Raw genomic sequence first — 72,089 nt, 5'->3', positions numbered from 1 at the left:
ATTTAATTTGACTTCTACGGGAGGGAAAGGCCTGGCAATGGCCTGAGTGAGGTAACCCTGTAACATGTGTGTGAGAGAGAGAGCGAGAGAGAGAGAGAGAGAGAGAGAGAATGCGGCTGTTTGGCTGTTTGTTCAAATAGGCTGTTCTTGTGTAGTCACTGGGAATTTCCACAGTCATTCTAGCACTCGCTGGCCCTCTCTCACTCTTTCTCAATGTCTCAGTCTTTCCCCGTCGTCCTCTATTATTTGACACACACACACACACACACACACACACACACACACACACACACACACACACACACACACACACACACACACACACACACACACACACACACACACACACACACACACACACACACACACACACACACACACACACACACACACACACACACACACACACACACACACACACACACACACACACACACACACACACACACACACACACACACACACACACACACACACACACACACACACACACACACACACACACACACACACACAAAACGACAATATAATTGGAATTATCTGCCACGGTAAGATACACCCAAAATGAGGGAAAGTAAAAGGCTGGCTCTGGATCAGGCACGCTCACTGATGCAAGATTACAGGCTAAATACAGTCTACACACACAGGCAAACACACACACACACACGTACATATGTGCTCCCCTCGACTAAGCTCATCAACATGTGCAGATGCCGAGCATTTCTACAAATATAGACAAACACGTAGACAAATTCACACGCTACACATTCACAGTTCCTCTTCAAGACATCGGAAAAGTTTGTCACACATACATAAGATGACCTTGTTGATAACCGTTTGTGCGTTGTAACAAAACATACACAATATAGACCCGTATCATCTATTCTGCAGTACAGAAAAGCATTTATTTTGCTCCTGAATGGCTAAAACCCAACCTGCGTCATTCACACACATCCCTGGCTCTTTGTTCTGACCTCTGCCCTCACACACAACACAGCTTTTATTTCCATTCGAATTTCTGAAACCTCCCTTTTCATAATTTGTTTTGACTAATTGGCGAAATAGCACTTAGTATGTAGCTTAATGTGTGGAATTGATCTCCAGTTACTGTCATGGAGCCATTTGAACGCAATATCTATGCCTTTATCTGACCTACTAAAAAATATTTTGGAAAACTGTGTAACTGTCTGCCACTGTCATACATTTACCTTCCCACTTAGCAGATTATACTGTGCATTGTACGACAATAACAAATACAGAACAATTAGAATAACCTAAAATGAAACTCAGAATCTAGTCTCGAGGGGATTGTTGGTCCTGTAGTCGCCGTACTGCGCTGAGAGACAGGAAGGAGTCAGAGCCACTTGAATGGATGTCTGCTGGACTGAATGACTTGGGAGGATCTGATCTTAGCTTAGAAAAATGTGTTTGGTCATGCTCATGGCCTTTACAAAATGCTTGAGGCTTTGCCTGATAAGCCAGTTGCATTTATGTGTATTCACTCTATATAACTCTTACGTTACTGTAGTGCACTAGAGAGTATGTGCTAAACATGTACATATAAGAGGAGTTTCAGAGTTAAAACACGGACTGTCTTGTTTTTTTTAAGCGCGAGTCTAAAACTACTTTTTTTTTTTCAAATCAGAGATAGCCTCATATGTTGTAGTTAAAAAAGGTGAAAAATGTAATCCTCAACCATGTGTTCCCATTTGTGAATCCAATCCTCTTAACCACAGACATTCATTTGATATCACAGACAAAATACCAATTTGGTCAGACACAAATGTTAAAATAAAAGACAGGGTAGAAGTATACAAATGCATGCAGGAGGTATATAATTGCAGTGCTGCCATATAATACATTTAATAATATTTTAACAAATTACATAAACCCGTTCAGATCAAAAGCATCACACACGCAGTGTACGATCCACAAACATTGCCTTAATGGAAACAACTGCAGACCTTTAACTCTTAATGTTTGTTTGTTACAATCAGAGATGCCGAGAGCGCGGCTAAATCTCTTATCTCGGGTTTTAGTGCATAAGTTATAAGGATTAAAAATATAAAATAAATTGTTGGAGGATCCTGACTGTCCTCTGGGCAGCATCGAGACGAAACAGAGAGGAGCTCAGTCATAATTTAGACGATTCAGGACGTCTGCACCTTCCGGCCGTACAGCAGGTTATGACTGGGATATTTGCTGCTCTGGAATAAAGCTACTGTAAATCCCTAATAGACGAATAATCGACGGCTATTGTCTCCATGGCGTTGGACTGGACTGCCCCTTAAAACAGCAACAAAAAAATGCTGTTTCACCCAACACACAATGCAACCCCCCTCCACAGCAAAGCCACATCAAACTTTACACACACACTAAATGCTCCCCATGGAATTTACAGTGCAGTCATGCATACACTGTTAAAATCTCCCTTGGACCTATATATTGCCTCACACTCACACATTCATTGTGACACACACACACACACACACACACACACACACACACACACACACACACACACACACACACACACACACACACACACACACACACACACACACACACACACACACACACACACACACACACACACACACACACACACACACACACACACACACACACACACACACACACACACACACACACACACACACACACACACACACACACACACACACACACACACACACACACACACACACACAGGCCAGTGCAAGTTTTGCTTTTCTGTAAAATAAACATACCAAAAAAAATTATGACTTCTATGATATTGAAATTACAAATATAGATTTTCATGCAAAGAGAGCCTTGCCGTGATTTTTGAGCAGGTTGGACAACACCTACACACACATACAATGGTCATTCATAAGGCAATCGTATGTCAACACTTCAGGAAGAAGAAGTTGTACACTATCTATTACGGGATTACTGGACTAAACAACCCTAAAAGACCTCCACCTTGATGCCAGTGTGTCCGGGCATTTCGAAGAGAATTTAGCCTATGCCCCACCGCAACATGCACAGGATGTGTGTGTGTGTGAGACGTTTTCGCATTTGAGCTGCCTATAATACACAGGGCATATGACTGTATGCAGCTGTCTTCAGATTGTGTCTACCCTCTTGAAAGCTGCATTTGCACTATATGTCAGCGTGATTGTGTACGTAGTTACCAGGCACACTGCAGCTCATCCCTCTCCTAAAAGCGTTTTATGGGTGTCTGTATGGGCGCAGGGCTGCAGTGACGGGGACAGGGATGGAGAGGGAAGAAGGTTTGTTGGTGATACAGAAGAAGACGGTATGTGATGGTGAAGCCTGCCGTGGTGCCCCTCGTACTCCAGCCTGGCAGGGCGGCTTTGCCCTTAACTGGGTCAGCGGGGAACACACTTACACATGAAACAGCAAAAAAAAAGAACATGCTCTCTGTCTCACACACTTAGGTGTACGCAATCATGAGTGAGTGGGATGTGATCTTACATGCAGACGAATAAAAGAGACCATTTCATTAAGGTATTTTGGGTTTGCAATAGACCGAGCTGCAAAGTGTGCGACTGCGCTTGTTATGGAGAACATCCATTGTGACGTAGTATAATTACTGGCAGCTCTTTTGTGGGTGGCATATCTGGCTGTAGATATTATATCAATAAAATAGAAACAGAGGCCTGGAAATTGTGCTTTTCTGGCCCATATTGATCATGAGGCTGTAGCATAGATCAGAGGTGACTGTTCCTGTTTGGGACCAAATGGCAGAACTGCCAATGCCACATCAATGACCAACTGCTCTACAATATGCACAAATGCCTATACCATCAAAGATGTGTCTGCTGCCTATACTAAAGTAATTATGAGGAATGCATGCCACAGTGTGAATCTGCAGGACAGATGAGGACATTTTTTGGTCCAAATGTCAAAAACAAGCATTCAAATTCATGTGACAACCAATGAAAAACATAACTGATAAATGTATGTTAGAAAATGGTCCAGTCAAGGATGAGTTTGGGGTACATTGACAGTGATTGCAGTGCAAAAAAGTCGAGGGAAAAGCCGAGAAAACACGGATTTGCAACCCGGGCTTCTCTGCGCGAGTACTACGAGAGGCGCTGCACAATGTCAAAGGAGTATTATGACTCGAGGCAGTCAGCCGGTCTGCTCGGTAACAAACAAAAACAACCGGTTTCAAGTGACGTTTTATTATCCCAAACTAGAGGGGCCTAATTATTTCTTACACAGAGACGTTTGGCATGCAAATATCCACTACGCAACGCCTATAGTGTTTACACGAAACCACTCCGGGAAGCTTCCTTAATGGAGGACAATGTCTGCATTAGAAACTTGGAAAAATAGCATGCATCTTTTTGGTGGTTTCGCTCTAGTAAGCAGCTCGGTAACGTTAGTAGTAGTGTTGCTGGTGGTTTGTAGTAGTCGTAGTACGGTAGCAGACTACTAGTAGCCTACCCACATAGTGACACCGTCAGCCAGACCACAAGGAAACAGGACGCTGTTTGTTTTCCAGTTTTTCTCCCAGGTCCCCATTTTATAAACAGCAAATTAGCTGGTGTTGCTATTTAGTAAACATTTGGGCTGCAATGCTGCAAATAGGTCGATAGCGTTTTACTAGCGACGCTTCTACTCGAAACTCGGAAGCTGTAAGGTGATGGAAAAGTAGTCAATATTCACCACAATGTTGTAATGTCACTCCGAATAGAGGTAACATGTTTCCCAGTCGTCCATGGTACTGCGGTAAAAACATTTGAGAAAGTTTTTAGGCTGTTACACCCCCACCCCTCCCCTTTCTCTGGGCTCTTCCTCGGCTCGCAAGCGGTGTCATTTCTTCGGACGGTTTCGGAATAAACGGTCGAACGTTGGCAGTTGGTTCTCCCCTCGAATTCTTTGAAATTTAAAAATCCGTGTCAGTTGAGCTTCGAGTCGCTAACTAAGTTTCAACTCACCCAAACAGAGCTTTCCCCCTTCGCCACAGGAAGATTTATGGTCCTATTTTGCTGATGAGGAGGCTGGCACAACTCTCGGTAACATCCCTTGGCTGTCTGCTTTGACGACTGCGCGGTCCGGACTCACATTTTACTTTTCCTCCGCAAAACATATCTTTCCCCCACAGAAACTCAAACAAGGCTATAAAAAAACTATCGGTCTTCTTTTCCACTACAGTCACAAAATGGTGAATGAACCACTAACAGCTGGGCAAGGCGACCAATCAGAAGTCACTGACAGGTACAGTAGCCAATCAGTGGCTGCGCAACAGAGAAAGAGGCGTGACGGGCTGTCAAAGTACAGTTGACAGACTGGGGGATCCAGCCAATGGCTGCTGGGATGCTGTGCAACACCGGGTTCCTGTCCCAAACTTTACAGTATCCAATAAGAGCGTTGGGAACCATAGGAACAGCACGAGGGAGGGTCGAGAGGAGGGAGCTAATCATTGTGAGCCAATCAAAAGGCACACATGCCCCCTCCTCCTCTGAAAAGGAGTATGTTTACCATAATTGACAGCACAAGTGCCATCCTTAAGCAAACGGTGATAATGCATCATCCATTCTCCTTCTCCACATTAAAGTTGGTGCAGCAGGATTAAAGCACCACAATGCATTAGTGTGTACTCCCAGCCTCCTAACTGTTGCATTGTATGCGCTGTTTTGTATTCTTATTTTGAGGGAAATCATTGACAAAGTAAAAAGGAGCATGAGTGTGCGATTTAAAAGTTTGTTAAGGAGGTGGACCACACTTATGTGGTGCAGCCGACGCATCGCTGCTCGTTGCAAACTGCTCTCCCTCTCTCCCTTTTCTCTCAGCAACAGACGCTGACTTTCACTGCATTTAGCCAATCACGGCGCAGCATCCCGCTGGCTGTGACGTCGGTAATCTCCACGCCCCGCCTACTCCAGTGAAAGTGAACAGGAACCGAGTTACTGACGTCACTTCACCGGCCGGCGATTGGACAGGTGTAGAACGTCTCGGAGCCAATGGGTGAACACTGTGGTGATGTCATCACGAGTGTTGCCACCAGCTGGACCGAGGGGGCGTGGCCTGGCGTAAACTCGGCTAACCCCGTGTTTGTAATTTACAGGCATTGGTGCTTTAGAAAAACCGTTGTGTTAAGAACTAACCAAACTATGTGTGTGTGTGTTTGAGATGATAACACGTGCGTGAGATGGGACATCCTTGCACGTGTTTGATTTATGTCATCTGTATAGTAAGCTTTAACCTCTGCGCAGAAGAAGAATAAATGCTATTTCGGCAAAGATATATTGCCATAATAGTAAATATTACATAATCCCTGTTCTGTGTGTAGTAAAACTAGACTCATGCTGAGGCATACAGCCATGCGGGAGCAGCGCCTCTTGTCGGTGGGATTTGATGCTGTTCTCTCACTCAAAATCAATGTTGGTAGAGAACTGAACAAAAAACAGAGGAAAGTTCTGATTGGCTGAAACGAGCTGTATATTTTAAAAGAGCGTGTATCACTTCTTGCATGTTTAAGTGCACGTGTGTTTTGATAGAGAGAGGGAAAGACCGAGGCTGGATGTTGATTAAATGTTGATGTAGAGTGACATCTAGTTGTAATTGTTCAGCACTGCAACGGGCATGTTTCAATATTGAAATACGTGTCCACAAAAAAAGTAAAACCTTTTACTCAGGATGCCACTGAAACATACATTTCCAAACATGAAAATAACTCTGATTACTTGTACTTTAATTTTTTTTTTTTTTACTTCACTACAATAACTAAAGCTTTAGTTACTGTTACGGTGTTTGCACACAAAACATATATGCTGATTATTCCATTTATAAACAGAATTATTGTTTGAGTCATTCTGCATGTCAAAAATGTACAGATTGTTCTGCTATGAGAGCTTTTACTTTTTTATACTTAAAGTATTTTTAACTGATTATACCTACATATGTGGACCTAATTTACACATGCAATGCAGGACTTTAAGGACAGTTTGGTTTATGTACTTCTGACTTAAATTAAGGAATGTATTTTGTAGTTGATAGTATTATTATTATTATTATTACTTATTCATTAATTTACATATTTTTGCAGTATATTTTGTATTGTTATTGTAATCTTCTACTGTTATTTATGTTTGTTATTCCTTGTAGTCACATTTTCTCTTGTTTTGTTTATGTAATGCACATTTCTTGCACGCGAAAACCGGATTCTGATAAACCTTTTGAGTTTTCATTGATGAGCCTTATCTTACTTTTTAAATAGTTGTGACCAGGATAAGTACAGAGCGGAACATTAAACAGTTTAAAAGTAGACTTTTCAGTGCTCTCTGGTGGACAAACTTTGTAATTATAGAGAACTTACTAACTTACTGTATAGAGATACCCTCTCTTTTGGCAACAACAAAACAACCTTCTATGGCTATGATATATATAGCTAAATATTCTTTCATTTGTATGTATTCATAACTATTTGCCATTGTCACCTTATAAGGATAACTTAAGTCTTATCTTATACATTTCTCAGTGCGCTTTTTACATGTTTTTGTTATCAACGACCACCCTACCTCGTTAGCAAGTCCCCCAATCCCTCTCTGTCTCCCCCCAGCTCTGCTCTCCCCCTCTCCATGGGAGCCTGACCTCTGACCTCTGACCCTCACCCTCTCTGTGCGCTCGTCACGGGTCTGTCAGTCAAACAGAGGAGACCCTCCCCTCCTGCTGGGCTGCTGTCAAATACACAGGAAGACAGAGAGAGGGGAGACACATTAGATAGAAAGATAAAGAAAGAGCATGAAATAAGTTTGACAGACTTTAAATAATGAAAAATATAAAATAAAAACATAATAATAACCATAATGAGTTTGTCTACTTTGTCACTTAAGTATATTTTGATGCCAATACTGCCAATCCCACTTTTTACAATTAAGTATTGCATATTAGTACGTTTACTTTAAGGGGCTCATGTTCGGGTGTATCTCAGTATTAAGTGTCTCTCTGACATGTCTCCATGCTTTAATGTGCAAAAAGCTCTTTATTTTCTTCATACTGCCTGTGCTGCATCACCTCTTTTCACCCTCTGTCTGAAACCAGAGCCCAGTCTGCTCTGATTGGTTAGCTGGCCGGCTCTGTTGGGATTGTTTAACTGTTTAGAGATGTCCCGCCCCTTAGCCTATCACGTACAATGTGTTGGAGCGCTAGCCAATAGACGCGTTATGTAACGTAAGTAAACAAAGGAGTACATTGGACGTGTTTCAGGCACACAGGAATTGTAGCCTTAGCAGACCCTTTCCATGCACAAAAACCTGTATAAAACCCCATAGGAAAGGGAAAATCCCAAAAACCATGATAGGGTGGTTTTAAGTCAAATATACATTATGAGTACTTTGTTCCCCGGTGGTCTGCAGTAGTCTTATCTTTCTCTTGCACAACTAACTCTAACTACACAAAACCAGAGCCACGTCAGGAATGTCTCTCACCTCAGGGTCTCTTAAAGCAGACGCTCACAGTAGCATAACCTCTGACCTTTGCCTCGACCCCTCACCCACACATGCCCCGTCCACCCCCCCTGAAAAAGTAATGCAAATAGAAAACTGGAAAACTAAAAGTTCCTCAAAATGACAGCTTGCAGTCCTGGAGATCTTCTTTTAAAAAAACAATCAAAAGATAACAATATAATTCACTTTCTGAGGGTTCACTGTGTTCATCCACAAAGTTTCCTCCCAGTTTCATCTGAAGGTCAAATTCAATCGGTCCCTGCTGTTATTGATTAGACTTTTTTTAAATGCAGCAAAGGCACTTTTAAGATTATAATCATAAAATGTCAGGAGGGATCATGTATATTAATATTGTAGCTGTCTGAAATAGAGATCATTATATTACATTTCCTATAATGTTGGTTGGTTTAATTGACTGATTTGTATTTCATATACTCGTCTTAGGTTATAGAGATTCATCTGCAATATTTTTGGTTAAAATTGGTTGGTTGTGCAAGAAGTATTACAATATTTGAGTTCAGTAGACGTTCTAATAAAAACACTTGTCACAGGTGAAAGTCATACATAAAAGTATGTAGATATAATCAAGTTAACATACTTACATTTTTTTTTTAAAGTAAAAAGTACTCACAGTGCAGCCAGAAGGGCTCTTAAATGGCAACATCAATCCTGGAGCAATGGAGGCCACTGTAATGCAAAGCAACTGCTACATCAAATACATGTAGGGAAGTGAAAAAGTACAATCTTCTGAGATGTAGTGAAGTAGCAGAAAACAATCAAGTATAGTATCCTATATCCTAAATTCCTCAGCATTACTTCAGTAAAAATACTTTGACTTCACAACATTCTGGTCCTTCTCTAAATGAATGATTACACATTTTATCATCTTTCATCAAATCCCATTTTAATTTTTCCAAGACTTGGATCTTGGTCAAAATACCTAAAAAACTAATGACATGTCCACTAACATAATCCGTAGGTTTTGCTCAGTGTTGATTAGCATGTATGTATGTTAACCTAACATGGTGAATATTAGACCCATCAACATGCTAATTGTTGTGTTAGTACGTTAGCATGCTGACGTTAGCATTTAGCTCCAAGCTGTACTTTCCTATGCAGCATTTTAACATTTAATACTTACTTTTCCCGGTTGTATCCTCTTATTTGCACACATTCAGGCTTCTTTGATGTATTTTCTTCAAAGCTTCAGTCAGGCTTTTTAAGAACATTTGGCTACCAGGGGCTAATTCTACAAAAGCATTTTTACATTAACAGCCGAGAGTCTTTGAATAGATTTGTACTTTCCCCCTGAACTTGTGCACTATTTACCTCAGGCATTTAGTGTCAGTGAGTTATTGTAGAGAATTGAGAGGCTCTTTGTGTATCACATGTCGACCTCCATTTAGCTTTACTTGAGTAATAGTTACTTCCACCATTGGTGTTATTAAACCTGGAGATAAAACCTCTACAAATGTGCATGGATGGTGCACTAAAAAGTGGACAAACATGTAGTCCCTTATGATTGGCTCCATGCATGTTATGCTAAATACGATTATAATTAGGTTTGGTTTGATATACTTTATTGATCCCAAATTGGGAAATGGCATGTAGAGAGCAAGGGAGAGACATATTAAGAATACACAATTTAAAAGATAGAGAATAAGTTAGAATACACTATAAAAGACCAACCTTCCACTAACAAAGTCGTTTTCAAAATAAAAATAAAATAACCTTTCAAAAAGTACATAACAATAATAAAAAATAAATTAAATTAAACTATGGAAATACAAAATAAAACAATTACAATGTAAATGTCTGTTTCATTGTCTAAATTATTTGTCCTTTGTTGATGTAGAAAATTAATCTGCTGTGATGCAAGAAACATTTCAGACTTGGCCTGAAAGTAAAGTAAAATCAGATCCTTGTATGGATGTACCGAGAAGAGTGACCCTCCTTGAATAGGAGGCACAGAGCGCTGATGGAGGACAGTAGTTCTTTGTCCTGCTGAATTCTTGTCTGCAGTAACTTTACACCATCAGCTGTTCCTCAGGGGCCACGTCACGTCCCGCAACAGAAGACAGGCGTCCCACGACACACAGATTCCTGCCTGGGTTAGAGGCAAGACCGAGAATGATTGGTTCCTAAACTTATAAAACCAGGGCACAAAGGGGGTCAGTTTTGCTCTCTCATTATAAATAAAACGATTTTTCTTTACATATGTTGTCCTAAATTGTAAATTCCCTGAAATGATATTTGTGACAAATTAATGACTATATTCAACTTTCCCAAAACGAATTAAATTAGGATTAATAAGCTCTAATTTGATCGAATTTAATGCATTTTCCTAAATTATATTTTCCTAAAATGAGTTTATTAATAATCAATAAGCTTCTTTTTATGCAAATATTTTTCCCAAAGCGTATTTTACAAAAATGGGTACATTTATCACCCTAAACCAGGGGTGTCAAACTCAAATACACAGTGGGCCAAAATAAAAATAATGGGTACTAGTCGAGGGCCGGACTGGTTCAATGTTTATTGCAAAACTTATTGAAATGAACTTATTGCACATATTAAACCTGGAACTAACAAAGCTTAAATTATTGCCTATAAAAACAATCAAAGAAACAAACAAACCTGCCCTGTTGTCTCAAGAAAAAAAGTGCTGAAGGAAACATCCATGTAAACTCAGGTTGCTGCTCTGTGATGTTCAAGCAGATACTTGGGATCTCATCTCGGGTGCAAGTTCATCAATGTTTGGGGTCAGGCTCTGAGCTGAGGAGACCCTCAGGATGGAGTGAAGGTGTGCGTGCAATATACCGACGGGACAGATTTAATAGTAATTAGAAATGATCCTGCGGGCCGAAATTAAATCCACCAAGGGCCTGATTTGGCCCCCGGTCCTTGAGTTTGACACATGTGATCTAAAGGCTACTTTTCTCTACAATGTTCCTAAGATTTAATTTGCAGAAATGCATTTTCCCTAAAATAACTATTATAAAAATGAATGTCCTAATATGTTTTGTATTAACTGATACATGCTTCATTTTATTTTTACTGGTGCAATGCTTTGTGAAAATGGGTTCAATACAGTTGACTTATCTAAGCTTTATAGTATGCAGTACAGTATTCCAACAACAGGGGGAGACATTTAATGTGAAATGTCTGAGTAAAGCAATTTATATGATGTTATATCAGTATGTCATGAAGTCTCATTCACCTTTTACACATCAGATAAGTCTCAGACATTGCAGTCCCCTGTATATATAAGTGCAGGCCAGTCCATGAGCAGAAGAAATAACATGATTTATTTTTGGTAGAACAGAGAGAAATTGGCGGGAAGGAAGGAGGAAAAGGAAATAAAAGTAGAGAGAGTTTCAAACAAACCACATCAATGCACTCACACTCGTCTGTGCATGGTGTAAAAGTGTGTGTCGCTGTGAAAGTGCCTCTCTGTGTGTGTGTGGTGCAGCTCTTCTCCGTACGGTGGAGGATGTGGTGAAGTTACTAGCAGGCCTCCGCATGTCACTGTACCAACTCAGGGAGGAGGCAACCGTGTGTGCAGAGGTGGAAGAAGTACTCTTTACCTTAAGTGGAAGTAGCAATACGAAAGTGTCAAAATACTCTGTATGAATACAAATATTAGCACCAGAAACATAATCAGTCAGAAAACGTTATCTATCCTAAAGAACGCTGGGTTGCAGGATGGTTGCTTCCTTTATGAATACAGTTAAATAAAAGAAACAGTAAAAAAAGAGATACAAATATTTTAAAAACACTGAATGTTAAAGCAAGAATGTGCAATAAAAAAAGTAATAGGATAAAGTAAAATAAAAAATACGACAAGATAAATACATATATAATAAAATAAAATAAATGTATTTATATAAATATAAGAAGTTAAAGTATAATATAAAAATAGAGTGCCTATATTTAAAGGAATATACAACGTTAAAGTAAAATGTCCATAAAAGATCAATTCAAAAAATATAAAAAATATAATATAAACAAAATAAATCATAAGTAAAAATTCTTATGAACCAGAAACACCAAGATAGAATCATATATTAATGTATTATATTATACTTACTGATTTATTAGTGTGTTCATCACTTCTATGTTGCAGTTGCTAAAGGTAAATCTAATTTGAATTGCTTCATATACTGCGGCCATTTAGCATTTAATTGAACACTTTCAAAGATACAAAGGCTTTATCTATCTTATGCAAAAGAGCTGCAGGGTAGTTTGGGCAATGCACATCTTAAATCACAGACTACTCCAACAAAGCTAAGTGCAAAACACTTGCAGTAAATTGGTGCTTCTGAATAATAACCTACATTTGCAAGCTGTACAATAACTGCCTCCAAAATACAGGGGAGTCAAAGTATAAAGGAGCATTACATGGAAGTACATTTTTACTTAAGTAGAGTATGCACATGTACTTGGTTACACAGTGTGGGTGTGTATATGTGTGTGTGCATTCACATGTAGGCTCATTGCTATTGCTATTGCTATGCCGTGTTTGCATAATGCACAGGTTGTGGTGTAATGTGGAGCAGAGAGGCGCAGGTGAGCAGGTTTCTGCGAAAGCAGGCGATCAGGAAGCAGAGATGTGGCTCAGGTGAGAGAGCAGTGGTTCCTGTGGTCTCTCTCTCTCTCTCTCTCTCTCTGCTGTGAATGGAGCACCTGGAAGACAGGCGGGACAGCAATCTACACACACACACACACACACACACACACACACACACACACACACACACACACACACACACACACACACACACACACACACACACACACACACACACACACACACACACACACACACACACACACACACACACACACACACACACACACACACACACACACACTCCTGTACAGTGACCCTCACCAAGGTTACTGAAGGTAAATCCAGGTTACAGCAGTGGTTCGACACACGTTGACATATTGGGAGCACAGCAGCTTCTGTGTCAGTGCATCCTATTTTCAACATTTTTCAGCGATTAGCCCTTAAAAATAAGCTGTATCCCCCTCTTGAGCCCTACTCACATCTTTGATATTGACCATAAAACTGGCTGTGCGTTAACACTGTTACGTGGAACACACTTTTACAGCTTATTAAAGATATTGCCTTCAGCTAGTTCAATACTTTTATGTGTCCATAACTTTTGTGTTATTCTTTTAGCCTTTTATCTGCACTGTACCTTTGCTTTGCTGTTGTAACGCTGTCATTTACCCGCTGTGGAACAAATGAAGAATTTGTCTGTCTGGTGTAGTGCTGAAAGCAAAAACTCAACATATTAGCGTCCCTTTGTTGATTAAGTTCTTAAAGAATTGTTGAAGCTGAAGTTTCTCATAAACGTTTAAGTGAAAGATAAAACTGATGTGCTTTCTGTGTCTTTGTCCTGTAAAGCTTAATCACGTTTTATAAGTGTGACTGGAGAACATTATATATTTCCCGTGGACAAAAACAACCTTAAATGTCAATCTAACAATGTTTTATTGCCATACAGACAATAAAACATTTATATTCAAGATGTCATTTCATCTTTGAAACATAATGGGCCGAAAATAAACTGTACTGTTTTAAGTACTGTTGAAAAATTAAAGATCACCTATTATGCAAAATCCACTTGTTCATGTCTTTTCTACATCAACATGTGTCCCTTCTTCTTCACGTCTCTTCTACATCAACATGTGTCCCCTCTTCTTCATGTCTCTTCTACATCAACATGTGTCCCTCTGTGGAAAGAGACTCTGAAAGTTTCAGGAACAAAGATTCTCTCTCTTTTTGTCCTGATCCATTTCTATAAAAACCTGTCTGAAAATGAGCTGATCAGATTTTGGCCACTTTATGATGTCATAACGAGTTGTTGGCTTGTGTAACCATTAGCCAATCAGCAACCAAGGTTCCCCCCCCCCACACACACACACACACCTTATCACCTGAATCTCCTCCTAGAGCACCATTGTGTTCTTTTTAACCAAATCTCTCTCAGAGGGGCGTGGGGAGGGGCTCCTTATTTTCATCTAAAGTAACAGACAGAGAATCAGCACTTTGGAAACAGGGCTGAAACAGAGGGGATTATGGGTAATGCTGCAATGATCTGTTTGGTGTTTGGAGCCAAACACCTTAGAGACATGTTCTGTATATATCTGAGACCTATAATATATTGATGAAAAACAGTATAATAGTGAACCTTTAAGTTTTTACTATTGATGAAAGGAAAAATAGGAACCTTTATAACCTTACTCTGAATAAAACTCTTGAACAAAGTAAGTTGATTTTACATTTTCAATCATTTAGTTTGCTTTTGTATGGGGCTGCGTTTTGAAGTGGTTTCGTGTCACATGTTTATCCCACTTTAAATGTCTCACACGACATAAAAAATATATGGGGGCCATTCAAGGTCATCAGCTCCTCCTCCTCATCCTCATCCTCATCCTCCTCTTCCATATAATATGTGCCTGTAAGTGCGCTTAAGACAGAGCAGCGTGTACTGACGTCACGTTAAAAGGTAAATGGGTGAGCATTATGGGTGAGTGGGCCGCAGCGCTGAAGACAAAGTGCTTTTCTTTAACAGCTAAACGAACAGCCTCAGAGGCCTCCGCCAGTGTGTGGGTGTTTCTCAATGTCGAGGACGCTTGCTTGGTAGCACATGTCCCTCCGAATCACTTGCTTCAGAAGCGAGGCAAGAATCCTTCCGTTCCTATCCTCGAAAAACGAAGAATGGTGGAACAGGCTAACAGGTGTGCATCATATGCGAGGCCCCACCATGGAGCGCGATTTCCACCAACGAATTGGAAATTCGTCCGTCCGCAAAGCATTGTGGGGATTTTAAGACCGTGGAGTCGAAATTTCCCGCTACGAAGTACGCCGGGCTCGGAAGAATTCCAAGTATGCTGGACATTGGAACAGTCCTTCCGCGGCACTCGATGACTTAGCATCCTTGTGGCTCTGGAGCATCCTTCCTCGACATTGAGAAACACCCTGGCCGTTTCTCAATCGCGAGGATGCTTGCTTGGTAGCACATGTCTTCCGAGTCACTTCCTTCTGAAGCTAGGCAAGAATCCTTCGTGGCATTCAGAAAACAAAGAGTGGAACAAGCGAGCAACTGTGCAGGTGTGTGTCATATGAGAAGCCCCGCCTTACATTTTCCACCACAGATTTGGGGAAATTGGTCCGTGCGCAAAGCATTGTGGGGATTCGAAGGACGCAAAGTCTACCCATGTGCAGCCTCGAAATTACCCCCAAACCAAGGACGTGGCCTCGTGGAATTCCAAGTATGCTGGAGATTGGAACAGTCCTTCGGCGGCACTCAATGACGTAGTATGCTTGAAATATTGGCTTGGAAGCCAGTTTCCTCGAGATTGAGAAACGGTGTGTGTGTGTGTGTGTGTGTGTGTGTGTGTGTGTGTGGGCCAGGTTAAGATGGGCTCTCGTTTTTTGACAACAGAACATTTTTAAATTGAATGATTGAAGTAAGAATCTGTTTCTCAAATAATAATAATATTAAATGATAATAATAAAAATGGATTAGCAAGTATTTTTACAAGTTTATTTTATTCTTTACACGTATATATATATATTTTTTTAAGTCCTGCTCTTGCTTTTTGCAAAAATAAAATATGTAAAATGATGTGATTGAAGTCGGAATCTGTTTCTTGTAATAATAGCTGTAACAATAATGATAATATTGAATTATTAATAATAATTTAATTTATTCTTTACTCAAACATATTTTTGGTATTTATTTTATGAATGAATGTGTAAGTGTATGTTAGCAAACAAGCTTGCCCTGTCCAAACATATCTTTGAATTTAGAAAAAGATTGAGATAAAGATATCTCGAGTACACTGTATTTAAAATAAATATTTGATGGGGGAAAGAAATGAAACTTCTAGACAGTAGAGTTGTGGGGTTTTCTTTTTTAATTAGTTGCCATTTTGAATTATATCAACACCAACGGCCTCTTACGACGGTCGGCTTGCTGTTGACGAGACAACAAGTCGGCGGGTTAATCTCGTTGTTTACAAATAAAACTCCGCTGTCGGATTATGTGTCATTAATAAAAATCCAGCAGACAAAAACAAACACGTTGATATTCATATTGGGTTTCAACCGGTTTTAATTAACCCTGATTACAGCTTAATTACAAGTTTGAAAAAAAAAAAAAAAGCCACGAAAGAAGTGGAGAAGAATTCAATGTTACATCATGGTGTTACTCTCATCCCTCCATGTGAGTGTTACGTAACGGCTCGGGGGAGACGAGGCGGGAGAAGGGAGACAGAAAGAGGGAGAAGATAGACCTTTACACAGGCAAACAATACACATCTATTTTCTTCTTTTAAAAATGATACAACCCCCTCCCTCCCTCCCTCCCTCCCCCAAAAGAATGAAAAAATATACAGAAGCAAAGAGAAAAAGGTAACATTATAAAACAAAAATTACAATACATGACCAAAAAGATAAAATCACTCCCCCCCCCCCTCTGCCCCCTAAATAAAATCCTCCGCTGCCGCCCCGTGTCATTTCTCTGTCAGCATCAAAATGAACATTACACATTTTTAGTTATATTACATTTGCGAAAAGAAAAGAAACAGGTCTCTGGGTTTTTAAGGGGGGGCTGGAAACAGGGAATGGAGTTTGGGGGATTTCCACATCATCAACATAAAAAGCATAAACAGAGCCATGGAATAATAATAATAATAATGCCAGGTGGAGAGAGGTACATAACCCAATATGAACAATAAGAACAACAACAACAATAGCAAATATCGACATCAGAAAAATAAACCGTTTCTCCATTGATAGAGAAATGTTTGTGCTGTGTGTCAACCGTGGTGTGACTGAAACAGGAAGTGAGAGCGCCTGCGTTACAATCAATGGTTGCACCTCGGCATGAGTCAGAGCAGGAGGTCGAGGCGACGCCTGAGCGAGGAGAAAAGGAAAGAGAGAGAGACGAGGAACAGGTATGGACTGATGCCTCATCTGTTGCTCAGATATGAGAAGTAGTAATAAGGCAGCTGTCAGTTCAGATACAGGACTCTGTGTGTGTGTGTGTGTGTGTGTGTGTGTGTGTGTGTGTGTGTGTGTGTGTGTGTGTGTGTGTGTGTGTGTGTGTGTGTGTGTGTGTGTGTGTGTGTGTGTGATGAGGAAATCCAATCAGCTCATCCAATCAGCTCAGCTACACAGACCGCCTGCAGGCCATCTATCTCTCAGCGCGCTGCTATAGATCTGTCCTGTCACTGGTCAGGCGGGGACAGGCTGTTAACCAATCAGCTGCAAGCACCAACAGCACCAGGATGTTAAAACATAATCACACAGGTATGAATCATTACCTCGGCCGAGGGTGTTTTTGGTTTGTCTGTCAGCAGGATTGCAGGAAACTACTGGCCTGATTTAGTGAAGGAGTCAATGAAGATCAACCAGGGAGGGATACAGTGGTGCAGGAATGAGTCCTAAAACCTGGAAATGAGTTAGCATTTCAGCACTTCTAGGTCGCTCGTCTAAAAGTGAATGTTTTAAACGTGTTTTTGGTTAGACACCTGAAATACACAAGCTTAAGATTTAAAACGTTTGTTCTAGAAATGAATACATGTCAGTAGGGTTTTACCCCACTCTTGAATGTCCGTTGCTTCTATGTCTGATAAAAACTATGGTTGCTAACAAGTGAGTCAATTAGACTACTACACTTTAGCTCGGCAGTGGTGACGTGAAGTCATGTGACTGTGATGTAGTTTCTTAGCCTAATGGTAGTTTATGACTTCTGAATTTAAAATATGTGGAGATTATCCTGCGGAACAAAACATATAAGCATCGTAAACGTGTGTTGGCCACCGATCTTATTTTCTGCCATAATCAAAATCCAATGAACAAATCCCATCGAGGGAAACCTTAAAATGCTAACCTTCTGTGTCGGCCTTAAAAAACCAGTCATCCCTGCACCACTCCATACACACATTCATTTTACTGACATTATTTGGAAAGTACGCCTACATTATAAAACTCAATGAATAAACTGTGTGTATCCTGATCTGGTCTAGTTTGTGTGCATGTGCAGAGTTTGAGGAGAGGGTCTTCCTGGACTTTTCCCAGCTATCTTTCCTACTTAATGATTAACCCTTTAACCCCCTCTTGACCCACTCCAGAGCTGCTGTGAACTTTGGAGCACCATGCTAACTGGCCCAAGAGAAAAGACGGGATTACTACTTTATAACCCATGACCTAAGTCTGAGCAAACAGCCACCCCCCCCCCCCCCCCGCACACACACACACTGATCTGAGTGTGCAGACAGGAAGGAGCTGAGAGGGTGAGCTACACATCTGAATCCTCAGCAGTGTGTTTGAGAGCCTGTGCTGTTATTCTCTGTGATGGTCTATAAAACAAATGTACAAGATAACCCCCCACCCCTCTTCATTCTCCATACGACCTCACGAGTGGCATGACACCACCCAAAATAATCCACTTACAAAAAGAACCCTGAATCAATCATTAAAATCGCTCTTTAAAAAAAAATCTTCTTAATAATTTCATTTAGAATATATAAAGATATAGTGTGTGTGTGTGTTATCAGAGCTGCACTTTTGTACATGCTATAAAAACAAGGCATAGAGAGGCAGTGTGTGTGTGTGTGTGTGTGTGTGTGTGTGTGTGTGTGTGTGTGTGTGTGTGTGTGTGCTGGTTTAGTTGAACACTATCTATGATTGTTAGAGGAGCTTCAGCTGGTGAACGAGGAGTCTGTGCTGCTGGGACTCGAGGAGAAACTATGATACACAACATGTGAGGTGAGAAGGCTAGTTAGCGGACCCCCTCGTGGTCCCCCTCCGTAGTCTTTTCTCTACTGTGCTGTAGCACTTCTTCATCCTTCTCCTCACTTTAAATGATTTCTGAGAGTGGAGGTGAGTCATGATGTCTCCACAGGTGGTCCGCAAGAGAGAGAGAGAGAGAGAGGGGCAGCAGGACAGAAGAGAGACAGAAGGAAGGTTATAAAAAGTCAAAAGCTCGGAGAGAACGCTGTGCCAGAGTGTGTGGATGTGTGTTTGCGTCGCGGTGAGCATCGTTAAGAGTCCATAAGCAATGCTTCCACTGCGAGTCCCTTCACTGTTGGCTGTGTTTTTTGTGTGTGTGTGTGTGTGTGTGTGTGTGTGTGTGTGTGTGTGTGTGTGTGTGTGTGTGTGTGTGTGTGTGTGTGTGTGTGTGTGTGTGTGGATCCAATAGACATACAGCAATAGTTCCCTGAGTGGAGAGGGCCAGGTTTACGAGTGGGACACCCAACAGCCACACGATTCAGAGAAACACCTTCCTGTCTTTTCCTCTGTGATTCTTTCAGTGTCGGCCAAACTTTTTTACAAGGTTTCCACGAGTTAAAGATTGATTACTCGTCTGCCATGTCGCTCCAGGGCTGTGTTCCTTTTTTTAGATACAGGCACTTATCAAAGTCCCGTCAGCATAGAGGGAGAGTGTGCACATCCTCATCCCAGGTGTGATGGTAGGTTCTTCAAAAGGGACACTTTACCCACAACATGACTATTTGAATACCAGTTACTCTCCGCGTATTACCTTCATTTCTTGAAGTTCCTCCAGGGTGAACGAGGGGTCCAGAGACAGAGAAAAGTCTGGATGAGATGATTATCCAGTTCGCTACGTCCCAAACACGTGCATTTTCACTTATTATTTAAAACACCCTTGCAACCACACTACGAGTCCTTAGTGTTTAAATAAAAAGGTTTAAATGAGATTGCAGGAAACTTGTAGAAAGCTGCACAACTTGGGGGAGAAATTGTTTTTTGTTTTTGATGAAGTCTTACTTTTGTTAAAACTGTGTTTGTACCCCATTTTCTTTCTTCGTTCACCACGGAGGAATCCAGTCGATGTTAAAGGGAGCACGGGCTGAGTGATTGATAAACAACATGGTCATTCAGAGGGTGAAGTATTCCTTAAAGGGAGTGTGTGCCTCCTGAGGAAAAGTGCTGACTGGCAGCTGATCCAATGGATGAGGTGTGAGCTGTGCTACTGGGGAGTTTGGGGGGTCTGCAGCTTCACTGGCCAGGTGGGAGGTGAACTCTGAGCTTCCCTCTGATTTATAGTCCCACCTCCCAAAGGACGTGAGAGGAGTGGTGGTGGTGTCAGGCTGTCTTTGAGGTGTTGGTTTTCACCGTGTGTTGGTTGGACTGCGCTCTCAGGAATCTAGTTTGTCAGTGTGGGAGGGGGCTTACATTTACATACTCCACCTCCAGTGCTACGGGAGCAGTAGTGTCGGGGCGGCGTGTGTCATCAGCAGTCCTTGTTCTCCAGAGACAGCTGAGCGGTGGCCCGGTGCAGCTCGGCGCTCACCCTCCGCTGCGAGCTCTGCGGCGTCGCTAAAGACCCCTCGTATGCCAGTGGGGGAGGACTGTCCCCCTCTCCACTTCCTGTCCCGTCCTCCTCCGTCTCCATCCTCCCGTTACTCTGCCTCTCCCGCTCTCTCTCCTCCTCCGGTCGGACTTTCTTGTCGTCCGACTCCTCCTGAGAGGCCTCCATGCGCTGGTCCTCGCTCCAGCGCCTCTTGAAGCGCAGCTTGAGGGGGATGCACTTGGTCTGAGGCGGGGGGGTGCAGCTCTCCACTGGTTCCACCGGTTCACTCTTCAGGGGGGGGGGCAGCAGCAGCGTGCGATGTGCTGTGTGCTGAGAGGTGAAGAAAGGTGTCAGGCCGGGTGGAGGCGGAGCAGGGGTTTTGAAGACGTCTTCGTCCAGGTCTTCTTCGGGGTGGAGGTGGTGGTGATGTGAGGGCGCGCCTGAGCCGTTAGCCAGGTGGTGGTTGTGGAGGTGGAGGAGGTGGTGGTGGTGTTCAGGGGCTCTGGGGTATCGAGGGGAGAAGAGCTTAAACTCTTCATCTCTCTCATCCAGATCCTCGTCACTGATGTCGGTCACCTCCACCTCTTCCTCTGATTCGATGTCAGAGATAGGCTCCACCTGGACGGACAGGGAGAAAGATGAACACATCTGGACATATAGAAACTTACTTACAATCAATTATTACATTATTGAGACTTGGTCATAAGGAACAGTGAAAACCATTGAAGCCCAATGTAATGATATAAGTGACATTTACTAGCTTGCTATGAAACTATTTAGTAATGGAGTTTTTAAAGTTCTTATAATGGAGGACTTTCATAGAAATAAATATGTGTTAAGCAATTTTTTATTTATAGCCCATTTTATCGTTGCTGCGGTAACACAATGGAAATTGAACCTATGACTCACTAAAAGTATTGCAATATAGATTGAATTGCATTATATTTAGTTTAGATGACATTAGATTTGCAGTATAAGGCAGTGGGAGTTTGTGTTGACATTCCCGGAAAATAGCTATATTAGGTCCTTGTTAGTAAAAAAAACCCCACATTTTCTACAGCTTCACATCAAAGGCATTGAACTGGCAAAACGTGACGGGATTCTTTTTTATTAAGAAGCCACACATTTGTCGGCTATTGCTCATTGCAAAACCATGTACAAAACAGGTAACCAGTCATTCGTTGAGCGTGGATCAGTTGGTGGTCAGTGTATCTCACCTTTATCTTGGGGAGTCCCGCGTTGTTGAGCGACTGCGTTGATGATGAGGCGGAGATGAGTCCGGAGCAGCCGGCCGAGCTCAGGTCGCTGCCGAACGACAGCGAGGAGCCGAGGCCGGACGTGGAGGTCATGGATCCTGACCCCGAGGAGAGAGAGCTCTGCCGGGGTTTCTGACTCTCCCTCTGCTTCTTCCCTAGGGGCGGGGGCTGCAACTTGAACTTGAAGGGGGACATGTGTGGAGGCTCCTCACTCAGGTGCAGAGGGTGATGCATGGGGTGGGAGTGGATGTGAGGGTGGGCAGAGTGAGGTGGATGTGGATGGTGGTGGGCAGAGTGAGAGAGAGACGGATGGTGATGTCGCTCTCCTCCCCTCTCTCTCTCCCCCCTCTCTCCGGACAGACCCGCCTTCTCCGCGGCCGGCCTCTGGGGCTGCGGGATGATGATGTTGGGGTAATGGAGGAAGGCTCGGGGGCTCAGGCCGTAGTTGTACACCGACTGGGTGTGAGCCTGCAGGTAGCGCTTCATGTCCTCCGGGTTGAAGGAGAAGTGGGAGCCTAACATGGGTGAGAGGCTGGGTGAGGGGGTGTAGGGAAGGTGAGATGTCGGGGTCATGGAGAGCGCTGGTGAGAGAGGAGGGGCGAGGAGGCCGGCTCCCCCTGGGCCTGGGAGGGGGGAGACGGGGAAGGGAGAGAGAGAATCAGGGTGGATGCGGTGCCCGGTGTGGCCTCGGGAGCCATGGTGCCCTGCGTGGCTGCCCGGACCTCCATACATGCGGAAGAGCGTCTCATGAGACAAACGAGGATGGATGAGGCTACGGTAACTTATTCCTCCTCCTCCTCCTCCTCCTCCTCCTCCTCCACCTCCACCACCACCACCACCACCACCACCACCACCAGGTCCAGGTCCTCCTCCCCCTCCTCTCTCCCCCCTCTCCTCCGCCGCTGCCGTGTTGCCCTCCTCGATCTCAGAGTTGACCGAGGTGCCGTCGCTGCAGTCGCTCACGGAGCCTCGGGCCATGCGTCGGGCCACGGAGCTGAACATGCCGCCCGGGCTGCGCAGGTCCTCGTTCGGGGAGAGGACCTCGTTGGGCGTGGCGGGAGGGAAGCCGAAGTGAGACCTGACACCGGAGGGGACTGGGGGGGCGCTCTGAGGGACGTTGCTTCCTGGAGACGTTGAGGGAAGGAGAAGAAAAAAGAAATTCTCAGAAATAATATATAATGTTCTGCTGAGTAATCCTATGCAATCATGCTATCCTACTGACTGACACACACACACACACACACACACACACACACACACACACACACACACACACACACACACACACACAGCTTACCAGAGGAGCCCATGTCGATAAAGGGGTAGTTGACCAACACCAGTTTATTAAAGTTGAATTTATAGGTGAACCTCTTTCCTTTGGTCTTATGGAGGATCCTCTTGTTGTAGTAGTATCTGTCAAGGGAATAAAACAGACATGATTTAATACATTTGATTTGAAGATGCTCACACATGCCAAACGCACTAAAGACAGTTTTGTCTTCTGCTTTCATTACCCTAACCACCAATAACATCATTATAAAAATACCCCTCATTTGAAATATGTTTCAGTTCCTGAAGTCATTGACACTATGACAGATGCGCCTGCACACTCAAGCACACACTTTAATAAGCATGAGTCTTTCATGTCAAACCCCCCCCCCCCCCGTCTCTTCTAATGATAGATATTACAGAGTGTTGTATGACATTTGCACAAAGCAGACCCAGTATAGGGAGGGAGGGGTGCAGAGAAGAGAGGGGGGGGGGGGGGGGAAGGGGAGAGAAAACAGATAGATGAGAGGCGGTGGATGGACGGATCTGTGGATGTTGTGTGGAAGGATAAACAAACCATTGGGAGGTCAACAGAGGTCAATGTGTGATGCCAAATATGGATGTGTGTAAGGCCTAAAGGTTGTGTGGGCAGTTGTGTGTATGTTCGACAGGTAGGTGTGTGTGTGTGTGTGTGTGTGTGTGTGTGTGTGTGTGTGTGTGTGTGTGTGTGTGTGTGTGTGTGTGTGTGTGTCTAAGATAGTTTCAGAAAGATGGCTGTTCATTATGTTGTATTTTATAACAAGCTATAGCACATTTTGGTAAAACAAGCACCCGTAGAAAACTTCACATTAAAATGTAACTTTTTTATTTATTTATTGTAAAGTTCAATGCTCAATTTGTTGAAGAAAGGAATATTGGATTAACTTCCTTTTATTTGTAATACATTTCTTCCGGGCATTATCCTTTAAGCGGCAACAAGTCAGAACAGAGTACACCTTCAATTCTATTAAAAGATCACAAGTAATATTGTTCGAAACATTCAACATCGTGTTCCCATTGTGCATATTTTCCTAAGTCAGGAATTAGGGGAAAAAGTGTCTTTTAAATTCAGATTTGGTCAGACGAGTAGCACACAGAGCTACAGCTTCCATCATTCATGTTTTCTAGATGGACCTCTCTCTTTATGTAACAGCAGAGCAAAGCCACCAATAATTCTCTTTATGTAATGTCCATTCTCTTTCTCTCTCCGTCCCATGGCTCCTGCCTCCAGTACAAGGCTCCATTTTTATTAACCTTTGTCCAGCTCCAGCTCTTTATGTAACATATCTTCCCCAGATCCACATCCACTTTACGTAACCTAGTCTAGATCCTTTTCTGCCAACCCTCGCACTCTGAAGGGAAGAGGAAGAAAGGAACAAAGACGCCGTGTTTGTCCGTGAGGAAGATAGCAAGCTTTTGTGGCATGCTCCCCCAAACTACCACCTATAAGTCTCCTATTTGAACCAAAATGATGTCTGCGTACCTATCTGCTTTTGTAGCACTCGTCTCTGCTTTCCCTTCCTCCGGCCTGTGTCTGCTGGCACAACTTAAGTGAAGTGTGCTGACACAGACAGGGGCTGCAGGGTATGTAGGTAATGCAGAGTTAATCAAAGCCCATTGACTATCATTATCCTGAATGGTTGTTATCCAGACGTCAGTGTGTGTGTGTGTGTGTGTGTGTGTGTGTGTGTGTGTGTGTGTGTGTGTGTGTGTGTGTGTGTGTGTGTGTGTGTGTGTGTGTGTGTGTGTGTGTGTGTGTGTGTGTGCGTGTGTGTGTGTAGGTGTCGCCCTTCACCCCCTCTTATTATGCTTATTACACAGAATGGTTGGGCTGATTTGTCTCTGGGAACAGACTGTTGCTTTTTTTCCCTTTCTACCCTCCTCCCTTTATCCTACTGATAACCCTGTCTCTCTCTTTCTCTCATCAATCCAGCCCCCCCCCCCCTCCCTCCCCACTCTTTATCCCAACTCTCTCCTCGCGCTCTCCACTCGTCCCCTGAGGCGATGGGTGAGGGAGAGAGAGACAGGACAGGCCTGCACTGTTGAAAACATTGTTTACGCCAGGCACAAAGCAGCATGTAATTTCTGCTCTAGGGGAGACACTCACAAGGGCCGGGGAAGGAGGGGAGAGGGAGAGGCGAGGGGAGGCACGGAGACAGGCAGGAAGTCATGCAGAATTAAAACCACAACAGGACAGTGATCGAATTAGCTGATGACAGAAAAGTCAACAAGCTGTGCCCGGGCCCACGTATACAGGTTTGATATAAATACAAGGTAGAAAAACAAACAAAATCCAAAGAATCTAAAAATAATTTGTTTCGTGCAACTCAGCACAATGTCATGACATCCTGCACTTGTATCAACCTTTAAAAGACAACACACTGAAATATGATATGAAATTGCTGCAAGTTTAATATAAAAACCTGAATAAAACTAGGGCCATCTAATGGTGAAGAGTTAGCAGCATGCTAGTTCGGGAATGCTATAAACCAGCGCCGTTTTCCTTACCCTGACCTGACGTTGCGTGAATGAGCAAAGTAGTGCTTTGTCTTTGAGGTCGCGCACATTTGAAAGAGAAACCCGAGAATCTACCAGAAGGATCTTCTCCACCGAAGCAGGTAAAAGGTTCAACTGTCTGTCTTAACAATGCATCACTTTGTTCTCACTGCAGAGCAACATTTCCCAGTGTTGCCTTTAGTTAAACATTCTCAACTTTTTGTTAAACAAGTCTCACTTATTTCTTCATCAGCAACAGAGACTACGGCTTCCAAAATGTTAATTAGGTTTAAAACAGAAAATAAAAACTGGTCCTGGATGTCTAACTGTAATAATATGGACTCATCCCAAAGGCCATAATATGAGTGTGCTGACACATCTGTCTGACCCTCTGTCTGATAGCAGGGAGTGCAACACACACACACACACACACACACACACACACACACACACACACACACACACACACACACACACACACACACACACACACACACACACACACACACACACACACACACACACACACACACACACACACACACACACACACACACACACACACACACACACACACACACACACACACACACACACACACACAGCATAGTTGGAAGCAGACAACTTTTTGTAATCCTAGCCGGGGCAACTGAAGCTGTGTTTAGAGCACATGGTCGCCCTTCTTTCTCCTCCACCCCCCCCCTCCTGCGCCGTCATACAGGCAGACAGTCTTTGAAGAGCATTTGAACTCACTTCAAACAAGAAGAAAGAGATTCTTTGAGTGCCTGTGTTTAGCTGCCCACAGCACTCGCCTTACACACACACACCTCTCCCATATCCTGGCTCTATAACTGCCGTCTCATTCAGGCCTACACAAACACGTGTGTGTCCCTACACACACCACCACAACTTATCAGGCAGGAGACACAGCTTTATCCCGCTCCCTGTTTAACCAACATAGTACATTGGACAATCAATGAAAGTATGGATTTAGGCAAAGCCCGCCGGGGAAGTGGGGTGAAGCTTTCTATCAGCTCAGTTATTACAGTGTGTGATTCTAGGCCAGGGATTAAGGCTGTGATTACACAGGACCACAGAGGTCCAACATTTTGATCAAAGTAAAGAGAGACACACAGAGAGCAGGAACTTCACAGCAATGAATGGACACAGATTTCAAAGCACTCAACACAGTTTACAGCCATTTAATCGCCACCGTATTGTTATTTTTGTGTTATTATATTTGTATGCTGGTTTCAACACAATACCCGAGTTCTGTACTGTATAGAATTGTGTAATAGCTCAAAGGAGTCCATATCAATAAGTTGCTCATGGCTCTGTCCGTTACCTACAGTGGAAATCGCTTTATATTTGTCAAGAAATGGCTGATGTTGCTCAAGACTAAGCCCAACAGGGCACCAAAAGTTAGCATTCAGACTATCCATCAAATACATTTGACTAACCTTGATTTGTTTGAAACCTATACATTTGTCTGATCGTTTATTTTTGTGAACCCAAGTCTCCCCCTGACATTGTTATACAACGTTTTAGAGAAATCCTTGTACGCCAGAGAATATAAAACAGATTTTCTCCTGAAATGTGTTTTATAATTTAAACTGCTTTCCCACATTTGAGTACTAAATGTGTTCTATCTGTATCAGGTATTACTGAAGGACAAAAGACTTATCCGGTAACGGCAACCCTTTGTATTGTTCTATCACATGATATTTGTATAAGCTAACCAATCAATATCAGTATGAGTATACACACACACACACACACACACACACACACACACACACACACACACACACACACACACACACACACACACACACACACACACACACACACACACACACACACACACACACACACACACACACACACACACACACACACACACACACACACACACACACACACACACACACACAACCACACACACACACACACACACACACACACACACACACACACACACACACACACCTCTAAAAATGGAGTGACCCAACCCGCTTTGTGTGTGTGTGTGGACAGGCTGTGCCTTGCCCATTGTTGGGCTGTAAATAGGCGCTGACTGTGACAGGAAGTCGGAATTACAATACTCCCCATGAGCCCCATGTTTATTTTCTGCCTCTTTCGTCATCACTGGACGCCGTTTACACACACACATCTCAGCTAGATCCTTTTCTGTCCACACAAACACACACACACCAGCTGCTCAGTCAGGTGTGTGTACAAGTTGCACATGTGAGTGAGTGCAATGCGTAGTGCAGAAACCAGGTTTGACCAGTGAGTCAAAGAGGGAAATGTGTTCGTGCAGGAATATGGATGTTCGTGAGTGTGTTTGCCTGTGAGGAGGGGGATCAGGTCAGGGTCCGATTACGAGCGTCACATGCTCTGTGGGTGTGAATATGTACTCGAGCACACTCTGGCGTGTGTGTATGTATTACGCCCTCGTTGAATATAAAGGGCCTCATTCAGTCGGGAACAATGACATACACACAGCGCTCATGTATGCTGAACACATACATGCTGCAGATGGAGACAATGGAAAGACAATGCAGGCATACGTTGAACACAGAGTGGTACAGTGGGGCTGTCCCCGGCTGCTCCCTCTGCACTTTCCCTCCAGGCTCCGGCCCTGGGTGTTTCCACACAATGCGCTGATGTAGAGGCCTTCTGACCTACAAACAGGCCGGGCCAGATAGGTGAGCAACAGTGTGTGCATATGCAGCAGTATTTCCTGCAGGATGCTGTGTGGATGTGGGCACTGGGGTTACTTCTAAAACCAGGGCCAGTTTCAGTGCAGAACTTTAAATGGTTATATATTTCAGGGCTTCCCTTGCTCAAGGGCACCACAGCAGGGCCGCAGGAGGTGAACTGGGACCTCTCCAAGTAGCAGTCCACAGTCCATATTTAGGTCTGTCCGGGGACTTGAACCGGCGACCCTACGGCTCCCAGTCCAAGCCCTTACTGACTGAGCCAATGCCGGATATGTTTGATAATAATTCTATTTTAAATCACTTATTATCCTTCATTCAACATTAATATACAGAACAACTTTATAGATTATGAATTTATAAGGGCATGAAGATAAGTGCACATACTTTTGATGTCGACGACATACAAAGCGGATGAATGACTTTTGACACAAAGGTCACAAAAACACTGCGGGCATTTTGCCTAAACAGGCAATTAGGAACCATGCCATTTCACAAATGAACAACCTCTGCTCCTTTGTACGGGTGTTAAATGGCGGGTGTGTTACAATTAAAGTTGTTTTGGATCGCCCTCAGTGTTGTGTTATATCAAAATGATGGACGTTTTTCAGGTTTTACCGTCATTGACAAACAATATCAGGAGAACACAACCTCTGCACCAGACTCTCAATATACTATGAAGGTTGGGTATTGAATGCCTCTTCTCATGTACCTTCAGGATACAATAAAAGGTGAAATGCTCTGAATTTACAGCAGCACCAAGCTCAGGAACTTCGTGGAACATTAATTCTATTTAGGTGATTTTCTGAGGTGGCATTTTTCCAGCTGTGGTGTCCCGTCACAGTGAAGTGAATGTTGGACATTAAGCCAACACTACAAACATGTGTGCAAGCAAACATGCTTTGGCAAGAGTCTGTACAATGGTGCGTTTGTGTATGTGAATGTGCACATGGGCTGTGTTGTTAATCTTTGCCAGCTGTGCTTGGCAGGCCGCCTGACCTCTGACCCCTGTGTTGGGCTGCTGACTGCAGGACGGGGGGCAGAACGTCTCAGGAGCTGGGACCTCTTAGCATGATTACACCCATTAAGCCAGCATGCCGCAGCGACTGATTGGCAGCAGGCTTCATTTCCTCACTCTCTTTTGTGTATTGGTACACGTCTCATTTATGAGGAGCAGGGGTGGATGTTTGGTCGATTTAAAAAAGTGGACAGGTTTATTTCCTCGTCCCGATCATGCAGCTAGTCTAAGATTGTCTACTGCCTTTAATTTGTTACTTTTACAAAACATGTCACATAGCCCTGAATATCCAATCATAAGGTGAGGGTTGAAAAGAGCTTAATTGATGACAGTCTTTATGGGACATAAAAAAAGAGAGGGTCTCGCTCTGGATCAAACTGAACCTTGGTCCGGTCTATTTCCAGTGTGAAAGCAGTTTTTGGATGGTTTGGACTAATTAAAGGAAGTTCTGGCAGGCGTTCGTCATGTTATTAGAGTAACGGAGCTTGTTTGTTCAGTGCGCAGGACGTGTGGTGCTGTTAACATTACAACATTCAAATATGCTTTGGAAAAAGGAACAGTGTTATGCAAAATAAAGCGATTTGAATTGAGAGAGAGAGAGAGAGAGAGAGAGAGAGAGAGAGAGAGAGAGAGAGAGAGAGAGAGAGAGAGAGAGAGAGAGAGAGAGAGAGAGAGAGAGAGAGAGAGAGAGAATGCGTTACGCTCAGAGCATGCATGTGTTGGCAGGAGAAATGAACAGTAAAGTTGTCAAGTGGTAGTAAATGTACAGAGTAGGTGCCAGTTTCTCTCTAAATAAACACTGCATCTCCTCAGGACCCGTGTAAAGTTCTTTGTGTGCCTCCATGGTTTTAAGACAGAATGAGAGCCCATGTATAAATAAACAGTTATGAGTATAGGGAGATCGGATCAAATGAAAACAATGTCAGAAACACAATCGAAACCTCTTGAAATGGCACTCGAACATATCTGGAAGTTTTACTTCCATTTTCTTGAGGAAATAAATCTTGGTATAGCATTAAAGATAGGACACACCACCTTTTAAGTGAACCTCATTTGAAATGAGATTGAATTCCTATTTTATATCAGGCTTTTGTCTACCTCTCTACCATGATAGAGAGGTAGACAGCGTTCACACACACACCCACAGGGTCTGTAATCCTCTCAACAGGAGTGGGAATATCACAGCGGCCGTGGGAGCGGAATAACAAGATGACGGATGGACCGAGGCTGTGTCCCCTCAAAGGACACACACACACACACACACACACACACACACACACACACACACACACACACACACACACACACACACACACACACACACACACACACACACACACACACACACACACACACACACACACACACACACACACACACACACACACACACACACACACACACACACACACACACACACACACACACACACACACTGCTGATTAAGGGAATTTCCAGCATGTGCATGGCAGACAGGAAAGCATAACATCAGTGAGGTAAAAATAGTAATTACAAAGGCTAAGTGATAAAAAGAAAACTTCAAAACAGGCATGCCTTTAAAGTGGGTGAGCATGTGTGTGTGTGCTAATTGCCACATGCCGACTGTGGTCTCCATTATTAGCAGACTCCAGGTTTTCTCCAGATGAGGGGCACGAGGTGGCCTGCTCCCCAAGGCTCGGCTACATGTGGGGACAGTTACCATGCACATGTGCATTCTGTGCCTCCTTTATACATTCATTAATCTTCAGAGCCATTAATCCTCCCACATTACTATTGATGTGCATCTTGCAGGGCTTCATTTCCAGTCTCTTCTGACCAAAGCTCTGGTGTCAAATCAGGTGACTATGCAGACGTGCGGGTGTGTGGGGGTGTGTGTGTGTGTGTGTGTGTGTGTGTGTGTGTGTGTGTGTGTGTGTGTGTGTGTGTGTGTGTGTGTGTGTGTGTGTGTGTGTGTGAGCCTGAAGTGACTCTGCTTAAATGACAAGCACAGAGGGAGGCGACCTGGCTGAAGGAGGCTGGGTGAGGACACACGAGTGCCAGAGGGGAAACTCCTGTGTCGGAAACTTTCTGATAATCAGCCTGTAAGTCCGCTCCCATCACAGGGCACTAAGTACCGCTATATATACGCACTTACTGCAGCCTAAGCTCAAAATCTCCTACAGCTCTAGAGGATGGACGTGCTATAAATACACAGCTTGACCAGAAGCATCCTCGTCTATATTCACTTCCTCTCTCATTCAGGAATCCTAAATCCAGACTGGGAACGTGTGTGTACATCCCCACATCAGTAGCCCATGTTAATTCCCTATGTTCCCACAGGATCCCATCTGTACCAGACATTATCTTAATCTCACCAGTGTAAATGACCACACACATAAGCCCCCCGGCTAACCCTAAATTAAGAAGTTCAGTGCATTTCCTTACGTTAGCTTTCTTTGAAGAGCTTATCTTAAGCTTAGCTTTGTTTGGCTGTAAACAAAAAGCTAAGGTCAAACAACACCGTATATGAGATGCTCTTCTTACCTAGCTAACATCAGCTGAGAAAAGTCACACAGAGATATGTGTTGTCTGTATATAGCTGAATGTAAATGTGCTATTGTGTTATAATATAGATCACAAGGTTCTTCCAGATGTTTCTTCTTTCTATAATGAAAAAATATTATGACCCATTGTCTCATTGCAAAAGCACAAACAAAATCAGAAGCATGTGTTGTGCAGCTCCGCTTTTATCTATTTTATAGGACTTTTTCACTTGCAAAACCCCAAACTATTTTGTTGGTCTTGAAGCAATTTGCTTTATTGACTTCATGTCAGTCCAATTTGATTTACCCCGTAAAAAAGCAAAGCCCATTAAAAGTCAGCTAAGCAGATCTAGCCAGAGAAAAACTCCAACTGAACATCAGATACAAAAAGTTAGAAATATTCCCCCCGTGTTATTCTTTATAATTATGTCCAAATCCGCGGGTAGGCGTGGCGCAGTGGGTTGTGCGCTGGGTAATGTAAAGCCAATCATGATCATGGAGGGGAATCGTCTTACCTCACTAATGGAAAAGGGTGTTATACTGTAGGTGTGAGCAGCCAAATGGGTCAGTGTTGTAACTCTACTTGGAGCACTATAGTATCTAAACTTGTCCAGGTCAATAGCGTGTGAAGGCATGCGGCCACTCTTACAACATTTACACTTTATATAGACTTGATTAAAGAGCCATTAGTGCTTCGTCAGGCAATGCAATGTGTGGGTGAAACAGAGAGGGGGAGTTAAAGCTATTGGGGTATGTGCGTCTGAATGAAATGCTTCCAGCAGGTCATTGATATAACTGGAATCAAATGTCAGGGTCACAGATGGTTATCTGGTAATTTGGACGACAGAATGTTTCTTCACAATAAGTGTAGCCTCGGGATAGTCTGTGTGTGATTAAGAGTCATAACATCATCTACTAAATAGTTGCGCCAGGGCTAGTTTATATATGTGTGTGAAACAACCTCTCTCTTCACTCAACACGTGCTCACAGCCTCTTAGCACATGGAAACCACATTGCTGCTGGGAAGGAGCATGTAGTGGGATGGCCTCTTGATCAAGTATTTCAAAAGACACGCAACTCAAGAGTTCACGACCAAAGGTGAGCGTTGGATCGACTGATGCATCTCCTTCAGGCTCAGCTCTCTCTTTACCACAATAGTCCAAGGAAAAGAAAGTTCTTGCTGGATCAATGCATCACTTAAACCGCTTGACCCTGGTCTGACAAAAACAGCTTGACCTCGGCCGGAGGAGAAGAGGTGCTCTCGCTCAAGGTCAAACTGAGCCTTGGTCCAGTTTATTTCTAGTGTGAGCACATTTTTTGAGGGTTCTGATTAATTCTCTAAGCTCTGGTAAACTTTTTTTATGTTATAAAAGAAGCAGAGCTTGGTTGGTGAGCAGTTAAACACATGATCACAGCCCTCATTCTTCTGTTACGTCATGTAACTGCAGAGTCTTTTACTACTTCTGTGACCTCCACAGACGAGATACTCAGGTCAAGGAACCCTGATGGTCCTTGGAGTTTGGGCGCAGGCTGTATGGATCATTTCCATTTAGGGACCCTTTCTGCTTGTCATTTTTTTTCGTCCCTCTCGCTTCATTTGCTCTCATCAAAAACGCCCCTGAATATAAGAAAAAAAAGTATACAAGAATTGCAAGTCTTCTGAGTGTTCCCCATTAACAGCGTAGAAATTATTTAAAGTATCCCTCCATTACCCGACAATATCCCTATTGGAAGTGAGCAGGTCTCCTCTCCTGCTGAGCCTGGGAAAGGTACTGCCTGTCCTTCTCGAATGATATGGAGAAGCTGCAATTTCATCCTCTGTCAATGAAGCAGAGAAACACACTCCGGCTCATCCGATGCCCTGAGAGCCAGAAGCTAGTCCCACAAGGCTCATGCTTTTTCCTACCGTCCATGTGGCAACGCACTACAACCCTACACTTCTCTTTGTTGGGAGATTACTGCAAGTTTACTCATCAGGCCTGGTTTCAGAGGGGGGGTCCACCTGTTATACAAAAGTGAATTTCCACCTACATTACCTAATGCTATTTCTCCAAGTGCGCTGTGGATTTATATAACCACCATGGCTATTGTAAATCGTTTTTATGTAATTTGATTGCCTCAGTAAATAACCCATTCAACTGGAGCTTGTGCGCTCCTTAAATATTAGCATACGGTAGATTTATATGTGAATATGGAGCTCTGTCAGGTCATCATAGTGGTGTGCTCATCTGGTGCATTTGCTGGTCCCCACAGAGGAGAAGTTAAAGAGCAGCAACAGGAGGAAGTGACTACACACTTTTACCTACAGATACCAAATGAATCAAACGCATTCAGTGTATGTGTCTTCATACCTGAGAGCCCTGCTCAGCTTATCGTAGTTCATTTGGGGTTTACACTTCCTGGCTCCCCACAGCCGGGCCACCTCATCTGGGTCCTTGATGACGAACTCTCCATAGTCTCCCTGCCAGGCGATAACATCGTGATACTCTTCTTTCCTGAGCAGCTCCAGGATGAAGTGCCACAGCTGGATCTGTCGGGACCCGGGGCTCGACTCTGGCTTGTAAGCCCACTCTGGGAAAGCGATCCCTATGAAAGAGAGATAAAGAAAGCGGGGCGGTTAGCGTATGAAACTGTGAATGGTGTTGTAAAAAAACATGTGTTTAAAATCAAACAGACGAAAACCAACATATTTGTTGTCCCTTCTTCATGTTGTTTAAATGTCAGACTGCGGCCTTTAATAGAACAACCTAGAAAATCTTAGTGGAGACGCAAATAAATATGCAGAGCGCTTAATGTGGAGGTAGTCTAAGGCTTTTGTAGAAACCACACTTCTCTGCTGTCATTACCACAGAAGCTCTTCAGAGGAAACACACTCACACACTGAAACTACAATACTGAAAGTTGTAGTGTTAGTGGGCTTTGTGGAACGGCACATGAACAACCTTTCCACCTCTCCTCCACCTCTCCTCCACCTCTTTCCTCCCATGCAGTCACTCTTTCCTATGACCAGAAGGAAAACAACATGGCCAGTCATCTCTCCTGTCTGTCCCTCCATCTCTCTCCACCTGCTGCAGAGTAAGAGACTGTGGGTGTGGGCATATGACTGTTTTCACGAGCGTGTGTGTGTACGTGTGTGTGTCCAAATGTTGTACAAGTTAGTTTTATGTGCCAGTGCTCGTGTTTGAAAATGTTTGTGCAAGTCTCCCACTAACATTCTGTCGCCTGGGTGGTCAACATAATTTGACACGACCCAGCAAAATTGACTAATACAGTGTAATATTCAGCCAGATATAGCTCGCATTTTATTTCATCAACAATTTCCTCCTCACAGCAGTTAGAAAAGGCACATGTGAGGAGGTGCAGTAACCGAAGGAAACACATCCACCCTGATAAAGTGTTGTTGCGCAGGATATGTAATGCCAGGTGATGTTATTTCATAATGTTTGGTTCAAATAATCTCATTACACTGACTGATCAAAAAAACAATTATTACCTTATCTGATGTAATGCAATATTATAGTGGAAAGGTGCTATTTTCCTATTATCTTATGACATCGCGTTCAAAACAGGGCTCCATCACTTGAAAAAAAAGAAAAGTGTATCATTGTATAATATTGCGATTTTGAAATAGGGATTAGATATTAAAAAAGGGAATATATTGAAATGACCATGGTGTGATTTTTAAGAGGATCTGTACCAAGAAAATTTGTTTTTTTAATTCTGTAAAACGATTTTAGGACGAGATATCTTTGTAGCTCTTCAATACTTATTATATTATTCTTTGGCAAATATTGTGCTTTCTGTCATTTAATATTGCACTAGTCCATATTATGACTTTGATACAATTATGATTAATTGTGAAGCATTAGTTAAACATATGGACGAAAATTACAGTCCATAATGCTAACTGCATTAAACAAATGTCAAACAATGTAGGCCCTTTCACACCAAGTACTTTTCCCAGGAATAGTTCCCCGGAAATCTTTAGTTGCAGAACTATCTACTAGTAGTAGTAGGGATAAATCCCTGAGGGAGGATTACGCAAATGAAGCCACTGGCGTCACTTCTTCTTCTTCTGCTTTGGGTTTACTGGCAGGCCGCAAACAACTTCACGGCGTATACTGCCGCCCGAAGTCCCCGGCCGGAAGTCCCCGTTGTTGGGGACTGGCTTCAGTTTCTACTGAAGCCTTCCGAGTAAATCGCCTGAAGCACCGACACCTCCTTATCACTCCACCGCTCCCATGTTTTCTTTTGTGTTGCCATAAGTTTGTCTCTCCGTTGGTGCGCGGGGCTAATGCTAATAATGCTAATGCCAGCAAATACAATGGCGGCTTCACAAAACTTTTCTGAGTTTTACGGGGCGTTTGCCATTCGCCTTTTTCTCCCCAGGAAAGTAGAACCAGCAGGGACTGAAAAGGGGGGGGAAAAGTTCCGAAAAAAAAGTGATAGTTTCAGATCTTTTTGCTGTGAACGCGAAATCCCAGAAACTATCGGAACTATTCCTAGGAAAAGTACTCCGGTGTGAAAGCGCCTAATTGTTGAAAGTTGTAAGTGAAATGTAGAATTCATTACAGATCTGCTGTTTTACAAGGGATGGGTTTTCTATTTTCATGCTTTATTTTTTTATGACTTCCTTCTTTGGGAGGACATGGAAAGACATATAAACTAGCATGAAATCAGTGTTTGCCATGCGGTTAACTGCACCACATGCAAATGCAAACAGAGGAAATGAGACAAGCTGCTCCAGAGATTGAAAAAAAGCAAACACTCCCAGAACAACAGATTATGGATGTGCAGGCTTGTCAATGGATTTTCTGGATGGCGGCCTGAGGCAGAGATGGGTAGCTCTGATAATCTCCGCTGGCCTGTTCTGACCCTTTAGTCACTGTTGCATAACTCTAAATAATGTTGATAGCACATCTGCCAGACATTTATGAATCTGAAAATAATATTTGATCCTTTCATCAACATGACTCAACTACTTTACTATTTTTGTAATGCTATGTAATAGACTCATCTAACCATCTTTCACATTTCGTTTTTCAGTTATCTTGTTAAAAATAGGTGGAACGGACATTTATGTAGGATATTAGATATTCCTCACCACCATTTCAGGCTGATTTTTCTACAATTTGGGTGATATATTTGGATAACATGGTCAATAAATCCACCAACTAAGTAGTCATTTAACAATTCAAAATACAAAAAAATTGAATTTCAGTCAAACAATAGGCCTACACATTTTAAATCTCCAAATTCGAGGTAAGATTATTTCAGCGTTGGATTTCATGCAGATAGTAGGTGGTTGAAGCAACAGTTTGTGCAGACCGTTAGTTATAGATTATTGTTCTTTATAACAAAAAATACAAAGTGTGAAATGACAATGGGTGTAAAAATGTACCGTCCGTGTGTGTAATTTCTCAGACTTTCCAGACGTGCATAAGTAGGTAGCAGTTAGCATGAGAATGAAGAACAGCCTTCGCTCACTGTCGTTGTATTTGCTATTTCTCCTCCCACACTCCTCCTCCTCTTTCACTTTCAGAGGAACACTTGTTGCTCGATCAAACACTTGTGCGCTACAATCACAGAGGAACACACCGGGGGTAATCATAAACATACTGGCCTGGCTGAGCGTCCACACACACACACACACACACACACACACACACACACACACACACACACACACACACACACACACACACACACACACACACACACACACACACACACACACACACACACACACACACACACACACACACACACACACACACACACACACACACACACACACACACACACACACACACACACACACACACACACACACACACACACACACACACACACACACACACACACACACACACACACACACACACACACACACACACACACACACACACACACACAGTGACTGTCTCAAAACAAGTCGGGATGCCACTAATAAATGAGTAATACTGTTGACTTTATCTCAAGCGACTCAGTGGCCAACAGTAGATCACCGTTTGTACTGGGAGTCCAGATGGACGTTAAAAAACAAGTGTCATCTACTTTAATATCGATTATTGTGTCATTTTTTCATTAAAAAGAAAAAAGGCAGAAGATTCTGTTTTATAGACACCATCTGCTTTACTACATTTCATATTTACTTGTTTAAGAAGGGACAATGCACATTAATTACCATGAGCACTTAACTCCATCAGGTTAATGTGTAACAGAAGCTACATCTCAAGACAAGACCCAACTTGAAAATACGTCAACTTGGGTTTTGAGAAGCTGGTAATTAGTCAAGAAAATATTTGGCGTATTAAAGTATAATGAAAATAATAACAACCTTCCAGCTTTTAGAGTCTTATGACAATGCCAGTTTGTGATTTTTAGCTGCATTTGCATGTCTGACCAGATGCATCTGCAATGATCTCTTTTACTTTGGCATGGGTCATAGAGGTCATGATTCTCCTTCAGTGAAATGGATCCCACGTAAATATCTGGAGGACATACAATCAGGCTGTGTGTGAATAAAAGCAAGAAGACATTCTCCACCTGAAGTGCCACATTATACACCGTTATTAGCAACAGCCTTGATAAAAGCGACTTCATAGCATAGTGTGTGTGTGTGTGTGTGTGTGTGTGTGTGTGTGTGTGTGTGTGTGTGTGTGTGTGTGTGTGTGAGTGACAATAGCCGCATTCACACCGCAGGACTTTCCCTGGTACTTTGGTTCTTTATACATTTAGACGCTATCGCAACACACAAGTACCTTTCAAATCCCGTCATATTTTTGATCATATTTAAGACTTTTTAAGGCCTTAAATTCTGATGATCAAATGCAAGACTTTTTAAGACCCCGCGGGAACCCTGGTGTGTGTGTGTGTGTGTGTGTGTGTGTGTGTGTGTGTGTGTGTGTGTGTGTGTGTGTGTGTGTGTGTGTGTGTGTGTGTGTGTGTGTGTGTGTGTGTGTGAGATGGTAGGGATTAGGTTTAAAGGAATGCTGAGAGCAAGAACAGGTGCCTTTGTCTTTCTGTCCTCCCAGAGTCCAACCCAGGCTGAGCTGTCCCGACTCAAAAAGGATCAGCTATCACACGCACACACACAGATCTGTTTTATCATCCTTGTACACTAAATAGAAGAATTTTAGCCGGGAGTGAGCGAATGGTGTGTGTGAAGTTAGGACAGAGAAGAGAGAAAGAGGAGCAGCACGGAAGAGCCCAACCAAAGCCCCTCCACCACACTTAACCTTTCTGACCTCGACTCTCTCGCTTTGGATACTTTCCTCCCTCAAACCCCCCCTCCCCCTTAAGGGAGACACCAGATAGCCATTACAGCATCCATACACAAGCCTTACTCTCCCACACACTCTCAAACACACACACACACACACACACACACAGGCAGACTTGGCATCAATAATGTAGAGACTGGTGTGGAGGGTTGACGATAGGGGTGCGCCTAATCTCTGGCCTGGGACACTAGAGAGTGCAAGTGCGTCAAGAGGTGTGTGTGTGTGTGTGTGTGTGTGTGTGTGTGTGTGTGTGTGTGTGTGTGTGTGTGTGTGTGTGTGTGTGTGTGGACAAGTGAGGGGCAGGTGGTAGAAAATGATGCAAATGGGACGAGGAGGAGGAGGAGGATGAAGGGGAGGGAGTTGGGGGAAAGAGAGGGGGTCGGGGTGAAAGAGAAGAAGGCAAGACGAGAACGGGTGAGGACCGGGAATAGTGGAGAAAAGAAATGTGGAGGAAAAGGAGACGGGGGAGGGAGATCGGGGAAACAAAAGTGGGAAGAGAGAGAAAGAGAGACAATGGCAAGAGGGGGAGAGGAGAGAGGGGATGGATGGAGGGAAGGAAGGAAGGAGGAGGAGGAGGAGGAGGGGGGGGAGGTTATGAGGGAGCGATGAGATCATAGCTCGTCTGGTAGTCTGTTGTCATCCAGATCAGATTGCTTTCCCCCCCCCCCCTCCTCCCCTCTACGAGTGCGGATGCCTCTTTTCCTCTGTGTGATCTCGGTGGCAGACTTCTAACACTGATGCTATTCCAGCTATGTGCGCCGCGCAACAATCCAACAATGACCTCCACTCTCACACAAACACACAGAGTAGATGAAAGAGTGAGAAAAGAGTGAGAGAGAAAGACAGAGAAGATGACAAAAGACTGCAGAGGCCGGGTGCTGTGTTTAGGCTGGGTGAAGGGCAGCGTGTTGGTCATCTTCAATGGGTAACGGTGAAGATTCGTCGCTGTGTGCCTGCTGCATTTTGGTGCAGTTCTACATGAGTTCAGGGGCTTTAACTTAGAGTTCATTGAACTGTGATTACAGTTTCTACCATCCTTCAGTTCTGTCTCGTCTGCCTTGTGTTCTCTTAACTTTTTAGAGCTGGAACAACCCGATAAGAAACTATTAACAAGCAAACATGTCCAACTTTCTTTAGCACAGCTCCCAAAATGGGGTGATTTGCTGCTTCTCTTTAGAATAAATGTTTAAATGAACAAGTACATTTAGACAACTGGTAGTGCTACGGATTGGATGGATGGTTGCCATATTCTGACATTCAACAACAACAGTTGGCAACGTGTCATAAGAGGCAAGAAGGAAGGCGACTGCAGGAAAGCAAATTGTAAACAATGCAATATTTGCAGATGATTTATGAGGGAGGGAAATGTAAACACACGATGCACTTTGGACAGAAACACTGTTTGCTTTCATGTAAACAAACACTGTTGGGGTACATTTATATGAATTTGCTTCGTGTTTGAATTTGATGATATATATATATTGATTTGTCTTGCATTTCAGTGACACAATGTGTCACTATTTGATTGATAAAAACAGTGAATTGATGAAAATAATCTCTGCAGCTATATTGCCTCAACGGCATGACTGAGTTGGACTGCGGTGCCAGGAAAGGGCGCGCGATGATGGGAAGGAGGCAGGGACAGACGGGCAGTCACACAGAGTAGTGGAGTGAGAAAAGAGGTGAAGAGGAGAGAGTCCTACTCAGCAGCAAGCCAACTGACAGGCTTGTGCCAAACTAACAGTGGAGTTGCAGACTCAGGGTTTTTATACAGCGCAAGGGCCTCTGAACAGCCATTAGAGGCAGTTGGCTACTACCTCACTACTTTAACCCAACGTAGCTTTAGCGAGGATGTGGGAAACGACCAGTGCAAGTGTGTGGGTGAGGAGAGTCTGTAAAATCACTCAAACTTGAGAGACAGGGAGTATTTGCCCATAGCACATTTTTACAAGTATACACAGCCTTGTCTTTGTCACAGCTGCTTGGATAAGTGAATCTGCCTGAAGCGCCGGGCTCGGGGAACAGAGACGACAGAAACACAAGACCAGGAGGTGGAGGGGAGGGATGGAGGGATAATAAAAGACTTGGAGGGTGAGACAGAGAAAGTAAGGGCGAAAGGAGGGAGAGAAAACAGGAGGGTGGGCTCCGCAGCAGGAGGAGGAGGGTAATCAGAGCCTGTACGCCTGAATCCCAAAGTGTCTGGACTCTTCCCACCAAGTCCATTAAAAATTCATTAGGCCAATACTTGAGGAAGACTGGAGAGTGAGACGCAGACAGAAAGACAGGAGAGGGACGGAGAGAGCGAAAAGTTTGGAAACATATTGATGGGATAAGTAAAACATTCAGAAGTTTTTTTTTTTACTTAAAATCTATTTATTAAAAATTCTAAATTAATCTTGAAATATAAGCTTGAATGATTGGAAATGATTTTTGTACTTTGGGATTACTATAAGCTGCAACTTTAAAAATACAGCCCTTGTTGTGTAAGTAACCAAACACTTAACAGTATACAGTCTGGTCTTTGAATGCCCCATGAGGTAAGATGACCTTTTTAACTTATTTGACTCATATTTGAGGTATATTGTCCTTATTTTAGACATACCCTAAAGTAAACAACTATCTATCATAGAAACTATAAGAAGACCCACAAAATTGGACTTCTGACGGACTGAAAGCAATCTGGTTTTTTTTCAAATACGATGAATCGACCATCAAAACAACTATTATTACAAGCACCAGTTTGTGGTTTTTACAATATACATTAGAGCAGTCGACTTAAAGTGGATGTTCTACTCAAAATGTTAGGAATGCACTTCCTGCAAGTGGAAGAAATGTTGGAATCAGGAGCCAATGTTTTGGAAAGTTTACATTAAAATGTCCAACTGTTTTACTTTCAATTCTGCAGATCTTGAGTTAGATTGAAGATAAATAAGTAGGCAAGTTGTTTGATGAATTACACACGCTTGTGGTGATGGTTTTATTGAAGCGTGCAAAGTAAGTTTTAAGCAGCCTTTGGAAGAACTGTGGTTTGTAAATAATCCAGGTAGAGACTAATTTCCCTCGGAGCAATTGTTCTTGTTGGAGCCAAGAGCGCTCGTGCCCCCTGCCTAACCTGAGAGCCAGGAGGGTTAAACACACATCACACAGAGAAACGTGTACGCCTCACAGGCTGCTCTACTATTCTCGGAGGTCGCCCACAGTCTACATTTTCTATAGGCTCTTACTCAATGTCGTATAGCTGCAGAAGAGAGTCACAGAGAAAGAGCAAGAGAGTGCTTTGTGGACACACACACACACACACACACACACACACACACACACACACACACACACACACACACACACACACACACACACACACACACACACACACACACACACACACACACACACACACACACACACACACACACACACACACACACAACACACACACACACACACACACACACACACACACACACACACACAGGGTTATTGTTCAACAGTGAGAGAACACACATCACGGATGGGGACAAGAGGGAAAGTACAGAAGGGCTGAAGGAGGAAGAGGAGGAGATGAGGGAACAAGTGGGACAGAGAATAAGAAGGACATGACGTAAGATGTTATATCTCTGCCTCTCTCTAGCACTTCTTCCAGTGAACAGACAAGAGGTCTTTTCCAGGAAACTGAAGGGGAGGAGCAGCAGAAAGAAAAAAGCACACGTATCCATAGGGATCGTCTCTTACAGAACAAGCTTTCCTTCTGCAGCCAAACACATTCAGTTCACATGCTAGACTATTAACGTGTTAAGTAACATCATTCAAATGTCTATTAGTTGAGAGAGTTTGGTGTTGAAGTCAGGGAGGGTTCATACACTTTTTCACCAATGACTTTTCCATGACCTGTATCTAATTTTCCATGACCAAAACAATTACTCTTTCTCAGCGGTACCACTGAAATACTTATATTTTAATCTGGTAAGCTGGAAAATAAGGTCTGCATATGAAACATGTTGTGCCTATCTAAAACAAATCAAATAGTGGGCTTACTAGCTCCTACAGGATAAAGCCACTGTAGACTAAAGGGCGGGATTGTAAAAATCTCTCACCAGCAAAATACCTCGACAGTTAAATGCCATTTTACGTTTCATTAGTATTTATTATTGTTATAGTATTACTATTTTTGGCAAATAGATAAAATATAAATTATATTTGATGCAACTTTGGTTACATTTCCAAAACTTTGGGAAAAATATTGTTTTCCATAACTTTTCCAGGGCCTGGAATTTGCATTTTGAATTTCCATGACTTTTCCAGGTTTTTAATGACAGTAGGAAACCTGTGAAGTGTGTTGAAGAGTATTTCAGGGTAGACTAAAGTATAAACTCTAAGACTACATTAGATGTATCAACTGACTTTCTCCCAATAATTAGATGTATACTTTAACTAATAAACGTCCAATGACTTACTTCTCCTAAGAGTCAACTTTTCACAGAACAATTTCTAATTTTCCAAAGGGCAATATTTTGTGTTAGTGCATTATGAAAATCCATTTGCAGATGTTATGCAAATTGATTATTACGTTAAGTTTACTAGTTATAATAAATCCAACACATTTAGAGACATGACCCCTCTGACGTAGTTGCGATCACAAAGTATACTAAAGCAGTAGAAAAACGAGGATTTGAGAGAATTTTGACAAAATAAAACTTGACAAAAAAGACGGTTAAAGTTCATTTGACCTGCGTTGGTCTTTAAAGAGTTTCTCAAGAGCCCGGTGTTTAGAGCTTGATTTTAGGCTGTGAGAATCCCAGTGCTCTAGTGTCTACCACCAAGGGATAACTTAACACACTGTACAACCTTGTAACTACCAACATGCGCTTCTCCGCCTGGGAACTGACACACACACACACACACACACACACACACACACACACACACACACACACACACACACACACACACACACACACACACACACACACACACACACACACACACACACACACACACACACACACACACACACACACACACACACACACACACACACACACACACACACACACACACACACACACACACACACACACACACACACACACACACACACACATCATGTGAACAAAGACACGGAACACCACTGTCCACGCACAAACACACTTTTAGCCCTGAGGCGGCGCCCCTGATGCACTCTCAGCGGGCCGGACAACCGGACTCTGCTCTGTGTAAGCACTGCAGCACACACCGAAACAGCCCTGGTGGGAGTGTGTGTGTGTGTGTGTGTGTGTGTGTGTGTGTGTGTGTGTGTGTGTGTGTGTGTGTGTGTGTGTGTGTGTGTGTGTGTGTGTGTGTGTGTGTGTGTGTGTGTGTGTGTGTGTGTCCCCAGAGTGCGTTAAGAACAGCAGAAAAATATTGTGTCAGTGAGAGAAGAGTGCTGGTGCTCTCAGGGCGCTGTTAGGTATATTTACTCTCACCAAAGTGACACGCTGCTCCCAGGAGAGAGAGAGAGACACACACACACACACACACACACACACACACACACACAACATAATTGAAGTTTTCACATAGGAATTAAGCAGTTTTTTTAAACATACAGTATATAAATAGTCCCATTTGAGTTGGTTTTCTTTCCCATCATAGGTTCATCATCTCTTCAAAGTTTGGGAAAGCTGTAAAGATCTAACAGGTCCATGCTACAGGCCACAGGCGCCTCTCTTCTCTTCCACTCTGTCGCCCCAGCTCACACGCTGCTGTTAATGTACTTCTCCAGCCGACAGCTTGGCAGAGAGCTGATGCTTCACCTTTGTTCATCAACACACTGCTTACACACACTACTGCCTGTAAGAGTGTGTTCCACTATCCATGCACCACTGTGTGTTAAGGACACGGACATTATCTCAATATATGTATCATTTGAACTAGCTTATCTTTTAGAGTTAAAATAACAAAGCCATAGAACAAAACAAGACAGTTGACTGAATCATTTGCACGTGTGTGTGTGTGTGTGTGTGTGTGTGTGTGTGTGTGTGTGTGTGTGTGTGTGTGGTCAATGGGTGACTCTGCCACACGGGAGTAAATGAGCTGTGGCCTCATCGAACCATATATCTGTCAGGCGTGTGTGTATGTGAGTAAGAGATAGGTGGCACTTTTGGGAGGTGGTTTCCTGGAATGTGGTACTAGAGCGGTACAGGATGTTAGCAACTGTTCTGCACCACCACAACATATCTGTTTCCTGTGTGTGTGTCCATGCATGTCTTTTCTGATACACGCTCAAATCTGTCAGGAATCAAAACCAACTCAGGCAATAACAGAGGCAAACTGAGAGGACGATTAGAAATAACAAATACAATATTCATTACATACAATTGTCCTCCTTTTCAGATTTATGGATTGTTATGTATTTTAGTTTTTAACTGCGTTTCCTTTTGTTGTGTATACCCTGTAACCATATTATTTCCTTAAATGCAAATATAGAAACAAAAACAAGAATATTTGGAAATAAATGAGTGCTTCAGATATCAAAAATATTATGAGAATGTATTTATACGATACGATATACGATACTACTTTATTTGTCAGATCAAGTCTGAAGTTTGACTTGCGTCACAGCAGCTCCATGTCCGACATCAACAGACAAGTATCCAGACACAATACATGAAACACAAACAACAAACATTTAACGTAACAGCACAATCAGTGAGAGAAAAGCTGCTCAAAGAGCCTTCAGCGTGCATTTGATCTGGGATTTAGCTCTGTGTTTACTGTGAGGATTGACTGATGTACAAAGGAGTGCTTCAGTCTGACTTTATTGAATCGTGGGACCCTGTATCTCCGATTAGATGGCAGCAGTTCATATTCACTGTTCAGAACATGGTTTGGGTCAGAGATGATGTTGTTGGACAGCCTCACTAGGTTATGATAGGCTGAGTCATAGAGTCTCTGACAGGGTTGACCAACAATCTTTGAGCAGATTTTTAACAGTTGGAGCAGTTTTGATTTTAAAGCTGCTGACAAACACTTGTACCAGGTAGTATGGCAGTACTGCAGAATAGACATGATCATAGATGTAAAGAACAACAGAAGAGTTTCTCTGCTTGCCCCAAAAGACCAAAGACGGCGGAGAAAATAAATTATTTGTTTTGTCCTTTTGAACAGATATTCAATGTGATCCTTCCATGACAGCAGATGGTCAATCATTACACCCAAGTGTCTGTATGAAACTCCCTGCTTGATTTCATCTGTATGGATGACAATGGGGACTTTATGGGAGTCAGATGGTGAGCCAAAAAGGATTTCCTCAGTTTTCTTTGTGTTGATCTTAAGAGCATTGCTATGACTCCACTAGACCACCTGATTTACAGCCTGTTGGTGCAGCTCAGTGTCGTCTGTGTTACTGAGCAGATATATTATTGCAGTGTCATCAGAGTACTTAATGATGACTTGATTTTGTGTGTTGGTACGACAATCATCAGTGTAGAGAGTAAAGAGCACAGCTGAACTCCCGCAGCCCCTGGGGGGGGGGGGGGGTTTGTTAACCTGCACAAGTTGCTCTCTACCAGTGAGGAAAGCAGCATACCAGTAAATAAGGTATGGATTTACTTCCATTTTGGCCATTTTTGACACCAAGATGTCTGCTTGTATTGTGTTGAATGCTGATGAGAAGTCTAGGAAGAGGGCTCTTGCATAGGTGTTGCGTTTATCTAAATGTTTAGTGATGATGTGAACCAGTGGCCACGGCATCTTCCATGGCGCACCCTTGTTTATAGGCAAATTGGTATGGATCCAGTTTGTCTTGTGTTGTACTGATAAGAAATCGGAGCAGAATTCTTTCTAGTGATTTCATAATCACTGAGGTGAGGGCTATTGTTCTGTAGTCCTTATGTTCTTTTGGGCAGCGGTTTGATGTGTGAAGTTTTCCATGACAGAGGGATGGTGTGCGTGTCAATAGAAGCCTGAAAGATGGGTTGCCACACTGGAGCCAGCTCAGTAGCAAAGTTTTTCAGCAGAAAACCGCTGCACCCATCTGGCCCAGCCGCTTTCTTGGTGTTGGTGCACTGAAATGTTTTTCTGACCTCTTCGACACTGATGGTCATTTTGTCAGAGGAAGCAGGTATTATGGTTTTGAGCATTTCAGTGCACTTTGCAGAATTATCCAGTGACTCAAAATGGGTAAAGAACGTGTTTAGTTCATTAGCAAAACAAAATTCATCGTTCGTCACAATAGGTTTAGCTGAGGATGACATTCCTGTCATGGTTTTCATGGTGTCTCATACCTTTTTGGGGTTTTTGGCTTTAAAAGCATTTTCCAAAAGCTCTCTGTGTGCCAGTTTTGATTCCCTCAATTTAACTTTCAGTTCTTTCTCTGTCTGTTTAAATGCTCCATAGTCTTTCTTTTTTAAAGCTATTTTCCTGGTATTTATAACGGTTTTAATGTCCTTAGTCACATAAGATTTATTATTTGGATAGATTTGTATTTCTTTAGTGGGAACAACTAGTTCTACACAGAAGTTGATATAGTCATTGGTAACAGTAGTTATTTCATCTAGTGAAAACTTCCTGAAAAATGTCCCAATCTGTCCAATCAAAACAGGCTTTCAACTGTTCCCTACTTTCATTTGTCCATGTCCTTATTACTTTCTTTTCCGGTTTACTTCTCTTCAGTTTGGTCTTATACACTGGTATCATATTTACAACATTATGATCAGAGTTCAGTATTGGTGGTGAGCAACCTTGTCTCCAACAACGTACATTCCTATACAACTGCACCAGAGTCTCAATTTGTTCAAGGGTATTATATTATCTACCAGTTTTAAACACGTGGTTTAGGTTGTAATTCGAAACAACATTTAAGAATAACGCAACAAAGGCTTTGTTACATCACGGTTTGGCTTAAAATAAGGACGTTTTACAATAGTTAACTTACGTACATACATTCAATTAACAAAACGCTGACTTTAGTTTTCGCATGGGACACAAATAATACTTTTTGGTGAACGTGCTGTGTTTTGTTCCCCAACTCCAGCCTGATTAACAATGGATTTGTGATCAAAAACAAACAAATCCGCGACATAAAGCTGATTTGTTTTATAGAAACTTCATTTTGAAAAGACCAGGCTTAAAGCTGGAAGTGCCTTGCATACTTGCATGATGTAACATCCAAGCTTTGATTGCGGCCTCAGTACCTTTGAGAGCGTCCGTATTGCTACGTAATTATAAAAGCGGGAATGCTAACTTTGACTTTGTGTTAATGCAAAAAGGAGAAAAGTATGTAAAAGTGACGCACACTTGTTGCACTAGACAATCTTAAGAATGCACTCAAACATATTTGCAACTAACGTTCAGATGTGCATGTAACAGCAGGTTCTGAAGATGAGCCAGAATGTTAAAACATTAATAAGAGTGACACACGCAGCGCTGAAAAGATAAACAGAACCAGAAAAACAAGTCCACAATAACAACCTCAGACAAAACACCCTGTGTGTTTGTGTGTGTCAGTGCTGACTCAGTGCCTGAATTATTTTGTAATTCAGCCTTCACAACGCAAACTCTCTTCCATTCTCTCTCTCTCACACTGTATCCTAGCAACCAGACACTTAGGGCCTAAAAATAACCCCCCAGAAACGAACAGAACAAAAAAATAAAGCATAAACGGCAATTAATCCTTTCAGGCCTAGAACATGGCCTCAAATAGAGCAGGTATTAGAGCAGGGGAAGAGCCGGGTAGGTTGGAGGGGGCAGGAGATGGAGGGACACAGAGAGAAAGGAGTGGGAGGCTGAATCTGCCAGCAACAGGTAGTCGCCAGGAGACAGAGATCTGCGCGACAGTGTGTGTGTGTGTGTGTGTGTGTGTGTGTGTGTGTGTGTGTGTGTGTGTGTGTGTGTGTGTGTGTGTGTGTGTGTGTGTGTGTGTCCACTAGCCTTGGCTGGGAACAGGACAGAACTTTTCCACCCTCTCCTAAAGCAATGGCCGCTCAAGGCAAAACAAGGCTTCAGTGTAAACCAACAACAAGCTGGCTACAAGGCCCGAGTTTGAAGAGAATAACATGCAGCACGTCAAAAAAATACTCAACAAGGCCTTTGTCCCTTTGACGGCGAGCACTTTTGACTGAGATCTTTTCCCTCCTCTTCCTACAACATTATGAAATAAACAACGTTATGAAACATTGCAAAAGATAACTGAGTGGCGAGCACACACAGAGGCCGCTGTGTGAGGCAGACACATTCCACAGTGGATTAACTTTTGATGGCAAGTGAGAGGCAAGGCAGCGAGACACCTGATCTTTACACCAGACGTCTGAGAGTTTAGCAGGGGTAGTTGAGATCAGGGCGGTGCTATGTATCTTTATCTGGTATTGCATCTGGTGGTTTCTGGCTTGTTTCCTGAATTAAAACGAATAAAAGAGCTCTGAAATGTCAACCATTTGGCTGAAAAAAAGTGGAGAAATTAGCGAGGAATAAACACATTTTCAGTGGCAGTTTGTCTCAACAGTTGGTTTTTAGATGTTTTACGGTCGGGACACTTCGCTAGAATCCTCCTATTCATAGTCTGTTAATATCTTGCCTTTACACAAAACCGCTTATGGCATTCAAATTCCATCTTTTAGAAAATAAGTGCAGCTGTTGCATCTAAAAATGATCTTTTTTATATTTGACTGAACAAAGCATTACATTCATGGCAGTGACACATATCATGGCCATGACATCTGAATGAATGTATCTATTTATACTGAAATGTATGGCACTAGTCTTCTTTCTTGTTGTTTTGTTCCCACATGTGTTGAAAGCTAAGTACCTGAGTCAAACATAGCTGCTGTAGCCTTACTAATGGACTTTTTTAATACAAAGAAAGCCCAGTCATTTCCTTGTTAACCCCTGAGACAACTGACTGCATTCTTAATGCTGATGGAAATAAGTAAAAAGTTACAACCCTGCATTAAATGGCACCTTACAATAATTGGAAAACGGTCAGATTTCTAAGGCCCCATTTACACGGGAACGCGAACACAAACGAACCAGATCTGGATGTATCACTTTATCACCAACATCAAATCTGTCATTTGAGAGGACACACACACTACTTTTGCAAATGAAATAATATATTGAATGAGTTCTATCTTCGTATCTAAACTACTCATAGAAATTTGAGTGTTTTGAAAATTGATACGGTATCACAAATACTTCATATCGCAATATGATACTAGGTCAATATTTCTATCACACCCCTCTTGACTTTGCATGCATGGAGTAAGCTTTTTATATTGTACACTTGTATTTAAAAAAAAAAAAAAAAAGAAAAAAGAAGCTTCCATCATTTTATTCTACTTTACATATAACTCGTTAAGCTGGAACTACATTTCAAATCCTGAATTCAAATCAGCCACAGAAAAAAACATCTTCACACTCATCGAAAATAACTCCAAAGCCCCGATGGGAAGCGTTTGGGTGAACTATATACATGAGTGTGTGTGGCTGTGTGGCTGTGGCTGTGAGTGTGAGTGTGAGTGTGTGTGTGTGTGTGTGTGTGTGTGTGTGTCTCTTGTTATGCGCTGTTGTTCAGCCTGGAGGTGAGAGAGCAATAGTTGACCCTGGGGAGTGGTGTTTTTCTCTGATGCTGATGATGGCTTGTATTCACACGGTATGCAGAGTGAGTATTACGGTATAAAAACAGACACGCATACACGGATTGTTTTCTGAAAAGTGATGACAACTATCATAAAAGCCGCAATGGTTTCTACAAAACGAAAATGTACTGACGGTTCTTTGAACAAAATCAAAGTACCACTTGTTGGCCAAGTGAGTACGCAACCATCCAACACACACGCAGCGATGCAATCATCAGGGGAGACATGGAGCTTGAGGGTGAAGCAGAGGGCCCTTGGGTGACGAGTGAACAGGGACATCAGCAGCTTGCCAACCAGACCTGTTGTCCCTAACACCTTCCTGCTGCTGGAGGGGAGAGAGGCTGTGGAGCTGTGTACAACATCCAGCTTACATAGTGCTAAGTGATGAGTAATTACAAACAAAATCAAAAGGATGTGAAGTTTCACAGCAGCATTTCATCATGGTGAGGGTGAGAGAGACAGAGTGGAGCTCATAGGTCTGCTTTGCTTTCACAGATGAGAAGCAGGAGTTCAGGGTTCTTTATTACACTGTTTGGTTTTAAAGGGAAATTTGCCGCAAGATCAAGAATACTTATTCAACATAACATGAATCCTGGTCATGTTACTCAAGATAATATGCAGAATGTAGATAAAGAAGGTTTAAAAAACATCCACTCCTTAATATATTACATTTCCCACTGGGCCACATAACACAACGTATTAAACAGCAATACAAGCACACTTAAAGGCGGAGGTAGACTTTGCACTCTGAGTGGTTCCTGTGCGTCAGCAATGTGTGACCAGCACCAGAAATACACACAACCTCACCGAGTCCCATCAACCTATTCCTTCCTCCACTTGTAGTGTATTTCTCCGTCAATCCCACATCCCAACCCCCCCGCCCCCCCCCTTGTTTGTGCGTCCAACCCTGTGCGCTTTTCCTGCCATTCTTCTATCTCATCTAATTTTAGATGAAGGAAAAGGCTCTGTCCACATCGGCTAGTCATTCTTTAAGAGGTTCGTGTGTTTGGGATTGAGAGGAGAGAGAAAGGAAACTAGGGAAAGGTCAAACGGAGGGGGAAGAAAAGGAGAAGCAGAGGAACGAGTGAAATATATAAAACAACCGGGGTAAAGACAGAGTCGCTGTCACAACCAGAACAAACGTTTATCATGACTAAAATACAATCATTCACATTCAGAGTGTTTTCTCTGCATTTACTTGACAGTGGTGAACCACAAGAGCAACAAAGTGTCATCACAAGTAAAGAGAATGTGAGATAAACTAAACATCATCATTGAACTCACTTTGCCCAGAGAAGACAAATGTGAAGGCAGAGTGCATGGAAACGCTGCTCTCTCTAATGATCGTCAATCATCCAAATTGGTATAAGATGTCCGAAAGGAAAACAAGAGAGCGAACGCAAAACCTCAGTTTGGACATGCTGCCCACAGGAGAGGTTAAGTAGAGGAATGTCTGTTTTTTCGTAGCAGAGTTATAGTACGCAACACATTCCTTTTCTTCAGGGGTTTTTAAAATGCTGTTTTAAAAATACACTTCTGAATAAATTAAACAAAAATGTACCTTTACATGATGAAGTGTTTCCCATATGTTTACTACCTTGGAGGGCGGATGGGATGTGTTTGAATTTCAGCCTGCATGCAAGCTTTTTCAGATTAAAGCTGCTTTTAATAAATATGATAAATTAGGCCCCTTTGCCGAGTTGTATAAAGCTATGTTCTCACTGAAGTGCGGTAGAGAGGGAGAAAAAGGAGAGCCGAAAACCTACATAAAAGTAATAGCAGCAAATTAAGTAAAACGTTTTCCTATTGAGCTAAATTAAGTATTGCAGATTAAGAACAATCAAATATTTTGTTTTGATCTTTCAGATTTGGCAGTAGCGCAATGGTAAACTGGTGTTTTAATGAAGACTAACATGCAGAGAATGTTCTATTAACTGCTTCCTTAAGGCCGGTAAGGCTCGTAGCTTAGCCCTGGCTCATGTTCCCGGCACATTAATAACTGCAAGAGTGGTGTTTACAGCGGTGACTCATTGAAACGGCAACAACACATGCTGGCCGATTCCGTTAATTCAACATTCATCGTGATGTCCTGTTGAACACAGACTGTACAAATACCAGGTTTTTGTCTGCAGAAGGCTACATGTGTCCGCTGTAAGACGTGGACCAAACAAACACTCACATTGTCTGGAATGTGGGTGACATGGTCGTCTTACACCCTGCGTGGACAGAGCGTGGACAACACACACACACACACACACACACACACACACACACACACACACACACACACACACACACACACACACACACACACACACACACACACACACACACACACACACACACACACACACACACACACACACACACACACACACACACACACACACACACACACACACACACACACACACACACACACACACACACACACACACACACACAGCGTGTTTATGTGTTTGTCTGGTCGTAAATAGGGACGAGAGACATCCCGTGTCACCACTTTCTCTTCTTCTCTACCTCCATTTAGTTTCCCCTCAGGCCCTGCTCCTGTGCTCTTTAGCCTCCACACTGCTTCCTTCTTCTCCTCCTCTAACCCTGGACTTGGTCAGCTTGTTAAGCACGTCTCCTAAAGCTGATTAAGTAGTGTTGATCAGCTTAACATAACGTTCACCTCGCACAGACGTCGCTGCCAGCCAGCCGGCAGAGGGTCTTTGTGCCTCTGTGAATGTGTATGAGAGAAATCAGAGACGGAACATGTGCTTCAATGAACATTGCTCTGCATGGAGTATTTCAGTTGCAAGACTCACACACACACAAGTCTATGTGCATGCGTTACAGTAACACTATGTCTTCCTGGATTGGAGCCAAGTCAGCGCATGGTCTCATTGACATTAGCACATTTGGCCCCAATGGTGGAATGTGCACATCATCATGGTCTCCCAAGGTGTGTGTGAATGTGTGTGTGCACTCTGACCGCAGGCTGATAATCACTACTTAGCATTGGGCTGCCAACAGAGACCACAACACTGCATCCAGCACATGTGACATGTCAAACTGAAAGCAGAAACAATCAAGCACACAAACACATAAGAGTGTGTTGGTGGTGCTTGTAAATAAAGCCCCGCTCCAGATCTCATTAATTGGCGGGAGTTATTGAGTTAACGAGGCAGGGCACACAGGCAGGTTAGAAAGGTCGACTCCTTTCCTCTCCTCTCCTGGTTTGTTCTCGCGCTCTGCCTCGTGGGAAAGATTAGAATCCTCAGCTGGAGCAAATAAAGCTGGACGTTATGCAAGAGCCCGGAGAGGGAGGATGAGCGGGAGAGAGAGAGAGAGAAAGGCTGATGATGATGTAACTTGAGAGAAGAGCAAAATACTGAAATGAATAACAGGGGAGAAAGAGAAGAAGCTCTAAAGAGGTGATGGGACACCTTGAGGCAGGTCACCTTACAAATGTCAAAACGGTGCCAGTCATCCACCTGAACAATAGTATCAGCTCTATGTAATGAGCTCAGTAAACACACTTCGCCCTGCAGTGGCAAAGAACGGTCCTTTTCCCTCTCTCACGCCCTTTTACCCACGGTTTAATGTCTATCTCAGTGTTACAGGTGAATGGTGTCATCATGGTCTCCCTTAGTGACATGAGATAATGATGTCCCTGATTCAACACACAATGTGGTCAGTGTGGCCAGAGGCAGGAGATGCAACGGAAGTAGCTCTGATTTCAGTGCGCTCTCTGTTAAATGGTCAGTAAGTGACGAGCATCCACTGAAGTGCGTCACATGGTAATGGATATTGTGAGTCATAAGGGTCGTCACTTTTCACTGTTCAAACAAAAAGGGGAAAAATGTAATCAGTAATGATGTGATCACATTTAAAATTCACAGCATGAAAGTGCAGCAGGCCATGCCGAGTGGGGGTGTTTGTGAAATGTTCGGCCCTGTTCAGTAGACTAAACAATTGTTGTCCTCTTTGCTAACACAATGGAACAAACTAGCGAGACATGACACCAAACCATCTGACTTAAAGGATTGTGTGGGAGAAAGTTAGACTCAACACCACAGATGGAAACAATCCTGGATAAAGGTTATGGCGGTTAGAAATTAACATTCTACAATAACACTAAGTCGACAGTGTGTTTGAACTTATTTTAGCAATGAAAGGAGTATTAGAAAAACTGTTTGCAACTATTTTGCTAATTGGTTTATTCTTTTGAGTATTTGTCCAGCAAACAATGTAAAAAATAATAGACAAAGATTCAATGATCATTATAAAATAATTATAAATTGATTATAGGACTTGTTGGAACTGTGAAAGATATTCCTGAGATTTCATTCACTAGATGATTTAACTATTAATAAAACAAATAATCAATAATGAAAATAATTGTTTTGTGTTTTTGCTTAATGTAGAAAAGAACAGGAGGCTGATAAGGGAATAAGATGAAGGAATTGAGTTGGACAAGGACCCGGGAAGATAACGTTACATCCACATTAAAGGACTGATTTGCCCCCTTATTTTAATATGACTATTTTTCTGAATGGGTACCAACTCTACCTACGCTAAGTATGCTACAGCACTATTTTCATCACATCTATTTATCATACCTGATGCTTAGTGCTGTTGTGCCAATTGGCAAATAGTGTGCATATAAAGTACAGAAACTAAATACACAGGTGTCAGGAGACAGAAAGAGGAACAGACAAGGAGGAAGGAAGTGAAAAAAGAGAAATGAATGAGCGATGCGGAAGGAAGTTCACGGAGATAAAACACTGAGGCAGAGCGGTGAACTGTCACCCCTCCGTTAGTTTACTGCTTGGATGCCGTTATGTAAGAGATGAGTGTACACACACCGATTACCTCCGCTCCGTGGAACTCATAACATGAGGCGTGTGTGTGTGGGTACATGTGTGTGTGTGGGTACATGTGTGTGAACATACAATGGTGATGGCTCTCAGTTACATTTCAAGCACAAAGACACACATATTGTACGTATCGCATACATAAAAACGTCCTGATTCCAAAGGGCTCAGATCATCAGTCCCGGGTGTAAGGTAGCACGGGGGTTTCCCATGCACTGACAGCTGGCTTACAGTTACACCTCCACAATACAAGTCTGATGACATGCACACAATAGATCGGGCTCAGTGCATTCACATCCACACTGAATGATAATTGTGTAATCAGGAAGTGCTTCAATTAAAATGTAAATTGTGTTATTTTTGTTTGATTATTGTAGAAGCTCTGAAATCACTGTAGCAGAACGTTCAACAATGTGAAAACGAAGCATCAACACTGCCCTTGAATATTCCTTCCCCTTTTTGCAATACTTCTGCATGTTAACCAAACCGTTAAGTAAACCATCATGTGTTTGGTGCAAAACCACTTTAAAACTATTGTCTTTCTTTAAGTGTGAGTAAATATGCTGATAAGCTGTACTTCTGTTGTGAAAGTATGGCAAATACCCCATTTAAGAGGATTAACCTGTGGATCATTTTTATTTTGGCAATTGTCATTTACATTTTCTGCAACGTTATCAGTTATCAGGTAAAAAGGGTCTCACTGAGAAGCACTGAATGTGGGCATGGTGTTTCTATCAGTAATATGATTGCTGCTCGGAATAACCTGATATACATGTAACCTTGCAGTGGACCAAATATTTGTTATTATTTATATTACAGATGAAATACATGAGGGTGCCAACAATTTTGTGATTTATTGCCCAACCTTGTAAAACAGAGGGAAACAAGTTTCCACATTCATGTCCTTGACATCAATGAGTCACACACGCTCACGTACGTACGGATCCCACGTTCCCACACACACCTCTGCACTCTGCCTCCTCTCACAACTAACCTAAGGGAGAGAGTGTACCTTCGCACAGAACCTGGCTAATACTTGGGCCAGACGAATACAATAACCCTACTAACACACCACCCACACACAAACAGTGAGGATGCTAGCTGGGGGCCAGCTGGAGAGAAGTGCGAGAGTGTGTGTGTGATGTTAGATGCACACGTGTGTGAGAGATTACAAAGAGCCGAGTATATAAGTGTGTTTATGAGCAAAAGTAATTCACTAATGTTACGGTTACACTGCTAATTCAGTTTGCATTGTTTGTGCAGCCGGCAGTCAAGGATGTAATAATAGAACACATTTGATTGATGTGTCTGGCAGTAAAATATGCTGCACTATGGTTTGGTTTCCAAGGTAACACATATACAAAGTGTTATTATTTACCAGAATATACACACACACACACACACACACACACACACACACACACACACACACACACACACACACACACACACACACACACACACACACACACACACACACACACACACACACACACACACACACACACACACACACACACACACACACACACACACACACACACTAAAGATTGATGCTGCTAAAGACTTTTTGGATGCCTTTTAGCGCTTGTATTGACGTTACGTTCCCTGTAAACCAGAACACCCTAATCCAGATTAGCTTTTGAATCAGTGATTCATGGAACGACTTGCTTTAATTTCCTAATGAACCCGGTTTCAGAACATTCATTTCCTTCTTTTTTGTTCATTTCCTCTTCCTCTATCCTATTTCTGGTTGTTCCCATTTAGCTTGCCATCTTTCCCCTCATGCTTTGTGAATCCCTCTTCTGCTGCCCTTGATCCATTCTTCCTCCCTTTCCTTTTCCCTCTCACCCTGTGACTGGTCAGGGGATCTAGCTCACATCAAAAGCTTTAATCCCCTAAAACAACAATCGCTGTGCGTCGTATGTACAGTGGGCCTATATGTGTGTGTGCGCCCACCCACATGCAACTGCCTGGTTGTTACGTCACTTCCCTGGGCCACATCTGATGCTAAAAATGGACATGGATAAAACGATTGTGGCCGAGGGCAGGGCTGCTGTAAAGAGGCAGTGGCGCACACACTCAGGACACATGTACACACAGACAGCAGGGGCATGGCAAGCTGCTTAACCCTGATGTCATGAATCAAACGCAAATTGCAAACTTTTCCCTTAAATCGCTCCACACACACGTTTGTATACAATAGTCGATTCAAAGCATTAAAGGCTTCTAGGATGCAAAATGCAAATGTTTCTTTCCTGAAAACCTTAAACATGATAGGATAAAGAAAACAGGAAGAATGTAAGTCTGTGCAGATTACACTATGACATTGAGGAAGATTGGTAAAAGGAAAGCGCAGCCACAGTGATTACACAATACATCTCTCTATAACAAAGTGTAAAACTCCAGCACTAGAAATCTACTCAAACTCAAATTCTATTACAATAGTTTTTTAGAAAATGCTATTAAAAATGGATCCAATGACGGGTCAAAACACCAGAGGTCAAGTGACTTGGATGAGTAATTGCACAGATTGGTGATTCTTAACAAGTGAGTGTGCAGCCAAAGGAAATATGTGATGAGATAAGTGTCCAGCTGTGTGTGTTTGGTTGTGCGTGGATATATGATGTGCAGCACTGATGGCCGGCTTTGTCATGAAACTTTAATCCTTCTGCTTTCCTATAAATACCTTTCCAATGATACGATGCATTATTCAGTATCTCACTGACCAACAGACAAACAAACACAAGCGGAAAAACACAGAGACACACACCTGGAGAGCAGAGAGAAAAGCCCAGGCCCCGGAGGAAGGAAGTCTTAAAAACATTTAAGAGGACGATGGCCAGCGGGCAAAAATAGAGTCAGATGTTTGTCCTGCTGGGAGTGCAATCCAACGCACTTTATTCTGCCCATGACCACACAGCTTGGAAGGAGCCCAAGGCTGTGAGTGTGTGTGTATAAACACATGTTCAAACTGCTCCATGCACTGAGGGAAACTTGCACTTGGCACTAGCATGGGGTGTAGAGAATGACTTGTAGCTCATATTTTCAGCCACCACCTATTTCGTCAGCAACTGACAGCTTTCTGTACTCTTTAAAATCGTGTTAGCCGACAACCATGCTGTATCTGGTCATCGAGTCATGCTGGCTGGTAAATCAGGGTGTCCAGTGAAAAGAAAGAAGGTAGGGTGACATGAAGCAGGAGAGAGAGAGAGAGAGAGAGAGAGGGGGGGGGGGGCTAATGGAAGAGGAGCTGCCACTGGGGTATTAGTCCATGGATTGGTGACACAGAAACGATAGTGAGAGGGAGGAGAGGATGAGAGGGTCAATCGATGCCTAAAAAGGTTTCACTTCCCTACAGGGACATGTGTGCGCAAACACACAACAGCCTGATCCAAATGAAAACATTATCTCTCTCTCCTACACACACACACACACACTTCGTAGGATGGCTCCATCTGGCTTCAAAGTCATAAGAAAGAGCAGCATTCAGCAGCAGGCCTGTGTGGCCAACAAGACGTAGATTAGCAATCACTTGGTCTAATTTAGGCAGAGAGACGGTCGGTTTGTGTCTCTAAATCTAGAAGACAATGCTCACCGTATTGGGTAGTCCAGAAGGATGACATGAGATCAAGCGGCCACAGCTGATAAAAGGCAGAGGATGTCCTTTTATCTCGTCCCTCACACAGTTTGCTACTGCTTCAACTTGACAGAGAGCCATTTGCTTTGCAATGATATGATCTCTGTATGGTGTGAAACAGTCTTTTGCACTTTTCCGAAAGCTGGCTACTTGGCTTCAAGGTGGTGTTAACTGAAACTAAGTTTAAAACGCCTAAAAGGTACACATAATTAAATCCTTTAACCACAGCTGTTTGGGACAGTTTGTTCCCTCAGAGACACACACCTACAGCCCTGCCTTTCATGCAGATCACTTTCTCTCTTAGATACTACATAGGCTGCGATGAGTTGGCTCAAAGTGCTAAATGAGCTCTGACTTACAAAAGAGAACAGGTCTGAACATGGAGGGAGAGAGGAACAAGGGAAAGACAGAGAGACGGCGCACTGAAAGACAGACGAAGAGGAAAGACTGGTTCAAAAGAAAAACTCCAAACGTGATCTCGCATTCCTTACATGGGGTGGAGGGTAGGAGAGAGAGAGGTGAAGAAAAAAGAGGGAGGGATGGGGGAAGGGAGAAAAAGGAGGGAGTGATAAGTGAGAAAGTTTAACTTGGCGCCAGACAGCATTTCAATGCCCGACAGGCAACCACACAGACGCTCGCACAAAATATCGACACTATGCAAGTGGCACAGAAGTCCTTTTGGTGACTTCCCATCGGCCGAAATTAGATGAGATATTTGCCCTCCACCCCCGCTCCCTGGGTCCAGCACAGAGGCAGATTCCCAGATAAAAATAGCCAGAGGAACTATTCAAACACTGCTGCCTTTCTGCAGGGAGTGTCTGCTGACTGCCCTGGACTTAAGGGGTTAGAGAGGGGTTAGGAGCCCCACTCACCACCTCCCTGAACCAGCCAAGGATCTATCACACTTATACACTCACAGACACACACGCAGCACCAATCAAGCTTTTAATCATTGTGTCACTGCTAGAATGTCTGGAGAAAATATGACATATTACCAATCTTTCTTTGACTGCTGTTGTTTCCAAATATTTCAAAATTGCAGATAATGGATTATTATACGACAAAAAAACACTTGATAAACCGGCTTCCTGGTGGTCTGTTACAAAGTCCCATTAGAGACACATTTACAGAATGCAAATTGGCCATATGAAAGTTAGTCAGTCTGCTAATTTGAATTCATAGTGGATAAAAGACCCTGTCCTTTTGTTCTGATCCCGCCTGGAATGTACATTAGCAGCCCACTGTGTGCTGGTCCCTCCTGTAAAGATGCCCTCAGCATGACCAGTGTTATTGGGGTTAATCTAAGCAGATTAGGGGTATACATTACAACAACACGCGGGCAGAGCTTTTCAATTGGCAAAAACGACCACCGTGTTGGGTACAACGACATCGGAAGAGGATTATGAGAAAGTGCCCTATGTGTGTGTCTGTGCGCGCATAACAGGTCAGGCTGTGGTGCAATGAGCAAGGGGTGAAGGAAGTTGTCTTCATGACTGATTGACTGACTAAGTGCTGCAATGACCAGCCAGCAGAGAGGTGACACTCCAGGATCTAACCTAAAGGACAGGTCATTGTGAGGATCCACAAAACCTCTCATCTGCAGGGATCAGAGGAATCAAGTTACCTGATCTTCACGTGTGTGTGTGTGTGTGTGTACGAGCATGTCATCAGACTCAGATCAGTTTCAGTGGCGCCGCCGTCACCAAGAAGCCGTTATATACCCACATGCAGCGGCACACACACACACTTTGTTTGCAAGTAATACCTTCACACACCCAGAAAACCGTGTCTCCTTCATATACACACACACTTGATATTCTTTTACAATAGCATGCCATTCTGCACCTCGCTCTGAGTCACCTCTACAACAATGTAGCTCTGTAAACTCCCCATATTACATTACAATGCACATGCATGCGCAAACACAAACAGCTGCGGAACAGTGCAGGTCAATCCATGCACAGTACCAACACACCCTACTGCATTCTCAACATGAATTCTGATACCCATTTGAAAAGAGACCCTGTGTTTGCGATGGTGGTATTAAGAGCATTTTAAAGAGTTAGCTTCAATTTAAGGTGTTACTTCAAAATAATAGGCCTTATTTGAATCAATTGTATTCATTTTGTCCTCCGGGGTACTAGAAATATGTTTCTATATAAATGCATGCATGCCTTTGCAAGTCTCTAAATGTATTCAGGAAAGGCTTGCTGAGATAGTGACTGTTGTGTTTCCCCCTCATGTGTAATGCAACACAGCCGGCAACTATTAACCTTCTAAGCAGGAATGTGGGAGGTCCAAGAATTCAAATAAAAAGCAGCAGTGTGTGTGCGATCTCTCTATGTGTACTCACACATATGTTAGTCAAATTGTTACAGTTATCCATCAACAGCCCTTCCCAACCTGACCCACCCTTTACCAATAACCGATACTACCAATATGGGGTCATGTGGTGGCTACAGCCAATGGCATCGCAGTAAAACTAGGCTCGACTCACGTCACAGACGCATGGCCTCAGGACACATTTAGTTCTACTGCTGTGTTAAGTGCGTAAAAAGTGAATTTCAAATGGAGCTCTTTAGTGTCGAACCTCACGACCCTGCAGCTGATCACACAGGTCTGAGAGGCCGATAATCTATGGGATTCAATGACCAGATTTGAGGTTAATGTGTGGGTCCCTGGGGTGGGGGTGGGGATGACAGGCCTCTAGCAGTGCTGGGCAGTGGTCAGAAGCACCAGGAAGTCAAGGGTAACCTGCCTTGTTGGCTGAGGTCTCTCTGGTCAAGGGCGGCACAGGACTAATGTGGGGAGGTCCATTAGTGTTGACTGGCTAAGCACATTGTTCCCTTTGGTCACATTCCTGGCTAAATACAGACATTTCCACAACTGAAGTCCCCGTCTACCAGAAGTCATTTGTCAACTTAGCATCACGGACGAGTTGACCATATCAAACTTTTATGAAGAACTATTGAGACAAGTACAAGAAGGCCATGCTGTCTCTCCACTGTGAGAGTTTTCTCTGTTTGTTAGAAAAACAAACTCTTTATTATCGAGTGTTAAATGCTAAAGGACTTCACAATTAAAATCACTATTAAATCACATTATAAATATAGAAATACAAAAGTGCTGCATAAGATTTTAGCCCAGTTTTGTCAGCAAATGTATTCTATAAATAGTTGATATGTTCACACCCACATTCAAAGTTAACTCTTGACAACCAACTCAATTTGCAAGCCTTTTCAGATAGAAGATAACCACTTTTGTTCGACATCATTTGCTTAAGGCTTACAGCATGTTGTCTGGGGCTGATCACAGCAGGGCACTGTCCCATAAACCATGCTGTAAAACGGTATTGGGATAATGGGAGGTAGTGGTTTTGCTGTGGTCAGCACTGCGAGGGAGTTTTCATAGATAAGGCTAATCGCTGCGCTTATCGTCACAGTGGTTGTGTGATGAGATTGAAAAGCATATGCTCACAAATGCACACTTAAACCCACACAGGGAAGGGAAAGGGTGAAATGTTCTCTCTCAATTCCTTGCTCACAAGTAGGCCTTTTGTCTCCTGCCATGCCACATCATAAAGCAGGACTGTGTGTGTGTGTGTGTGACTGTTTGTGTGTCTAGAATAAATGGCAAACTAACTCCACATGTCAATCTTTCTGGCGAACTGGCACAAAACAATAACCGTTAAACTATGTGGTTGAATGACTGATGAAAAATCTACTGGGATGTCCACATTTACTTTGCTTTCTTTCACACACTCACTCTCTCTCCACAAACACACACATGCATTTCACACACACAGAAGTGCGGTCTCTTCACTTGTCAAAAGCGCCACCAAACTATGAGCTACTCCGCACCATTATAAGTACAATGAGAGGTCCCTGGCCCCACAAGTCCACACACAATCAGCCCCAAGGCCTGCCCCACTCCCACCATTGTCCCATACTCCACACACACATACAAGCACACACACACAATGGCCACTCCAGAGCCAGGGGTCCCACTATGCAATTCCATCACACAAAGACACACACCAGTCCTTATCCCGTCAGAGAGAGAAAAGAATGACAGAAGAAAAATTGCAACCCTTGGAGAGGGATTGATGGAAGAAAATGAGTGAAACACAAAGTGCAAAGTGTGTGTGGCAGGAGTGTAGATAATATATTAGGGAGGGAGAGGCCCAGTCAGCAAGCTAATATTGTGTGTCCTGTCCTTATCAATTAAGGTTAAACAATCCATGAGTAAATCAATCTGGACAAATGTTGATATAAACTCATTTGTAAGTCAGAGCAGGAACTTTGAGTCGTTTAATAGATGGATCAATACAAATAAATAAAATCTTCACCTATTTTTTTTTTAAATAAAATGCTACGACATTAACTTTTCTTGCACACTCTGTTTTATATCATAATAAACTGAATATCTTTTGAAGTGACAAAACAAGACATCCACTTGGACTTTGAGAAACTGGGATGGACATTTTATAGACCAAACGATTAATCTAGAAAATAATCAGCACATTATTTGCTATTAAAATAATGATTTGTTTCAGCCCTGGTGGTAGTCTAACCGAGATAGGATACAACCGTCTGCTGACACATGAAACCTGTAGAATATTTTGCCTCTAACCAATCCCCTAGACTACATCAAACAGAAACAGAGACAACTGTTAGCAGCAATGATAAGATATAAATTAAAACGGATACTTTCGAACACCACAAAACCAACAGAGATCTGCCGACAACAACAGATGCAGCTCCGCCATTTCCTGCTTCATCATATCAATTCTCTATCTCAGCAGAAATCCTATCATCTACGCAGACTAATGAAGTGACTGTGGAAAACAGGAGTGCAAGGGGAAGTGTCCGGTGATGGAGAGAAAGGAGGTAAGCTCCATACAGAGGCAGCTTACCGTATGGGACATAATCCTACATAACCAAACATCCCAGGAAGGCATGATTACATTCTTTATCCTACACATATCCTGGCACAATTATATCCTTCTGTGTTCTCGAAGCGATGAGATCTACACAAGTTAAAGGTTACAACTTGTGTACTGATTGCAACCGTCGCAACAGCAGGAGATCAGAAAAGCACCACGGATTAACCAGTTCCATAATTCAACTATTTAAAGCTGCCGTTCAGATCAGAGTTGTTTTTAGATAATGCCTCTCAGGCACAGTTCTTATGTTTACCAATTAGTGCTGAAAGGATTAATCAATTACTTTATTCATCAAATGTAATACTTTGATAAAACTTCAATAGCACTTAAGCCGGCACATGGGCAAGATGTACTCGGTGATTAGTAAACTACTTTCTTTTTGATAAAAGCTTAGAATATAAGTCTATTTTACTAGCAAAACATTTTTAATTAACAATACAAGCAATTAACAAAAAATAAACATATCAAAACATTAAAGGCTGCCCCAGCCACAAAGGTAAATGTAAAATAAGAATGGTTTGATTTGAAGCACACACACTTTACACTAATCTTACATATAGTAGCTCCAGCTACTGTTACGGCCAAACTAATAAACACGCGCACACACACACAACCAAATACATCAAACCCATAACCTAAGCACAATCAATTTTTAGTACCTTCCCAGAAGGACTTAAGATATCTGCTGCCACACAAACACTGAGGTCCTTGTAATAAAGGGCTACTTGTGGTGTGATGTCATGGCAGCCTCCTCAGGGCTGCTGCAAGGAGAGGGCGTGTGTGTGTGTGTGTGTGTGTGTGTGTGTGTGTGTGTGTGTGTGTGTGTGTGTGTGTGTGTGTGTGTGTGTGTGTGTGTGTGTGTGTGTGTGTGTGTGTGTGTGTGTGTGTGTGTGTGTGTGTGTGTGTGTGTGTGTGTGTGTGTGTGTGTGTGTGTGTGTGTGTGTGTCTAGGAATGTGGAGGGCTGAGGGGCTGAGGCTGGGTGCAGCGGGAGTCAGGAGGGGACAGGGTGGGGGAAGGGAGGGGATCGTCCCAAGTGGAAAAGGGTCTCACACAGTTTGTCAGTCACTCACACGGCCGCGTGCCAAATGCTTGCCAGTAACTACTTAGGATGTCACCACGTTGCTCCAACAGGAATAAAAGCATATTAAATATGTATATTTTGTTTAGCACAAAGGGGCATAGACAATACATGTGTGTTATATACTTTCAAATGTTGTCCACTGGGTCTTCTGTGTGTAAAGTCTAATTGTGTAAAAAGTTATAGTTGTGTCTATAAAAAATGGCAATGTCAGGGAGTTTATTATTGACACTGGGAAATAATTAACTGAATAGCTGGCGAACATTATAGTACTTCCACTTCCTCCTTCTATAGAAAAGTTGCCTTGCCTTCAACAGAAAGGAGCAAGAAACTTATGCAAGCATTTCAGGAATTAGACAATAACACACACACTCACACAGAGACTTCAGCTGACTACTGGAAACCCCCCTGCTGCTCTCACTTCAATGTGCTGACAGGACAAGCACCTGATAAATGTATCGGATCACACAGTTACTGGGTTAATATCAGCTTTTTCTGTGCAGACCTGTTTAGATCCAATCACTTCCACACCACCACCAGGAGGAAAAAGAGTCTGAAAAGTAACTTATCAACACATCCAAATCTTCCAGGATTCTTAATTTGTTTTCTCTGAAAGGTGCTGGATGGTGAAATAAGGTTGTCAGGGTGACAGGGAGAGGATGTCGCTGTAACAACTGTACAGTAGTTGAACCACTTCCTCTTGAACCAGAGTACAGTACTAAAAAGCTGCACCAGATTTCAGTATCTTATCTAGCCAAACCACGGACTATTGCACTGATCCTGAGAGCAACTTTAAATCAACAGGTTTTTTGATTGGAAGCGGCTGTTGATAACTACTGTGCGTTAATCAGCGATGCAGTTACTGTCAGCTAAACAAGAAACACAAAGGTGGATAGAAATTCACAGTGGTGTAAAGTGCATTTTGGGGGGGGGTTTACTTAAGTATAAAGATGTTTCCTACTTTGTACTTCTACTTCCACTACAAATCAGGGGTCAATAGTGTACTTTTACTCCACTATATTTACCTTATACCTTTAGTTACTTTGCATATTTGGATGAATGATGTGAAATATAATCAACACTTAAATAAGACTTTAGTTACACCTGGAGTAAATTCACAAGCTACCCTGGATTGCAGTATACAAAGTCATTAAAACTAGATGCCCCTTTGCCAGCTTTGATAACACTTGAATGCATCAATAGTTATAATAAAAACATATGAAAAGGTGCATAAATAATACTTTTACTTTTGGTACTTTAAGTATATTTTGATACTAATACCTTTGTGATTTTACTTGAGTAACATTTTGATTGCAGGATTTTTACTTGTAACAGAGTAAACTCTAATACTTTTAGACAAGATCTGGGTACTTCTCCCACCTCTGTTTGCGAGTAAACAAGAAACACAATGGCGGATAGAAATTCACAGTCAAGCAAACTTACCATTATCTCCAGGTGTTTTCATGTTCTAGCTTCGAACAGGGAGCAGCTAAAGTTGGTGGTGAATTCCACAAAGTTGCCCGTGGAAAGAAAAGTCAGTCTCTGGGCCTTTTCCTCCCCCCCTTCTCTCTAGTTTGCAATCTGGGAAAAGTAGGTGAAGAAACACGGCAAACTTTTGTAGCTTCAGCGGCTCTTTCTTCGCGAGCCGCCGCCGCCGCGCGCTCTCTCGGTCCGGGTCCCCGGTTCTCTGCAGACCGTCCAAACCGACCGTCAACACCTCGCCGTTGCTCCTAGTAACTTGGACCGTTGAAATCTGCGCCGGAAAACGACCAACCGTCCCGAATGGAGCCTCTTTGAACAAGTAGTTTCGCTAACTGTCCGGAAGCTGTTTACTCCGCATCTTCGTCGCTGTTTGACATCACTCCGCCGCAAAACGCTTTGACACGAATTAACGTTGGAGTAGAAAACTCTCTTTCTTTCTTTACGGACTTTTTCTCCACTCTCTCTCACACCATTCAGTGCTGCTCTCTCCTCCCCCCCGTGCGTCTCTCCGTCCTCCGGGTGTCGTGTTTCTCTCTCTCTCTCCCCGCCCACACTGACGGGAGAGAGGGAGAGGGAGGGGGGGGGGCTAACGTGGCGAGTCACGCCCACTCACCACGAGCCGGGGGCCTCGGCTGGCGTCACTGCAGCACGCGGCGTTGCCTTGGAGACCGCCAAAACGCGTTGCCGTGGTGACATCATATCCGGGTCCTAAAAGATTCGAGAGCTGCTCGGCTTTTTACGTCAACAATCCTCGGTTGGTTACGTTTCTGATGAGGTCCCTTCATATCAGGATTGTTGTTACACTTTTTTAATCGATAAATTAAACATGAAAGCGTCAGATTTTACTAACAAAAATAAATTCAAAATCAGTATTTATGCACATCTCATCATTTTAGACACATTTTAGTGACATTTTAGTTTGGAGGAAAATACTACAAATAAAACGTAAATTAAAGTCACAGAATTTGTCCAAAAAGACTAAAAAGGGTAGACTAAATCTGATTTAAAAAAAAGAAAAGAAGCCATAAATACATTATTTTCTTTAAATATTGTCATTTTCACCTTGTTTGCCATCGATTTTTTGTTAACCTGACAAGTTAATTATAAAACATGGCAAGCTTGATGTTATTAATTGAACAAAAGTGTGTTAACAACTTATATTCTGCTCTCTTTTTCCTTGTAGGAAGGTACCCAGTTACAAAATAATGAATATGACATTTCCTGGAAGGCTTTACCTGTAATTGCTTTGGAGTGATACTTGAAATTCAATACTTGATGCCTCAATGTAGCCTACATTACATCTGAATATGAACCTGCATCCTGTTCTGATGCCAGTTTATCATTGGGCATTAACACCCTTTTCATCACCTTCTTTTGTTAAGATGCAGCCAACTGAATTAGGCCTTCAAGTCACAATGAATGAATGTTCATCGTGTGCATCAGAGCACAGAGACATCCAACCACAGAGACATCCGGTCATGTCAAATGTAACTCTTTCACCTGATAAGATGTTCAGCATGGCTCGTTAGATTGTGTGGACCGGTGTCATGCCCAGGCTTGTTTTGTGTCACCGTGACCTTTTGCTTCCTCCTGTGCCACTGATATAAAAGCTGTCACATGTTATCAATAAGTGCAGATGTGAGTGCAGATGAGTGGGTGTGTGAGGCGTCATACATGGGAGGTGAAGTGCATCTCCTCTGTTGCCTTCTTGTGTCACACCTGGGACAGTGCTGAAGGCTTCATGTGTGTTTTTGGTGCATTTGTTGTGACATCAGCAATACACACCACTGCCCTGCCTTGTCAACAGGATAAGACAGTGGTAGTAAAACAAAATAAACAAAGTCCCCTGACAGCAGCAGGGTGATTTACAAACAGGATTTCTCCTCTCTTCACTGGCCATTCTCTGACAGACGCAGGAACCCACTCTGCTCTGCCTGATAAGAAACCGGACCTAAAGAGAGGCAAATTCACGTCCAGGAAACAGCTATCCTGTCCTGTCTTCTTTTGCAGCGCAGGAACAACCCAGTGCACTGTGGCATTTTCTCACGCTGAGAATGAGAAACAAGTGAGTGAGCACTATTCCCTTGTTTCTCTATTTTTTTCTAGAGCATTCATCCACTACACATAACTATAATTTCCCTATCTTCTGATGCCTGTGTTTCTGGCTGAGGTGACGAGCTCTTTAGCGTCTTCACACCCAGGGTAAGATGAGAGGGAAGAAATCACAGAGAGGACAAGAGGTAACGGTCCAGAGGAAGAAGGAGAGAGAAAAACACCTGACAGTCAAATAGGAATGATTTAGTGATTGAGTGCAGGGTGGAAACACATGTGTGTGTGCTGGTGTGGGAACAGGCTCTATTGTAACTCAAGCACAGGAGATGACATTTACAGACAAATCTACAGTACATTACATTCTGAACACTGCGCTACACTCAGCAGCCTCCCTCTGTCCTCCTCCTCCTCACTGTGTATCCACCTCTCCTGTTTTCTCTGCCTCCTTCCTTCCCTCTGTTTGTTTGCAGTCCTGTCGTCTTTCATCCAGACGTCCGTTCTCCCTCCCTCGATCTCACACCTCTTCTGTTTCTCCTCCCGCTCCACGCCTCCCTCTCTTTGCCTCCCTCACACTCATTTTCAGGTCATCATTATTTGAGCTCAAGGTTGATGGACTCATGAGCTAAATGTGTGAGAAAATCTTAAGCGTGGTTATACATTCATGTGTATGGATTGTGAGTCAAATGTTCTTGCACATTCCCATTTTGTTGGTGAATCTAAATAATTGTGCTAACTTTTATATCCTAAAAGGTATATTCTTTTCATCCAAGAGAACCGCAGTGACGCGTCCTAAAACCCAGAAGTAAGTTAGCATTTTTACCACGTCCGGTTCCTTCGGTAAAAAGCAATGCAATTTCTCCATAGGATTTTGGAAATTAGCTGGAAACAAGGTCTGTGTTTAACCAAAATTGAAGAGACAGATCACGTTTTGTTCTACGGCATTAAATACATCAGCAGTGACCCCGATGGTGATTTTTGAAGAGTTTACGTGTCTGAAAAACGATGGTTGTTAACAAGTGGCTGAATACAGAAGTTTTCCAGGCCGTTTTACTTCATTACGCCGAACACGTAAAACACTCCCGCTAAGTTTGTTAGCCGTGTTCTGCTTGAAAGCAAGTACCTGCCTCCTGCAAACTGTTCAAACAAACGCTTCAACATTACAATTTTGAATATGAATCTTAAGTTGGCGTGACGTTGAATCAGCGACCCTGCTGTAGTTCCTATAGCATAACGTTAGCATTTTGCTTCTGGCGACTAGATTTATGATTCGAAAATTATAAAAGTAGGGTAGACATGTGGATATTATCCGGCTGAACAAAACGTGATCCGTCTCTTAAATGTGTGTCAACCACAGACCTTATTTCGAGCTATTTTCCCAAGCAATTGAGAAATTGAATTGCGCTTTTGAAGAAGGAACCGGAAGGAGTTTACTTCCGGGTTTTAGGACGCGTCACTGCGGTTCTCAAACGTCAATATTTTTAAATGGGAAAAAAGAACTTAGCTGCAAGGACATAGCTTTTCTTAGAACAAAGTCAAATGGGGTCTCATTCAGGGGTATCTGGGAAGGTCATTCTCTACATAGGTAGTTTTAATTTAAAATGTACAATTATATCGGACAACGCTTTATAAATTAGGCAAACATAGCAGACAAAATAAATTGTATTTGTCCTTCTGTTATGAAATGTTGTCTGTTATTGTTGTTTTGGTGCATTTCGCAACAGATGGTGGACCTTTGCAGTGTGCTTGCTTTTAATAAAGTCATCACAGAGTGTCTCATTAGGATGTGAGCGCTTGCCAATGACAGAATTCTTTTTTGTAAAAACAAAAATCATTCTACGAGTAGTTACCTTGGGAAGCAAATGTCAGCTAAATTCAAGGGAAATTTCTCAGAAGTTGCCAAATTAAGTATCTTTTTTCCTTTTTGCTTAGAAGTTGAAATAAAAGCTCTGACATGCTTTTTTTAAAAGCAGTATTTTGTGTTCCCAGGGGCCGAGACCAGAGGCTTGAGACCTTTTTTTCATATTATTTTCTATATGTCCCTTTCTAACAGCCATTTGGCTGAAGATAGGTATAAGATGTCCTTAAATATAAGTTCAAACGTACAATTTGTGTTCTCGAGAAGCCCAGTCAGAATGATCAGATTGTTTTCCAGGTTTGATATTGAGCATTATGATCTGCAATATAGAAGAAAGCTAATTTTCCATGTATGCAATGAGTTTTTCACATTTAATCCTTGAATATGTCCCATGCATTTGGTCATTAAATCAGACCCGCCTGGCTCTTGGGGAGCGAACGGGATGATGTGTTTGACAAACAGAGTGTATCACAGAAGAGCCTTGTCCTATTGGTTCCACATCATCTGTAACTCCCTCTATCTCCCATCCCGCCCTTTTTCATCCCCTCCGTGCTTTATGTGACTCTGTCCGTTCCTAATCAGAGTGACAGACAGACGCTCCGCAGAGAAAGACGGGGAGAATGAAAGGGAGAGTGGAGATCTTGTCACTGGAGTGTTTGTGTGTATGTGAAAGCTCGCCGTTGGGGTGGGTGTGAACATCACCAGATATCTCAGATAGAAGATCTTACCCACCCCCCATCCTCTGCACTTCTGATCTCATGTGAGCTCCCCCAATCTGGACGACATGATTGAAATCAGTGCCAAACAATCTGATGCGCACTACAGTGGCTCAAAAAGGTCAACAATCCTACAGAGTTGTTGTTTAGTGGTGTAACTTCATAGCATGCCATGCACTCAGCACTAATATACACACTGGTTTCTTCTGGTGTTTGCCTTAACAACACAGATGGCTCCAGTCAGTGTAATTACCGTGGACAATGGGTGTGGTAGCCCACTAACCAGTGCCACCACAGGCAGTGCAGACACACACACACACACACACACACACACACACACACACACACACACACACACACACACACACACACACACACACGCGCACACACACACACACACACACACACACAATGTATGTACATGATGTACATGATTT

At 42.9% G+C, this 72,089-nt stretch overlaps 2 protein-coding genes across 2 annotated transcripts in view; both read right to left on the bottom strand.

Moving 5' to 3' along the window:
- The window catches only part of cicb (capicua transcriptional repressor b), a 42,970-nt gene extending 37,789 nt beyond the window's left edge, over window positions 1-5,181 (bottom strand). Inside the window, exon 1 of the mRNA XM_079640916.1 lies at window positions 4,953-5,181. The gene's annotated coding sequence lies outside the window, so the exon portion shown is untranslated. The remainder of the gene's footprint in view (window positions 1-4,952) is intronic.
- Window positions 5,182-16,576: 11,395 nt separating this feature from the next.
- erfl3 (Ets2 repressor factor like 3) lies at window positions 16,577-67,615 on the bottom strand. Its single transcript, XM_079691505.1, has 5 exons — window positions 66,991-67,615; window positions 34,478-34,712; window positions 23,357-23,472; window positions 22,021-23,183; window positions 16,577-21,421 (listed from the first exon to the last, which is right to left on the bottom strand). The coding sequence occupies exons 1-5, from the start codon at window positions 67,010-67,012 to the stop codon at window positions 20,744-20,746; spliced, it is 2,214 nt and encodes a 737-aa protein (XP_079547631.1). The 5' UTR covers window positions 67,013-67,615; the 3' UTR covers window positions 16,577-20,743.
- Between the last annotated feature and the right edge of the window lie 4,474 nt (window positions 67,616-72,089).

The sequence above is a fragment of the Notothenia rossii genome (genome assembly GCF_949606895.1).
Source record: "Notothenia rossii genome assembly, chromosome: 7".
In the NCBI taxonomy this organism is placed as follows: domain Eukaryota; kingdom Metazoa; phylum Chordata; class Actinopteri; order Perciformes; family Nototheniidae; genus Notothenia; species Notothenia rossii.
The sequence above is the reverse complement of the archived record's forward strand: the minus strand, read 5'-3'. Positions and strand labels throughout refer to the sequence as shown.

Bases quoted from the DNA above. Each gene is read 5' to 3' on its own strand.
- erfl3 (XM_079691505.1), bottom strand. From the start codon at position 67,012: ATGAAAACACCTGGAGATAATG. The intron at 34,713-66,990 runs GTAAGTTTGCTT...TCTCTTTCATAG, and splicing joins GAAAACACCTGGAGATAATG to GGATCGCTTTCCCAGAGTGG. The intron at 21,422-22,020 runs GTGAGATACACT...CTGTCCGTCCAG, and splicing joins CGGGACTCCCCAAGATAAAG to GTGGAGCCTATCTCTGACAT.